We start from the raw sequence: 72,089 nt of genomic DNA, 5'->3' as shown, positions 1-72,089 counted from the left end.
CATAGATATCATCTACCACCAAGGTAGACATACGTCACCATGATAGGGACATCATCTTCCACCCAAGAAAGCATCTATCACCAAGACTGGAATATCGTTTTCCACCAAGGAAGACATCCATCTCCAAGATAGGAATATCATTCTCCACCAAGGCAAGCATCTGTCACCAAGACAGGAAAATCATCTATATAAATTTGTCAACAAGATAGGGATATCATTTTCCACCAAGGAAGGGATGTATCACCAAGCCAGGAATATCATCTTCCAACAAGGTAGGGATCTGTCACTAATACAGGAATATCATTGGTCACCAAGTTAGGCATGTGTGGTTGACATATAATTCACAATTTCCTTCTTCCTTCTAAAATTGTTATCAAGACTCTAAGGCATAATAAATATTGGCAATAGTAGATTGAGATATCCCCATACAATGACATCATAATGTCACTGCATATTTATTAGATATGTATCAATATAATAAATGAATTCACATGATATCATAATTCTTATAGGTTAGTATTGAGATTCCATGCATGAGGGGACCACCTCATGTTATCTCATCCCTTCGTCGATATTTCAACATATGGGAACCCAAATCAAACACAACCAATTATCACATTGAAAGAACATAATTTATAGACTATTATTATGATTCGAGGAATAAGGGAACCACCTCATGTTATCTTGTCCCTTCACTGGTCTTTTGACATATAAGAACCAAAATTTTACATAAACACTTATCTTACGAAGAGAACAACCCATAATTCTCAAAATCATTCTTGGTATGTTTACTGCATAACATCCATCATCAAATAATTTGGCTTCTATGAGTTCATTAAATAAATTGGCTTTCTTTTCATTCAATTTCATCATTTTCTTCCAAAAATAAATTCAGATAAGTAGTAGGAAATTTGTCAACAAGATAGGGATATCATTTTCCACCAAGGAAGGGATGTATCACCAAGCCAGGAATATCATCTTCCAACAAGGTAGGGATCTGTCACTAATACAGGAATATCATTGGTCACCAAGTTAGGCATGTGTGGTTGACATATAATTCATAATTTCCTTCTTCCTTCTAAAATTTTTATCAAGACTCTAAGGCATAATAAATATTGGCAATAGTAGATTGAGATATCCCCATACAATGACATCATAATGTCACTGCATCTTTATTAGATATGTATCAATATAATAAATGAATTCACATGATATCATAATTCTTATAAGTTAGTATTGAGATTCCATGCATGAGGGGACCACCTCATGTTATCTCATCCCTTCATCGATATTTCAACATATGGGAACCCAAATCAAACACAACCAATTATCACATTGAAAGAACATAATTTATAGACTATTATTATGATTCGAGGAATGAGGGAACCACCTCATGTTATCTTGTCCCTTCACTAGTCTTTTGACATATAAGAACCAAAATTTTACATAAACACTTATCTTACGAAGAGAACAACCCATAATTCTCAAAAGCATTCTTGGTATGATTCATCAATTTACTGCATAACATCCATCATCAAATAATTTGGCTTCTATGAGTTCATTAAATAAATTGGCTCTCTTTTCATTCAATTTCATCATTTTCTTCTAAAAATAAATTCAGATAAGTTGTAGGAAATTTCATAAATTTGTATTTCATCACAAAAGACATGTTGTTATTACTATCAATACCATCAGGATATGTTCGGTTACTTTTGTGCATGACTCATTAAATGCCTCATCATATACGTCCACACAATCACATGATGTCACATCACATCATATCATGTACTTTTACAACATAATAGTATAGTTTTAGCTAGACATAATTTGGCCATTAAAAGAATAACAATTCAAAACTCTCATCTTAAGTCTAAGTTAATCAATCATAATCCATAAAATGTATTCCTCTCACAAGAACTTGGTTCTAATAGATTCCTCAAGCATTTCCCATGTAACTTGCAAAAGAGTGATTTGTAATTTTTTCTTTTCATTTACCCATTATAATAGATCTTATCCTTGAAGAAGGCTCATTGCTATCTATTCCTTTTCCATTATGGAGTATATCTTAAAGGATAGAGCCTAATTAACCCCTAGAATCCAAGATTATGCTAGTCAACCCTCTTCTTAACCTATAAATGTAGTTTTTATTTTAGAACTTCCTTCATAATATCTATTGTTTCTTTACTTCTCTCAACATTGGTTAAAAGGTCTTATCTTTTCCTTTGTTTATGTTTTGATTATGTTTCCTTATTTTCTCTTAGCCTTTGGCCTTGGTTAGCAATCTAATATTTAGAATGTGGTATTTCTTTCTTAACTAGGGTTCCAACCCCTATGTCAAGTTGAGGCGGGGTTTCAATTTTAGGAGCTATATGAGATTGTGTTATAGTGCCATGGTTTTACTGTCATATACCCAGACCTAGCTAAGCGGGGATACACATGGCTATAATAATTGGCTTAAGGGTATCCAACCCTCACAATGTGAAATGTTGATATTTTGACAATATCCCACAACCCAATGAATCAACATGGATCACATGATCATAGGAGTAAATACCCAAATGATATCCCCTAATACATATTAAGGTTTTGAAATCTGGTAACCCAAATGAGAATATTACGTTGGAATATATGCTCGGTATGCACAATCAAATGTAGTCTTATACACTTTCCATTGTTATAAAGTTCCCACTCCTAGATGATTCTGCTAATCATTATAAAGTCCCCATATTCATATCTATAAGGGAAGACTTGTGGTGGTGTGGCGGCAAGGGTGCGCACATTCTTGGGATCCATGATTACTTCTTAGGATTTCAGATAGCAATTTTCTTTCAAGGTTCAACACTCGAACATCAACTTCAATTAGGACCACTCTTCTCCTCTACCAAAATACTATTTCCTTTAAGCAAGGTGAGTCAATAAAATTACATACTTCAAACAGATAAAAGAAAACACCCGATTAGCTCTAAAGAAGCATAAGGTTACCGGGTGCAAGCCCCGGAAGTGATGATTGATGCTATGTGATTCATTTCACTAGTTTCAATCCTAATTCTTCACCCCTATGAGCATCACCCGATGCAATGAGTGCTAAGCGAACTATTCAAAAATCATGAGAAATTAGTCAGTTCCGATTGCCTCTCATGGAAATGGTCATACGTGAATGAATTACTTAACGCAGTTGAATCCAAAAATGATATCTAATATAATGCACTGCGTAAACCCCCTAATACTTAAAAAGCATATTGTTGTTGCTACAAACGTTGAGAACAACAAACTAAAATGAGATAATTTTTTTCAGGTTTACACAAGAAAACGTGCACAAAACTAAAACATCATACAATTTTCTCTTTCACTAATCAAAATAAGTCGACATGGTTCCTGGAAATCACCATTACCTTCATCAACAATAAAGAAAAAAATGATCCATTTATTTAAAATCAATAGCCAATGTTTTAAATTATTGAGGAATCACATGGAGAGCCGATTGGAACACCATCTAGGCTCAACATTTGTAAATGAATTATTGAAGACCATTTACCTTATGAGCACAATAAATTCATGACACAAATTTAACTTGGGGTGATAATTGGTCTCTTGCTCAAAAGAAAACTTGAAGTCATAGCAAGGCATTGACCTTTGACAAATATTTTTATATATCTATGTATTTGATTGTGGCCATTAGCCAATGCATTTGATGAGAAAGATAACGAATTTTTGTCCATGTTCTAGTGTATTCATTTCTTCTACAAGTGTACAATATTTAATTTTCTTCCACTGTTAGTTGCGTGTTTTCAATCCATGTCGATTTTTGATCAATTTTGGGTGCAACCTACATCATTTGATATCAAAGCATAAACTTGTAGCTTCGAATATGTGCTATTTTCTACTTCATTTGGTGAATTTACATTGAAAGAGATCTAATAAAGGAGTTCATGATGCCATAAATTTGTTTACCATCTTATTCGTGCCACAAATATAATTATCTTCTCAACGTTAAAAAACTTACAAAAAAAGTCAATTAACAGTAATCATAAAAGAGCCTCCAAAACCATCAAGATTTAAGTGAAAAGAGAAATTATTAAAAAACAAGGGGAATATTTACAATGTAGCATAGTCTTTACCTCTACTACTAAGTAATTGATTAAAGGTTGTGTTCTTATAATGAAATATATTGACACAATGATAACTTTCTCCATGATGAAAGCTCTCTGCATAAGTGTGTCATGATGTTTCACACTTGTGTATATGTATTATTACTAATACGCGATGTTTTGCACTTGATTATACATATCATTGCCAATATTTTAATATTAAATAATCCATATCTCCATATTTCTAATATCATTATGTCTACCGCTATTCACAATAACACCAAGGCAAGCGGTGGACCCATATGATATTATTGGTAATATTTTAATAACAAAACGCAAAACCCTCCACATAAGAAGTGTAAGATTTTTTTATGGTTATATTTGTGAAATTAGGTTAAAGTTATAAAGTTCCTTTTGCACCTCGGTTTTCTCGCACATATCGCATATAGGTAAATATGTAATAGTACTAATTCAATTTTTTTCATAGTTAAATTAATTACATGTTGACTTTGTGTGGATTTTTGGGTATCAAATTCGATTCTTTTATTGTTTGGTAGTTGTTGATTGATCCAACATTAATGGAGAAGGTGAAGGCTTAAAATTAAGGAAAGTTATATTGCGACACAGGTTGAAGTTTATGGAGCGCAAACAATATTTCTCACACATATTGCACAATGAAATCTCTTGAGAGAAAAACTCTCTGCAAAATCAGAAATGTCAATGAACACCTCTTAGATACCAAGTGATTTTTCCGTAGTAGAAAACTCTTCGCATACGCACAAATATCAATGAACACCTCTTAGAAATAGAGTGATTTTTTTGCAATCTATCAAAACCAAGTTCTTCTGTGCTCAAGAATTTTCTAATCAATTGATTAAAGGTTATAATGAAATTTGTCCACACAAAGTTCTTTAATAAGTATATGTGCAGGGTTGTGTAGGAAGTCCATTGTGCGGAGGAAGATTTCAAGATTTCATTGTGCGGACCCCCGCATTTAACACAATATCAAACCTTCCACACAATTCATACAAACTCATAGTCATAAACAAGTTTTTTAATCCTAAAATTTACAAAAAATACTTTTGTTTATGTCGACACCTATAAGAAATGCTAGTCCACACCTGCTAGCATTAAGAAGAACTATGGACCATATTATGAATATTGCCATGTCTACCACTATTTTCATTAACACTGAGGAAAGTGGTGGACCAATATGATATTATTGGCAATATCTTAATAATAAATAATCCATATCTTTGTATTCTGAATATTTTTAGATAATTAATGGCAAAGGAAAAGGCTTAAAATCAAGGAAATTTAGATTAATAGTATATTTAGATTGCTAAATTAACTTTGTAAGCATAGAGTTAGGTATTAGAGCCATAATTTGGAAAGTTTATTTGCAAGTGTTGCAAAAATTGAAGTTTATGGAACACAGACAAAACTTTGTATGATAAAATCTCTTTGCATAAGAAAAAATCTCAGTGAACATCTCTCGAGGATGTATTTTGCATGAAATCATGAATCTGAATGACAATCAATTCTCAAACGATTACAATTTTTTCTATATGTAGAGTGAAAGTTGTTCACACAAGAATTTTTTAATAGCTATATGGGGTTGCGGGTCCTTTAAAGGGTAGGGAAAACGTTTCTTTGGTTAATGCTTTGACACGTATCACTACTATATTTTTTTAAATTATTTAATTTTAATCTCTTTTTATCCAAAAGTTTTATGAATTTAGTTGTGCAAGATAATAATTGCATAAAACTGTGAATAAAATTTATTATTAAATAAATTTGATTTCTTTATAAAGCTAATTTAATTTAATTTAATTTATATTTATGATTTTTAGGTTTATATTTTTTTGACCGGGGTTTTCCTTGTGGGGAGCTTTCACTATGTGGAGGAATCTTCCTCTGCACAATGAAAGCTTTGCATAAGGAAGCTCCGCAAAATGATGCATGCCAAATAAAGTTCCCTATGCACGCCCATTCTCCTGCACATGCCCCTTCGTCCACATAGTAAAAGCTACACACAATAAAGCATAACAATATTAATTCAAGAATTGTTCATAGTTAAAATAATTAAAGTTCCCTCTGCATCCTCATTCTCCTGCACATACCCCATGCTTCACACATCTTTCATTTCACAAAGATTCATAGCTCCATGTATTTCTCGAGTGTGGAAGATAACATAGGGAGATATGTAGAATACTTTATGTTTCCAATGACCTATCTATAAAGAAATATAATCTATTTCTAGATTTAGGTTGAAGGATAGAACATGATATTATGCATTCGACCAACTAATGTAATAATAATAAGGTTGTAATGAAATCTTTATGCACAAAGCTATTCCCACAGTGGAAGATTTATATATGGTTATCTTTATGTAATCAAGAATATGTGAGGGGCTATACAGGAAGTCCATTGTGTGGAGGAAGCTTTCAAGCTTTCATTATGCAGACCTCCACATTCTGCAATATGACAAACCTTCCACACAACTTATACACGCTCACACTCATAAACAAGTTTTTAAATCACAAAATTTACAAAAAATACTTTTGTTCATGTCAATACCAATAAACAATGCTGGTCCTCACCACTATCTTATTAAGTGGCTTTAGGAAGATGTGCAAACCAAATTGCGAATATCACTATGTGCACCGATAGTTGTAATAACACCATGTCAAGTGATGAACCCATATGATATTATTGGTAATCTTTTAATAATAAATAATCCACATCTCTATATTCCGAATATCACGTGTCAGTTACGTAAAGGTTGGGGAGAGTGCGGAAAAACTCTTTATAATGAAATCTCATTGCATAAAATTCTCTGGATAAGCACTGTAGGCATTGTTTATAGTTATATTTGTGAAATTTTTCCTATGTATGGGAGTGAGGAGGAAGTCCATTGCACAGAGGATGCTTTCAATATTTCCTTGTGCATATTTTCTTACTCCAAACTAAAGACATTTCTAATTAAGTGATTGAAATGTATGCTCTCATAATGAAATTTGTCATAATTGTGCGGAGCACAAAAGAGGAATAAAACTTTTATTCTAGAAAACATAAAATATCATTAGATTAGAAAACGTGAAACTATTATGTAATAGGAAAATATGAAATATCATTAGATTATGAATTAAAGTTATCAAGTTCCTTTTTTCCCTGCATTTTCTCACACATATCACACACATCTAAATTCATAAAAGTTTTAAATGGAAAATAGTTTAAGATTAATTTTCCCTCTGCCCCTCGTTGTCCCACACAATTCTTGTTCCGAGCATGGTAAAATATTTACTTGTTTGTTTGGAAGTTGTGGATCGATATGGAATTAGTGGCAAAGATAGAGGCTTAAAATGAAGGAAATTTAGATTGATGGTCTACTTATATTACTAGAGTGATTTTGTACAAATCTATGCACAATGAAAGATCTTCGCATAAAGCTCTTTGCATGGTGAAATCTCTCCACAATAACACAAAATTAGCCAACAAAGATAATTAATTAATTAAAAGTTATGAGGAGTGCAGAGAAAAGTCAACACAATCAAATCTTATCTCAGGTGGCACTGCATTATTTCATGTCGTTTGAGAAATCAAATGCGTGAAGTAACTTCTTGGTCACAAACAATTTCAACAATCAATTGTGTGGGGGAATCTTTCAATATTTCATCGTGCAGATGTAAAGGGATCTGTAGAAGTCAATTTGTATGACCGAACTTTCATTCATTGTTTTTTACATTTTCGTATACCTTACACATCCACACATAATAACATTCTGGATCCTAAGTTATTGAATATTTAAAAGTTTACATTAAAGTGTTGCATAGAATTCTTAATCATGATATTCACTTATTGAAGGAAGCTTTCTTCCTTTGCATTTCACATAGAGCTAGCTTCACATCTATATCATATTATGACTTATATAAATGTGCTTATAATATGGTGTGGAACAAGTAACGTTGATAGATTGTGCAAAATTCTAAAAAGTTGTTTGGATTTTTAACACACTTAAACACAATAAAATATTTATCTATTCTTCTGTATTCTGTGGAACAAAATTTATTCAAATGTAAAGGCATGTGATCAACAATTATATTATTCAGAGATCTCTGTCTCAAATCCAATACTTTCGTCAAAATGTTGATTTTCATTTAAATCAATAATGCAGTATTAGATATAAAACAAAGTCTCAAAGCATGTGTTCGAAAACATATAAAAGGCGTTCTCATAAAATCGATACAGAGTCAGATAGTTTTAAATGGAAAATAGTTATTGTAGTTCAATATGTAAATGCCGAATACTTCAAAGCCTGTTCAGATAATTAAAAGTTTCTATCAAACTCAAATAATATAGATTTAATGCACTAGAACATATTCAAAACATATGCATTAAAAACAAAATTGCTCAATAGAATCAGAATTGTAATACCAAGATTTATTTCGTTGTACATAGATAGTGGGTGTGGGAAACCTAATTAATTAATTAATGTACATTTGCATAATAAAACTGAGCTTTTATTGTGTGGAATGTGGTAGTGTGGAGCAAGTACAATTAAAAGTTTTTCTAGATTTTCATATTCCATGGAATGAAATATGTGTAGCTCTAAAGACATTGTTCTAGCATTCTATTATTCAAATATGTATGTTTAAGATCCAAAACTATTTTCAAATTTTCAATTTTGTTTTAAGAAATAACACAGTACTGAATATAATAGAAAAGCTCAAAGAATATGTTCAGAAATTTATAGAAAAAATTATCATAACATTGATATAGGGTCAGATTCGGTAACAATTTTATCCATATTCAAATGTTAATGACCATAGCCATAATAAGATATATACGAGATTATTTTCAAAACATAGTCATAAAAGACAAAGTTGTTGAACATAATCGAAATTGTAGTAACGAGAACTATAAAGTAAAAGCATTTGTTCTAGCAGAAAATGGAATTGTGCTTCCATAAACCGTAACACTAAAAAAGGCATCAACAATGAAAAACAACAATTTGTATATAGTAGTTAGCAAAGGTCACCATAACATAATCAACAAAGCTAAATTATCTAATATTAGCTAATAAAAATCAAATGTTGAAAAATTTGAGAATACTTACACTATGCAAAAGCACTTGAAGTGACTATGCTTCTGTTAGATGTGTTACGAGTTCATGACATGTACTACAAATCTGCTCAATGTAGTTTTTATGTAATTCCTGTCAGGAGTAACTATAACTTCCATTTTGACATTTTTATTGAATCTCTTTTTCAGTTTTCCTAACTTATTCTTGAACCTAGGTAACCGAAAAAAAAGTTATGCTTATTGAATTTAACAAAAGTAATTAGCCATTTGGTAATTTGTTCTATAGTAAAATCAGTGATACTATCAAACTACATTGCCATTTCCTATTTTTTCTAGTTTAATTCATCTTTTAACGTGTTTCTTGAACTTCTTCTCTTTCTTATCTTATCACAGTAGAAAATGATTTCCTCAAGTGTACTGACTCTCTCTGACCATGTAGCTTTCAATTTATTTATTCAATTAACATCTAAAAGCTATTGGTTTTGCTTTGTAGTATCATATAGTAGTGCAAGTATTTGACCAAAAGAAACTAAATCATTGTTGGTGAATTTCCTATCTTATTCAAGATTATTATTAAACAAATTCATAAATGTCATAATTTACTGTTGTAAATGTGTTAAATAAAGAACTATTATCCATACATCATCAATAATTTATAATCTTCAACATATGTTATTAATGATATGTAACTTCACTACATTAAGCAGATTGACAAATTTGTTGGGTGTTTGCGGTGTTTTAGTAACAAAATTTGATAATGAAGGTGACTATATTGCTAGTGGAGTTATTAATAGAGGAACCATATCTAGAATGTCTTCTAGTTCTTTTAATCTCTTTTTTAGTCTCATATTTTTTGTAGTTAGTTTGTCATTATGCTGAGCAATTGCGTCACTGGTAGATTGATGTAATACCATGAGCTTATTCGTGTCATTGTTAGACAAATCAATATCCATCTGTTCTTCAACAATTATCTTTTTTTTTCAACTTTTACCTTTTAATTTGTCAATTTTTTGGTGCTTTTGTCATATTTTTCATTTTGTAATGCCACAAGACGTTCATAGAAAATAATGTCATCTTTTGCAATTTTCTCCATTATCTTCTAGTTCTTTGATAAATAAGAAGTAACACAGTTGGACAATACAATGTTGTCATTTTCCACATCTATAACTTCTTGAATGCATTCTCTATTTACGCAACTTTTGGATTTGGATATTTGAACCATGTGTACTTTGTCTAGAAAGTATTTTTTAAGATTCTCTCCATCATCTCGATGACTTGATAGCTCACCATGGACCATTTTTCTAGTACCAGGAGTTTTTCTCTTTCTTAGATTTGAGGATGAGGTTGCACCGGTACCGAGTGCGGAAGTTGTTGGCTGTTGTGTAAGATTTAGGCCTTTTTGCCTATGTTTTTCTTACCTATTAATGTTGGTGTCTTAAGCAATTATTTCATTTTCCATTGCCGATATTTTATATTTGATTCTCTGCAAGTCTTATAAATTATCTACTATGTAATCATACTTTGCATTAGACAAAGATTTATGCAAACTATTTTCTTGCACATTATGAGACGTGAAAATTACGTTGGTTATTTGTTCAGATGCAGTTTAGGTTATTAGGTTAAGTTGTCAGATACAATTTGTATTGTATCACCAACAAAGAAAATGCAAATAACACAGGGAAAAGAGAAATAGATAATAAATTGATAAAATGGAGTGTGTATTGCATGTGATAAAGTTGATAATATGGAGTGACTATTGCATGTGCTGAAACATTTGCTGGAGTTCTTGTGTTCATAAGGTGTGAAAAGAGCAAATAGGAATATCTAGACAATTGTGTAAGGAAATAAATACCTTTGAGATAAAGATGTGAAATAACTTGAGTAGTTGAGAAAATGAATTGCTAAATAATGCTAACTCTGTCCAGTCCTGAGCATAAGAAATTATTTTCTTCACACAATTTCGAGCACTTGTTTGCTACAACATTCGTCAATTTACTACTACAAATTTCCTTGTTTCTTTTCTCTTATGTTGGTTTCTTGTATAAGTTCAAATAACGTGTTTCATTTATATGGTACTTATTTTCACTCTCAATCTCGTCTAAGTTAGCAATTTTTTGCTCCAGTCCCAAATACCAATTGTTGTTATTTCTCATGTGGAAACTACTATATATGACACTCTAAATAAATAATAATTAAAAATTATCAAATCTAACATTTATTGGAAGTAATGGAAATAAGTCTCGATATGCCAAAACCATCTTGTCCACTTACTCCACATTTTTCTCTTATTTTAGTATCATTGAAATACGTGTCACTAGAATAGAAATTTGTGATATAAAATAAGGCCATAGTCTACCAACGCTAAGTTTTGGAAGATTTTCAGTACAATGTTTGGTCTAGTTTGCTCAAAATATTTAAACAACAAAAAATAAGATTTGCATCAAAACAATTTAGCCAGATTCTCGTCAAAAGTCCAAAATGTATCATGTTTAGAGAATGACCAAAATAAGAATGAATTATTTGTGATTATGACAATTAGGTTTGAAACTGCAAATAATAACTATAAACGATGGAAAATAAATATTATGCACAGACGTGCTCAACTAATTCTACCATGAATTGATTTGGTGATTGAGCTGCCCCCCACCACTAAATTATTGTTGATTTGTTTTATTTTGATACTGGAGTATGAAAAACGTTGAATGAGACTTGACATAATGCATTCCTGCTAGCTGTGTACACGTTTTCCCATGATTTCTGACAAAGGATTTCACTTTCTAATGCTATCAATCATGACTTGATAGTCCATGCCAATAGTTCTTACTACCATTTTCCTTATCTGTTACCTGATTTAGATCCAATATATAGATTTATCAACAAGTTTAAAAATTTGAATAAATATCAATTGAAAATACTAAAGTGAACCTTAGTGGTAGGTGGTAAAATAAATCTTGAAAATAGAACATTATTTCGTTATTTTATTTTGTTGATCGTTATTGCTGTAATATTATCGATATACGATTACTAAGTAACAAGAATTTCCAAAATAACTAAATAAATATTCATTGTGATCATGTGCATTGTTATAAAAATAGTCAATAAAAAGGTACATAAATATTGTGTGTAGACACGATGACTTACCTATAACACAAAATGATTTCATGGTTTCATTAATGTTCTATATGTAGCACCAATTATAATTTTTGCAATTTGATTTTTGACAGATATTTGACACAAGGTACACAGTGGACTGATTACGCATCAATCAACTAAAAACATGCCAAAACAATTTACATTTAATCTTGTAATGAAATCCCTTAATTAATTTTTTTATTGACACTAAAGCATATCGCTAAACATGACATTGATTTGTGCCATCAAGAAATGTGTGCGGAGTTGTGAAAAGCATGACATAAAGGTTCTTTCATATAGAATCATATTCTGCATGGTCATTATCCCATATATAGACTGCCCTGCACACAATAAAAGCTTCGCACAAGGAAAAATAATAATATTAATTTGATATTTTTCCAACCTTATTTCTTGCCCCAACTGCATATACCAAAATGTAAATTTCATTAAATATTATCAATTAGCATAAAATTTTTGTGTGGAACAAATATTCAAATAGCTCAACGTCTATGAAACATGCAAAATTTACCTGTTTTCGCAATAATTGCTTTGCACAAAATAGATGTATCAAACAAGCCTACAATGATGGAAATGTATATGAGGATGCAAAACCTTTTTGTCGCTAGTGCAGAGATTCATATGTTCGCACAACAAAAAAAACTTCACACTCCACACTCCCCACTTTTTACTCACCATTTCTGCTTCTGTTTCATTGTGCTCTTCTCTTATTTCCTTATTCTTCACATTGAAAGCTTGCTTCATACCTATACAATCTATGAAAAAAAATTATTGTTCAAAGCTAGATCACTATTGAGAGGGGGAGCTGAATCAGTAGTGAGGGAACTTAGAAAATATTTCTCCAATGATTTAATCTTTAACATGCATTAACTGAAACATATAATTAGAGATTATTTCAACATAAATAAACATGCAACCACAAAATCATTCAACACAATGACACAAGTGAATCTGGTGGAAAACCCACCCCGAGTAAAAAACCACCTTACTACTACTGCACTGCTCAATATTTTATTATCTTGTGAACAAATTATGCATGGATAAGCTCACTCCCATGATTCTTGAAGACTTGAATTATTTCATAGTATTTTTTTCCTTTCAAGCATGAACTTGTTTCTCTCTCAGATGTACATATTACCATCTTCTGAAGGCCACAATGATCAACAATCCTCGCCCAACTTCCTTTGGACTATCCAACTCATATTGGATGGAGAAAAATATTCCCTCTAATGAATTCACCAAGTCATTCTCTTTTCAAAGCCTCCATGCCTTCACTACCTCCATGCGAGCCTCCTTTCATCTATTTTCAAATTGAACTCCTAAAAATTTCTCAACATGAGCACTGCAGCAACATAGGATCAAAACTCTATCAAATGATATTTGTAGCACAAGCTACCATCAAAACTCCACACAAAAATGTCCAACACAAGGAGAAAAAAAATCTCCTCAAACTCTACTCCAATCCTCACATCAACACCTCACTCACTGCATAATCATAAGGGTGCAACAAGATTGAGTTATCTGCTACTACAACTCTAAACTGCATTAGAAATTCCCCACTAGACAACACATGCAGCTTGCAGGATATTCTCCACACACACACTCACATAACTCAACTAGAAAATCAACCATACTCATAATGTGCTTTCTCCAATATGTAAATTAACTCAAGTGCTCACTCAATAATTACTCAGAACTATTGAGCTCAACAATCATGTTCATATTCTTGATTTGATCTTGATTGAGCTCATTGACCCAATCAACTACTAACTCCATTTGCATTTTTGATCTTTTGAGCTTTGATCAAGTTCTGGAGGTCCCATGAGCTTTTCTGACCATAAACCAAAAGGTTTCTATTAAGGAATACATCACAAGCTAAAAATTAGCTCAACAACACGAGGAATACAGATCTAAACTTGAAAAGTCCCTGGATGCTCCCATGACACAACTCTACATGCTACTAGGACCTTAGACACTCCCTTGAGATTGCCCTGCATGCCGCTAGGGCTTCTTGCTACTCCCACAAGCGTTTGTGCATGCGTCTGGGGCATAGACTCAGTGAAAACATGACTCCTTTAGCCCTAAACCTCTGCCACCTATTCCATTAGCTTCCTCTGCCCTTGTACACTCCTCCAAGCCATTGAGATAGGTCTAAAACTGATGAATAGGAAAGTAATAAATCTATGATACGCTTGACCTGTTCTGCCAACTTTAAGGCCAAGTCCAACACCTCCAGCTCCTCAAGAAACAACCTCAACTCTAACACCTACAATAACTTCTCTAACATCTATAGCAACATCACCAACTCCTACAACATCATCACCATGCAACAAAACAAGAAACTATTGTAGCATCAACATCTCCAAGCTACACCACAGGTCGATGATCATCTCTACATACTCCTACAACAACAACATCTCCAATCACAACATGCCATCCTCAAAGTAATCACACATGAAGATTCATCTCCAAGTCAACAACCACTATCACTATGTTGACATCAATGCCAACTGATAAGACCATCACCACAAGCATAAATCACATGACAACAACCTCTCCAACATGTTGACATCAATTCCACACTACAATGCAACCTCCAACACCAATGCTACTAGGTTGACATCAATTCCAACCAACCAATTGAGCCATAATGCCAACAAAACCCCCCTTTGGCATTGATGGCAACCCCATCCAACAAGTGAGGTTGATCTCCAATCATCCAAAAACTCTCCCCCTTTGACATCAATGGAAAAGGGTCCATACAAACATTGAAGTGTTATGAAAATAATGTGTCGGATTAGAGAAGGACTCCCCCTGCCATAATCAACACCATGCTTATACAAGACTGACATAGACCAAAATAGGAACCTCAACTACCAACCATGTCTCTATCCAATTCCAAGCCAACTCGGAAGACTGATCATGCTCCCCCTAAGCATGTAATGGAGATGGAAACATACAATTCCTACTGCAATAAGACTCCTTTCCAAAAGCAAGAGACTCATCCTCATAACCATGACTCTAATTTGACTTTGGACATGATATACCATGAATTACATTAGATGCAATGCTTCATGGAGCAAGTACATAGCTATGACAAGTACGTAGAAATGAAAAATGATTCCACTATACTTATCATCAACCAAGACTCTTATGGATCCAAGTTTACGTCATGATTTCAAATGTGGAGCTACATCATCACAATACATGACTTGGACTCAATTGACCCATACATAGTAAATGACAAGATGTGCTAGATACCATGGGTAATTCCATGAGAAATGTGCCCAAAAGATGAAACAATGATAGTACATGTCTTTTACAATTGTACAAAATGTTTCTCTCATCAATATATGCCCAAAATATGAAATATCATGAGTACATGGCAACAAAGAGAAATGAATATGCTCCATATGGCAATAGAAATACAATACAATACATGGCATATCCATCAAATACAATACCTCCATGAGCTATGACATAAGCTCTCCATGAGCAACAATATAATCTCCAAGTGTAGAAACAAAAAATAGACGAACTAGAAATATCATGTGGTAGTACATGACCACTCAACTCATTGGCCATCACTATCATACTCCAAATGTGCATCAAATAGAAAGTCAACTAATAGAAGCAGTATAGGTATATGTCGTAGGAAGTAGTAAATATATCCATGTCATCATTAAGCCCATCAACATAATGCATCATCAGCTAAAAACATGGGCAACACATCAATAGGTAGCAACCTCAAAATATCATGTGCAATCTCTCATGAGTGCAAATACCAAGTAGCAACATCCATTATACCAAAGCATCATGAGCAAGAAAATATACTTATCCTCATCATAGATAAACAACATATCATCAATGAGGCATAAGCATCAAATCGGTGAGCAACAAATCATCAATATACATCAACAACAACATAAGATCCAATAATAGTATATTGTGGGCAACAAATACTTTCATCATCTGTCAACCACATTGTCAGGCGGAAAGAGTCGATAGTGCGGACACAACCAACCTCCCTAGGAGCCTAAGACTCTCTAGTGACAAACAAGACAAACAAGAGCAATCCTTCTCTAAACATGTATTTACTATATAAGAAATCAAGTGTTTAGATCCTACCTGTAGTCTAATGCTGTTGTAGCAGTCCAGCCTCGCTGATCCGGATGAGCTCCTCCTTCACTTTGAAACCTGCATCCACTAACAATCAAACGATTAAATAGCACTTGATAATCTCATAGAATAAAAGATATTTAACACATAGACCAAGGAGTACATGAAACAACTCATAAATAACAAGTTATTGAGAAGAATGGACTCATTTGCATTAATAGGAAACAAAAGGAACAATTACAACCTGAGCCTTGGTGTTGTGCAAGTCCCTCCCAGGGTCCATCAAGAGTTCTCCTTTACTTTTGACAAAGCTCACCCACTTCCAAATAGAACAAGCAAAGATGGCAATCTCTCTTCACAAGCTTCTAAATGGGAGTCCTAATTCCAGCAGCATCTACCCTTAGAAATGTTTAGCTTCCAACCTCCTCTCCTTCTGGCCCAATGCCTGTATTTATAGTGCTCAAGAGGAAGTTAATCAGGTCCACCATCAATGGGATAATCCCCTCTTTGGATGGGATAGCTCCCTTATTGATGGGATAAGTTCCTCTTTGGTAGGGGTACATGAACCATCTGGAGGCGCTCAATACATGTCGAACAACCTTATAGAATGCTCTAGAAATGACCACAAGTAACTTTTTAAAGATGAAACTTGCGCATTTTGACCTTTACAGGGGGACGCACCTCCCCCTTTACATACAGAGCGTACAAGTACGCAGCTTTTGTGAACATTGGATGCGTACCCGCAGGTAAGGTTGAGAGAACCTTCGTACCCAGAGATAAATACATTTATAAAGACTTTCTCTCTTTTTGGAGTTTGACATGGAGAGCAGAGGCATAAGACTTGCCTAAGAGGATAGCATGATTGTTGATAGAGCCATACTAACTGTATATAGCCATGGTGACATTTTTTAGTGTAATAGATTACCCCCTAAAGTGCGAAGCCTGTAGTAGATTAGGGTTTTGTATTATCTAGGAAGGGTGAAGCGCTTTATCATTTCAAGGATTATCTCATGGAGAGCCTGGTCAGAACCTGCAATTTTCAACACAAAATACATGTATAAGATTATATCATCACTGAGGTAGGCATTCCCATACTCAGATTAAAACTTTAACTAACAGAATAACTACTTTGATACAGGAATGATCTTGCAGTACATCATAATCATAGACTTTTGTAGACATAGTATGGACGCAGCCATCTGTTTATGATTAGTCTAATATATAATGAATACAAAAATCCTCGCAGCCTGGATGGTGGAAACTAGATCCAGGGTCTTCATTTCTACTTCCCGAATTGGTACGATTCTAGCCATGCGAATAAATGAGTTGATGTCGAACATGGTAGAAACCACTTGATTACCAGTCGATGATGTAAACTGTTAACAAGTGTGAGAGAGACCACCAGTAATGTCAATGGTTCTCAAAGTACCTAGTACAATCCATGAGATGTGAATGAATGAGTTGATGTCGAACATTTCACGGAATCCTTTGAGCGAAAGTCAATGATGTAAACTGACGTCAAAGGCGAGAAAACTGCCATTGATGCATGCAGACTTCAAGGTACTGACGATTTCTAAGTCATCTCTCTAGATAATGTGCTGATGTCGATAGAAAGCGACCCGTTGCAGGCAAGCCCACAACACGAAATCATTTGTTCAAGTTGAAGAAATGTTGCTGTAAGGACTGACTCAGGGATGGTCGAATTGATGACAAGTATTTTGCAGATGAAATTTTTGCTTGCAGACCTCTTGAACACATAACGACACAACAGATGGCTTGGTGATAAATGACTCAAAGTTAATCCCCGGAACCCGGCTGAAGACTTTCAAAGTGGTTTGATCAACTGTGAGGTAAAGGATTTCCCAACCCAGGTGAATGAAAAGTGTCGTGTCCAAGAGTGGTAATAAAGTTTCTTCTGAGACAAAAGATAACAAATAGGCTCATTCTTCTCTCTTTTCCCCCACCATTTCTGGCAAGTACCTCTTTATTTTTAACAAGCTTGAGGAGGATAACATATGCTTGATTATAAGCTCATCCTTCGGATGAGTCCAACCTAGTTTTGATTCGAACCCTAGGAAGGAGTGGTTCGTTCTTGTTTGTAATTGAACAGGTCCTTTACTGTGAAATTTTAACGAGTCCAGCATAGGGGAAACTCGGCGTTTTTCAATTTTAGAGAGTTTGAAAAACTTAAGAAGACTCCAAGTTGAACTTTTTCGTAAATTTGTGTCCCTCAAGCCCGAAAAAGTATAAAATAATACCTGGGGGAACCGCTTGATCTTGCGACCAAGGAGTACTTTCATGATTAGTGTCTCTGACTTGAAAAGTAAAAAGCGATCAAGGACACGTCGTTTTATTTCCATATCGAGTTTGAAACGACAAAAACCCGGCAATCTTTTCTTGTTTTTATGGTCAGAAAAGGGCTATAAAGGGACCGTCTTTTAATTCCGTTTTAACGAGTGTAAAAGAAACTCTCGGCAATCTTTTCATATTTTAGGAGTCAGAAAAGAGCTTAAAAGATGACTCTGATATTTTGGTTCGTGAAAAAATGACAATTTTCCCTCTAAATCCCTTTGTCCTGCACAAAAAACGACACATTACTCATACCTGTTTAAGATAGGCAAAAATACATTGAAAAATATCCTTCCATGGTGAAAAATAAACAAACCTAACATTCATTCATCCAAAAAACCTATAAAAAGACCTTTTACCATGTCATTTTTACCATTTTACTGTTGAGGTTGAGAAAAGGGCTTTTGGCAAGAAACTTCCCGTGGTCATTGCGGAGAATCCGACCGTCAGAATCGAACGCCGTCTCTTCCAGGTATTTCACAACATCCTCCTCTTCAATTTCATCCGATTAAAATTTTGTTTTAGGTTTTAGTTTTGGTTTTTTGGGGGTTTTAGGTTTTAAAATCCGCTCTGCGGGGGACGCAGGTGCCCTAAGGGTGACCTGTGTCCCCCGACCTTTTCCTACACAGGAAAAAGGTCGGGGTACGCAGCCCACCTTCAGGCCAGCTGCGTCCCGGCGCTCTGTGTCCTAAACGCGGGGTGCGTCCCCCGCGAAGGGCGGAATTTGAAACCCCAAACCCCAAAAATAACCATTTAAAATTTCCCAAATTAATTCTAATCTTTATTTCTTGGTGTGTAGGGCACTCACCATGTTGGATTGGAGAGAAAGAGAGCACGAGGACGTTGATTTAGCCGCAATTAATCACCAACCTTCCATTGATGCCCTAAAAGCATGCGGACTATATAAATACTGGGCCATACCTGGCATGAGGGCTCAGGTGAGATTCTTGGAGTGGCTGGTAGAGAGATGGAACATTCATGAGCAATGCTTTTACATCGAAGGGCACCAGCTTGAGATAGAGCCCTCTGACATATACTTTCTCACTGGCTTGCCAAATAGGGGCGAGCAACTCAATCTAGCCGGGACTAGGCCGGGTGGCCAATCCCTTGCTAGTCTCCGGGCAGATTGGTGCATACCCAATCAAAACCATGCGAAAGGCGTAGAAATCAAATACATCTCTCGGCGTGAACTCAAGGTTATAGCTTTCACGGTTACCAGAATTTGCGGTGCAGCCGCTTTACATATTGCCACCGGGTCCCAAATGCGGATGGCGATTGACTGTTTCCGAGGCACCATCTTCAACTGGTGTGATGCTGTGTCGGCCAATATGAAGGGCCAACTGACTAGGGCAAAGAACGGACAACTGAAGACCTTGGGAAATGGGCCTCTAGTTGTGAGCTTTGCCTTAGAGAGAGTTCCGATGCTGATCCCTCAGCAACTCACTGTTGATATCTTGGGTCCTCGGGAGCCAAAGTTGATACGATGGGTTACGGTGATGACCCGGCATCCTGATGAGGGCGCGGCAGTTATTCGATTCCCTGATGGTTATTTTCACTGGTTAGAGGACCAGGTCTTTGCGATTCAGGACTTTCCGTATGCCGGAGTAGATTTTCGAGGTGATCCGGACATGGTTCTTCCACAGGGAGAACAATGGGACGACAGAGGTACTTTATTTTTCACAAGTTTTCAAATTATATATATTTTTTGTTTTTTATATATATCGTCTCAAAACTGACAGTAAAAATTTTCAAAATGCAGATGTTGGTCCACAGCGCCTAGCCAACCTCCAGCCTTTTGAGAGGAGAGTACCACCTGTACCAGCACCACCCCCACAGGATGCGGCCGCAGAGACCTTAGCCGAGCTGGAACAGGATCTAGAGCGTCTGACGGCGGATATACCAGAGACCACCATAGATGACATTCCCATTCGACTTCAGCGCTATGTGGTCGCAGTCCCAGGACCTTTTAGGAGGTTCTTGTGTAGGGTAGCGCGGGCAGTGGTCTCGTATAGAGAGCACCACCAGTGATTGGCTAGTCACTTTTGTAGACACATATGACATTTTTGGTTTTTTGTACTTATCATTTTTGCCGATCATAAGGTGTTTTTCAACCTATGATCGAAGACGATGTATATTTTTTGACACACTCCTATATATATATATATCATTATTACCGGCTTATCTTGTTTAACATATGTGATGAAATGTTTTTTAAATTTACTTGCATGATTATCATAAATGTCTGTCCAACATTCGAGAAGCAATTGCATCTGCTAATGTATTTAAAGACCTTGGAATATGCTGATATTCAACGTAATCAAATTCACGTTCCAAGAGACGCACTCTCAAAAACAACCTTAATAACACAGGATTTCTAATGGCATATACTTTATTAAGCTGTAATACAACGAGTTCAGAATCTAACCTCACTATCAAACGTCGAATTCCAAATGTAATAGATTCAGATAATAATTCAACCACTGCACTGTATTCTGCAATGTTGTTCGTCGTTTGGCCGAGGCTTACCCCATGCATAGAAACTAACTCGTCAGAGGGCGAATAGATAACCCAAGCTGCGGAAGAGATATTCCGTGTACTACGACAAGCACCATCAGCAAATCCAATGTATGTTTGGAGAGGCGTCGACATCTGCAATATCAAGAGTAAAACCAAGATAAGCCAGAATAACGACGAAAAACACACTCTCTAAGCTAAGCACACTATCTAAACTAAAAAACATACTAGCTAGAAAGAAAACCTAACCTAACTAACATTCTCCATACCCATCATTTAAGCATAATACCTCTTAAGGTAAAGTCCATTTCTGGGTTTACCTAAAGAGTCCCCATCAAAATCTACCAGCTCATAGGCCCCTTTTGCTAACTTTCGCTTTACAATGTAGGGTCCATGCCACATAGGAACGAATTTTCCAGCACCTAGCTTATCGTTAGCTTGATCATATAATAGCACTAGGTCTCCCTCCGAAAAACTTCGAGGGGTCACATTTCTATCATACTGAGCTTTCATTCGCTTCGCGTGAGTCTCGATTGCCAATGCAGCGTCACGTCGAGTCTCATCTAATTTAGCTAAGTATAATAAATGCTTCTCCTCTTCGGAAGTAGCTGGAAGTAATTCGACAGCCATTTGAAGTGATGGGATTTCGCATTCAATGGGTAACACAGCTTCCAAGCCATAAACTAGCTGGAAAGGAGTGAACCCTGTTGAAGTTTTCACTGAGGTTCGGTACGCCCATAGTGCTGAAAATAACATGTTATGCCAATTCTACCGATGAATACCAATGGTTCGTCGGATCATGATAACCAGAACTTTGTTGATAGACTCAACCAAACCGTTGGCTTGCGGATAATAAGGAGTAGAGCTATCGTGGCGCAAACCAAGCTGGCTTGTAAGCTCAGTCATCATGATGTTTCGAAAATGGCTCCCATGGTCAGTGATGATTGCTTGTGGGACACCAAACCTAGTTATAATATGATTGAATACGAAAACTGCAGCTGTTTTGCCGCTTGCGTCGAATGTAGGCATCGCCTCGGCCCATTTAGTAAAATAATCAACCGCGAGGATGATATACGCATGCCCCCCGGCCGAGTGAGGGTTACAAGTAATAAAATCGATACCCCATTTGGCGAATGGACCAACAGCAATTATAGGGTGGAGAGGAGCAGGTGGTGCGCGCATCTTGCGATCAAACACTTGACAGTTGTGGCACTTCCGGACTGCAATGATACAATCTTTAAACATAGACGGCCAGAAATAGCCAGCGCGCAACACCTTCTGAGCTGTGGCATACCCAGACATATGACCGCCACATGCTCCAAAGTGACAATCATTCAAAACCCTCTCAGCCTCTTCGTGAGCTAAGCAACGTCGAAAAACTAAGTCTGCCCCCCGGCGATAAAGTGTATCTCCAATAATCTTGTATTGCTGGGATTGAAACCTAATTTTTCGACGTTCCGACTTTGAAGCTTCAGGCCGAAAGGTTTGGGTTTGGAGATAGATGATTACATCCCCGTACCACGGATCTAAAGTACTGATAAGAAACAAAGATTCGTCCGCAATGGACTCCTCTGCCACAGTTTCTGTGTCAGCATGCGGGAAATCACACATCAATTCCACAAAAACTAAGGATTTCTTAGACTTGGACTTCTCAAACTCCAAGTCGAACTCTTGCAGGATAACGATCCATTTAGAGTACTTGCCCCCTAGCAGTTGTTTTGTCAAAATATAAATCATAGGGTTGCAATCTGAAATAACCGTAGTTTTACGGAGAAGAATGTAGTGATGAAAACGCTGGACAGCTTGAACGGCTGCCAGGGCCAATTTCTCCACATGTGAATATTTTAGCTCAGTGGGGTTTAATGTCCTACTAAGATAATATATCACATGTTCCGCTCCGAATTCATCTTCTTGAACTAACACCATTCCAATAGTGGAATGCGATGCTGCGAGGTATAAGAAGTAGTCCTGGTTGTAGTTGGGAGGATGCAACAACGATGCATGGGTCAACGCGTGTTTAAGTGCATCAAAAGATTGTTGGGCAATCTCATCCCAAAAGAATTGAGCGTTCTGTTTCAACAACCGTGTAAAACCTTTAGTGACCTCGGTGTAGTTTGGAATGAATCGGCGTAAAAAGTTCGCTTTCCCTTGCAAACTTTGGAGTTGGCGCAAACTCGAAGGAGGAGGCAATTTGATGATAGCTTCGACCTTCGAGGGATCGACGTGAATGCCGGATTTTGAAACAACAAATCCCAGCAATCGACCCGTCTCTATACAGAACACACACTTGTGGGGATTCAACCGAATTCGATAATGCCTACACCTCATAAAGATTGCTCGTAAGTGGACAAGGTACGGTTGCAAATCATCGAGGTACGGTTGCACAATGTGCTTGATGTCATGAAATGCATAAGACATTTCCCGTTGAAAAGTGGCCCCGACATTCTTAAGCCCAAAAGGTAATTTGCAATAAGCAAATGTCCCCCATGGACAAATGAATGCCGTTTTTGGTTGGTTGGCAGGTAGAATATTGATTTGATTATAGCCCGAAAAACCATCCATGAAGGAAAACATTTCACTTCCGGCACAATCATCAATAATTTGATCGATATAAGGTGTAGGATAATTGTCTTTTGGACAAGCTCGATTTATATCCCTATAGTCGATACAGATTCTTATTGTTCCTTGTTTCTTGTTGACCGGAACAATATTCGATACCCAATCCGTTAACGGGATTGGATAAATGAAACCTGCTTTCAACAGCTTTTCGACTTCTGCTTTAATTGCAGCCGCTTTCCGAGGGTGAATCTGACGCAACCGTTGCCGGACGGGTTTAGCATCCGGGTAGGTCTTTATTTCATGAACAACAATGGCAGGATCGATTCCCGGCATTTCCTCGTAAGACCAGGCAAACACATCGCGGAATTCTTGGAATAGGGCCTTGTAAGTTTGGATTTCATCTTCTGTACATGAGGCACCTATATGAATGTTTTCCTCAATTCCGTGCTTCACTGAAATATCAATGGGAATAATACGAGAAATATTCCCTAAATTCAACTCTGAATCAGAATGTTTCGTTGGATTCTGAGCGTCTTTGACATATTCAGCGGTAAAGATAGATGAAAAATCATTTTCAAAAGCATCATCCTTAGGTAAAAACGAAGATCTGTGATGAAGATCTTCCCATGGTAGATCGTCCACACTTAGGATTTCGCGAAGTTGCTCGTCAGATGACACGACTTCGGGAAATGCTATCCGTTCTAAGGTTGATGTGAAAAGTTATTCTTCACTGACCACATTCATTTGGTCGATTTGGGTTGAACGCGAGTCGGTAAAAGACATGACAGCTTCATAAGCAATTTCATATGGACTCAAAGGCATAGCATCACCGAACGAGTCTATCTCAGATTCAGATGGGACGATCCAAGGATCATCATAAATAATGTTGTCTGATGTAATCATATGAATTGATGCAAATGAAGGGTCTGCGTTGATTGGAGGGAAAGGAAAAGTTCCCAGTAAACCGGAATCTTTAACTAAACCTACGCCAACGTCCCTATAAGGGATTGTCGTCTTACCGACATGCTGGATACTCTCTGAAGAGGCTGGGTCGGATGAAAAGTATGTCAGCTGATCAATCATCACGATCTTACCGTTATGGGGAAACTTAATTACTCTGAAGACCAATGAAACGACCGCTGTCATAGCATATGACCAACTTCGACCCAAAAGAAGGTTGTAGTCTAGAGGGGCATCAACCACCTCCACATCCAGACTAACGGTTTTACCTTCTACCCCTATAGGCAATTCCTGTAGAATACCAAACGGACGGAACCCACGGCCATCAAAGGCCTTAAGGATGGTCGGGGATTGGTTCAACGAAGGAGAACCAAGCGATCTCCAACATTGAATCGACATAATACACGTAGAAGCTCCCTCATCAATCACAGTCCGATGAATAGGCCTGTTTTTTACTATCACTGGAATTTGGAAAGCCATTTGATGGGGTAGATGCCGTGTACTATTTTCTAGATCGAAGATTATCAGATTCGGGTCCTGAACATCAACAGCTCCGATAGCCGACAAAAGTAATTTTCGTTGTGCTGGGCATGATTGCAGCACTTCTAAAGCTGACATTGCTGAGGGTGAAACAGCTAAGTCCTCAACGATGTTGTAATTCTGGGCTGCTCTCGCATGTGGATTGAAAGCAGACCTTCGAAGTACACCCTTGGCGGGCGGTTTGATTACTAGGTCTGGGTTAGGTTTTTCGATCTGTAGTGGATCGGAACCAGGAGCTGAGGTTGATGGATTAGAATGAGAAGATTCTACTTCTTTACCATCGACAGGATTCTTACTACCATAATCTTGCGATCGAGTCACAATCCTCACATGAGACATCATCAAAATGGGTTCTTCACTGGTAGTCGAGGAAGAACCTATCATCTTATTCTCCTGCTCTGGAAATGGATTTTTTAACACAGCAGGAGTGGGAGAACCTTTGACTATTTTCACAACCTCGGCCCGATGAGGGCAATCTCTTGTAAAATGATCCTCTTCACAAATAAGACAAGGATATCGAGGTTTGCGCTTTTCGTCATTGGTTTCCAACTTTTCCGTTTTCTCCTTCGGAGCCTTGTCTGCTTTAGCCTTCTTCTTTCCTTTCTTCTTTCCACCGTTTTTTGATTTGGCCGTAGATGACTCTACAGCATGAATATCGACGGAAAGTTCAGGAGAAGACTCTCCTGTCGGGGAATCGGGAAAAGTGATTATAGGAGTAGTTGAAGCCTTGGAAGATTTCTTCTTACTCTTTGTATTCACGATACCAATCATACCATCAGCGGCATGAGATCCCGAAGGAGCAGCAGTGATTTGATTCGATTTTGGAAGATCTGGAATCTTCTCGTGTAACGTACCCGACTGAGTATAAACTAAGTCAAGGTATTGCGCCTGAGCAATGACTTGCTCCTCAGTAACTACTCCAGCCTTAGCTACATCTTCAGTAATCTTCGGTAATAATGATTTAACAAACCATTCAGCTAAGATTTGGTCCGGGATGAAAACTTTCACCAACCTTCTTCGACGTCTCCACTCATGAATGTGATCAGAAATATACGTGGACGTCGATTGTTTTAGTGAAGTTAATAATTTCGTGCCGTTATCATATCTGACCGGCAACTGAAAATGAGTTAGGAACGAGGTAGCTAACTGGCTAAAATTGTAAAAAGAGGCCCGTGTTAACTCAATGTACCACTTGGCTACGAGACCAATGAGTGTACACTGTAAAAGACGTAAGCGGATCGAATCATCTGAGATAGAATTTGAAGCACACCAGAGGTGGTAAGTCATCACATGATTGGACAGATCCTCTCCAGACTTACCTTCGAACTTGGGTGTATCACTGGGCAACTTATTTGGCATTGGCGGCCAGAACTGAAGATATTGAATTGGATCATTCGTTAGGCGCGTCAAGTCTGGTAAATCCAAAGTTGCGATAAACTGTAACTGCCGGTTAGGATCTCTAAAACTCTGGGTGACAAGACCAGTCCTAGGAGGAGGATATCCAGGATAACTAGGAACAGGAGTCGCATTAGGGATATTATATCCTCCTGGAAAACCAGGATTAACCGGACCGTACTGGGGTTGTTGAGGTTGTTGATAAGTGTACCCAGGATACAGTTGATACTGGTAAACCGGCTGTTGGACAGCTTGCCCATGTTGGTACTGTCCCTGGTACGGTTGTTGAACAAATTGAGGTTGAGTAGTGACAACTGTACTTATACCAGGCTGACCTGTAGGCATCTGGACCGTGGTTTGAATCGTAGATCCAGACAACGGTAAAGATGTCTGAGGCATGGTTGCAGAGACAGTAGAAACCGGAGCTGTCGATACTCCAGAAGTAAGTATGGTAGATGTGGCGGTAGTTGCAGCAGCTGTTTGAGATGGAGTACTAGGTGCAATTGGCGGCTGAGTAACTACCGAAGTTACAGAAGTTTGAACATTTGACTGGACAGGTTGCGGTTGCTGGGGTGGACCAGAAACTACGGGTTGTCCAGCTTGAGGTACCAACTGTAAACTTGGCTGCAACACCTGTTGACCCTGTGATGGATCCCACACTAACATTCCGGGGTATTGACCCGTAACAGGTTGAGGATACTGAGATCCATAACCGGATTGAGGATAGGATTGATAATTGAAAGGTGCAGTTCCCATACCTGGAACATATGACTGACCTTGAGGTGGTTGATAACCTTGACTCGAGTATTGACCTTGAGGTTGATAACCTTGAGGTAAATACGGATACTGGGTGTTATCACAAAATCAAGCACTGAAGGGCTGCTGATCAGGTAGACTCTGTGTAACTATTTCAGACCAAGCTTTTGACTAAGGATTAGCCTCCCTAGCCTGAGAGGGCTCTCTCAAGAAAAGTTATTGATTTTGAATGTTGATAAGAGGGCTAACTCTTGTACAATAGATTTCATGAACTTGCTGGCTGGACAAATATACAAATACATCCATTGGGCTTATGGAGTCAAACATGCTACAACAAACAATGATATTTCCTCTACATAGAAGTCAGGGCATGTGACATTTAAATGTTCAAAATATAACTCTTATAAAACCACAGTTCATAGAAGAGTACAGGAAGTCAGAGCAACATATGTGAATTCTGAGTGATTACTCCTCTAAGCAACTGAAAAAAGACATGAAGGACAAAGTAAAACAATACATCTTGAACATGGAAATGCTGTATGAATCCTAAGAAGAAAGGCATATATCTTATATTACTGCAAACTATTCTTTACACAAGCCAAAATAGCACTCTGTTTTCATAAAATATCCAACCCTTTCTACCTCTAACCTTGGCCCATATATAGGCAAGCAAACTCAAACACCTCGAGCTTCCTCCTCCAGCATGAGGGGAGCCTCGAAGGTGGCTATTAACTATTCCTATATGCTACTAACTAATGCATTAATTACAAACATGCTGAACTATAATTACACACAATCCTAATCAAACTAAAATACTAATTTCATTCTCCTCGCAGGCTTGATGCTTTCTTGGATGCTGGACAGCTGTATGATTTCCATTATGGCTAAGATATGTTAAGGGAGCATTCACCGAGCAAGCTGGTCTCGGATGCTAGCTGTAAGACAGCCTATTAATTGATAAAATTAATCATCCTATATCCACGGTCCCCTGTCTTCCATTCCTCTTCATCATTTAAAAACAAGTCTGCTGTTCTTTAATTCTTCCCAAACACCGCATATCACCACACCTTTCAAATGAGCTGGAAACTTTATGAGCTAAAAAGGTGTCTGCAGTTGTTTGTTGGCCCTTAACATAATATGTTTTCCATCGCCCTGAAATATAGGGAGTTGTTCCTGTTTGTCAGCCTTTTGTCTCCCAACATTCTCCTAAAATATAGCAGCCTGCTCCCAAATCCTTTAATGACCCCAAGTATGGAGTGATGCCAGGTTTCTGATGTGCTGTAGGTGGTCTTTGATAGACATCTGTTCCTTTTCCTCAAACCCCCGCTCACCGTGTCACACTAGCTGCTCTGCGCTTTTAAAATCATCACCTACAGCAGTTTCGTAGCGCGCTACGAAACTGCTGTGTGATTAAAAGAAAACACAATCTCCATCAATAAATTTAGCTGTCTTTGATTAACTAGGAAGAAAAGATGTATACCAATTATTGGTAATGAAGACAAAATCTTTCCCAAAAGATTCACTAAAGTGTTTACTGTTTGAAAGATTCAGAATCCTTGAAGCTTCAATGGCTGTCTCCATTCAATGCCATCATTCTTCTGTTCACATTTCTGGTCTTCACTCTGCCCCAACTAGATGTGCTTGTCACTGCAGCATTATAACTAGAGCTATCTGTTTTCCTGAAAGTACTTGTGACCCAAGAAAAACAAAAACTTGCTAATTAAATGGCTCAAACAACCTTGATGAATGCCTCCAAACTTAATTTCTGAAATCTTTTCACTATATCAATAATACGCATTCCTCAAATATAAAACCTTGGAAAAGTCTGTATAGCAGCTCCACATGATCATTCCTAATTCTCACCATGCTTCTCTCACAATGAGGTTTCTTGTAATTATTTTGCTCTTCTCTCACAGCTTGGTTTTTCTTATAGAAATCCAAATCTTTTCCAGCACCTTCACAAAACCTATCCTTCTGAGCGGATGGTTTTTTCAATTGAACTTCCATATTATCAAATTTAGAAGTGTCCTCCTGAGAAAGACTCTTTCTCTTCAACGGACTAACCCGTTGACTATTGATGCTTGTTTGCATTCCATCCCCAGGATCATAAGGCTTTATTGCCTCTTTATGCAATAGTCGAGCTTTCCTATTTCCTCATGAGATACCCTCAGAACCTGCTCCAATGTAAAATTTAGATCCTGGACAATCTTGACACAGTCCTTAAATCGCCTATACTTCTTGGAGATCATCATTTGCAACACATTTGAGTAACTCTGAATATTTGCCTCACCAGTAAATGTTAGTTGAGACATACAAGGAAATCCTTTGAGTTTTTTGAAAAGCTATAAACCAAAACTGAACAGAGCATTTGAATTATGCCAGTATTCTAAATGAGGCCGCGCGCATTTCTTTCAGAAGTAATAGGAATAAAGATCGATCCCTAAGAACCGAGCAAAAGAACATAATTCTCCCACAGGATTTTGAAGAGAAGTGCCACTGAGAGTACACCATGCTCTTTCTTAACTTGATGTGTTCCTTGAGACCATGTGGACTGCCTTGCAGACATCTTTCTGCTTCGAACCCTTCTATCCTTCAAAACGCTGTCTTATTCAGCAAAATTTTCATCTTCCATACAAAACAAGTCTTCTAGCTCTGCCATGGTATAACGATACAGAGAATATTGCTAATCTGGATTGCATTCACAAAGTCATTTTTGCATGTTGTAGACAGACAAAAGCACCTGGTGTTAACTGTACACAACAACAGAAGGATGTAAAAATATCAACATATAATACATTCTGGATCCTCCTCAGTACCGCCAACATGTTCAGGATACTTTTAAATTCACATCTTCTGCGCAATTCAATCTACAATTGAAACCCTTGCTGTTGTAATTTGAACTCTGAGATATACTCTGAACCTTCTCCTTCCGGGCACTATTATGCAAATCTGACATTGATGCTCTCTGCGCGCCTCAGGCAACCCAAAAACACAATAACAGAAACTGAAACATGATAATGGAAACAGAAATCTTCATATCCCCCGTTGTTTTCGAATCACGCATAAATACTAGCCCTCGAATGTCTCCTTTCACTCCATCAGCTATTAAAATCTACTTTATAATCTCCCTTTCCAGTTGTCGTTGTGATTCTGGTGATTTTGCTAATGTATATAGCCATCTGAAGCGCCACATCGCAATCCGGGTGTCAATAATAGTGGCGACCTTGTGGCAATCAAACCCTCATAAAAGCCACTTGACATTTGGCGGTTAATCACTACATTTCGATAAAGAAAACTCTAAGACTGAAATTGTCAAACAGTTAATGCGCATTCCCCGTGGCAATATAGAGCATCCAACAACACCTCATGATCAAATGCGCCGCCTTCTAAGAGACCACGAATTCTGTATTTCTGAATATCGACAATAATGCCAAACTGGATTTGATTCGGGCTCCAACTTCAATAACCGTCTTATGGTGCTCTCGACCTCCCTCATTCACCGGTACCATGATATGCTCCATTCCATTACCAGTGAAAAATAATCCACCAGGTCCAATCTGAAGTGCTCGCACTTCATTTCTTGAGAATACTCTACCTCGTTCATGAAACGATGGCAAGTCATAAAGGCGCACACTCTTATCATTGCATGAACAAAGCAAAATAGGTTTGGCTTGTTCATCATTCATTATGCACAGCGCAAGAACACCATGTTCTTCAATACGAGTGTAAATCTCTTCAAGAGCTATAGTTGATGTAGCAGCCCAAACCTTCACTGTGCCATCCAAAGAACACGACAAGAGAAATTGGTCCCAACAAAGAAGAGACATTACAACTGATGTGTGATTTCTCAAGGTTTGGATACATTGAAAAGTTTCCAGGTCCCAAACTTTTATTGTGTGGTCCATAGAGGCAGAGTAAAGTTTGTCTTTCTGTGAGACTTATGAGACAACAGGCAACATATGCCTTGTGAGGGAAGTTGCAGGGTCAAATGTATTGGTTGTAGGATTAAACTTCCATGCTAAAATGGTGCCATCATGTGTTCCAGCCAAAATCATTTGATCAGCGATCGCCAGAGCATGCACTTGTCCATTAGGGCTGTCTAATAATAGCTCTGTCAAGTTGACGGTATTCAAAGCCTTGACAGCATTACGAAGGCCGACAAAAAGCCACGGACCTTCACTTAGAAGGCATCCAACTCCACTGTCGTCGCCTAAGGGGATATTTGTTCCCTGTCCTGTATGGCAGTCCCAGGCTATAAGCTTATTATGTCGGCCAACAGAATAGAGTTTGGCAGAGCCTAAATGTGAAAGAAAAGCAATTCCTCGAATAGGCTTGTTATCATGGCCAACCAGCTTAGTCATGAAAGTGACATCGGAACCTCCAATAAAATGGGAGTGCAGCTATCTGCAGTTGTCTTTTGCATACTTGCAATTGCCTGTGTGTGAATTGTGTCCTCCTTGGACATACTGTCATTGCTCTCATCAACATTCCTGGAGGGAAGCAAAACTCTATACAATAAGCATGCTAGGATTTGGACCTTCGCTGAAAACTCGAACCAATTCCCAATTTCGTAGCACGCTACGAAACCACGCAAACAGGTAGCGCTGCGAAACTGCTAAAAATAATTCTGGCGCTGCGAAAACACCCACTCTTTAAGCCAGGCTAAAAATTTTTGACTACACTATTTTCAGTGATAACACTGGGGTTGACCTTGACCTTGAGGTTGATACCCTTGAGGTTGATACCCTTGGGGTTGATACCCTTGAGGTTGCCATCCTTGAGGTTGCCATCCTTGAGGTTGATATTGATACTGAGGTTGACCCTGGGGTACATATTGAGGCTGGGGTTGACCTTGAGGCATGTATTGCACCATAGGTACATACTGACCTTGAGGTTGCCCCCCAGACACGATTTGTGTACCTTGAGGTTGCCCCCCAGGCGTTAACTGAGGCTGCCCCCCAGGCGGTAATTGGCCACCTTGAGGTTGGGAAACATGAACTGAACCTGACATCATGTAAATGTCTCCTACACCCAATGGTATATTACCATTGTTTCCAGCTAATAACCCATGATCAACGGGTTGAGGAGATGCCCCCGCAAAGGTACCAGAAAGTGATTGATACCCGGTGGGAACAGAAGGACCGCCGTGTAAGAAAGATTCAGGAGTTTGAGTAAACACGGACGACTGACCAGACATATTTACAGGAGTATAAATACCTCCAGGTGGAAATGGAGTACGAGGTGTAGAAAAACCTACCCCTGAGTTGTCTAAATAATTGGTTAACGAAAGGTACCAAGTAGTACTTCTAGGAGGACTGTAAAAGATGGATTCACGCTCCCTGAGATCAATAGTAAGTTGATCTTCAAGGTTAGAGACGCCTATTTCTTCCTCTGGAGCAAGTTCTTCGATAATAATCAAACCGGTAGGAAGATTTTCGGTGATAACTCGTTCTATTCTTGGTGAATCTGGAACACTAGAAGTCGGAGTAACAGGTTCAGATATTTCAGGTTCTTCGCCTGTATCACTAGTAGACGAAAAACTACCAACAAGCTCAGAAACTGTAACAGCTTCGGGATTATAACCTGTCTCTAAACCTTGGTAATCTGAATGGACTACCAAGGAAGATTCTCCTTCTTCAGGTGAACCTACTCTACTGCCACTAGGAGGAGTTACAAGGACCTTCAAACCTTCTAGATTACTGGGGTCGTCTCGAGGAGGTTCACCCCTAAGTCTACGGGATCTTCTCAACAATTCGGCCACAGAAACAACTTCAGGAGACTGGCCCCGAAGTCTACGGGACTGTCTCGGTAATTCTGCCACAGTTAAAAACTTTTAACTGCTACACACGAAAACAAAGTAAAATTTCAAATCAAACCACCTAAAGTCTCTAAAGAACCAAACAAATTTGAATCACACGCCTAAAGAATCTAGGGCGTCAAAACAAGCACAAACAGTAGCCTTCCAGACCGAAAACGCTAGTTGGAGATGAAACCCAACATCGCCGGATTCAGCACAGAAGTGGCGGGTGGAACAATTACCCCGACAACCTGCTTAATGAATAGACCGGCACAAGTTCCTCCACTTTAACCGTCTCGAGTGAAGTGAACCCCCCAGAAAATCCAAGTGAGTCTAGATGACGTCTGCTCCAGGTACAGTGGGATCTTCCCTCCACCGTCACCTCGGTAGAATCCTAAAGATAATGGTCACTAAGGTTACCAACCACAACAAATGCACCTGGGGGAACAGTCTACACTCCGACAGCATGAAAGGGCAGAGTATCAAGCTCAATCCCCTTGACGGTTCCTTGACAATAATCCAAGGTTTACCGACAAGTGACCCCTGGCTCCTCGACAATGGTTAATCCGAGGTTTACCGTTTGTAATACGTGCGTGTCTGGCATCGTTCCCAACGAGGGAGGATTGATCCCCTCACTTGTTCGGACACGAGCTCGTGCTTCTCCTTTAAGAGGAGCTTTCCCAGAGTACAAATGAGACAATTGGATTTATTCTATCACAAGATAAGCTACTTGTTTGGTTTTGTTGTCTTGGAGAGTTAATTACTCTCCTACTCCAAGACACTAGCCTAATCTAAATTGGTGTTTCAGAGCCCTAGTAAATAACAGTTACTACGTTGATTTTACTTTAAGCGTTAATTTTATGGTTTTTCTTAAAGACAAAAGGTAGCGGAAGTGAAACCAATGGTGTGTAGACTCGACTCAAACCACTACAAAGATGCACCTAAGATGATTTACGCTACTTTTCTCTTTCAATGAAATTCCTAACTAAGAGAGCTGAGAAATGCAAATTTTATAGAAAACAACTTTCTTAGTAAAGACAATCAAAGAAACAATTCTCTTTATCTTTCCAAGCATACAAACATGACCACTCCTTATGTGCACGAAAAACTCTTTTTCTTTCAAAACTCTTCAAAGCTACTTGAAACAAAACTTTTCAAAGGAGATGTTTTTGTATTTTCTCTTATTTAATAAAGCATATAAATCTATTTTAACGAAAATCAATCTCAAAAGCTATAAAATCTATGAAAACTTGACTCACAAGCAAATCAAAAAGAAATTTACTCTAAGCAAACCTAACAAGGCAAAAGCCTACAAAGATGATTCTAGGTTGTTTTACTTGACCACAATCAAGTCAAGGACCAGCTAATGCAGAATCAAAAGACCAGTCAAAACAAAACTCAAATCTTTTTGTTCTTTTTGTAAAATGGAATTCAATACTTAATCAACAAGCACTTCGAAATTTGCCAAAGAGACCACTCAAAGGTAAGTTGCTCTCACAGGTAGACTTTATGACAGGTCTGACTTCTAAGAATGCTGACAAAACCAGAGAGATCTAAGGCTTGACAACTTCTACCGCCAAAGTCACTACAAGACCTACGCAAAAATCAAACCCTAGGGCTTAAACTTCTATGAAATCCACTAAAACACTCAATGCTATCGAAACAAGTTCAGGTGAAGATCTTTGACAAGAGACTAATGGATATGGGCAGTAAAAACTAAGAAAAAGCAAAATCTAAGAGAAAAAATGCAAAAAATGGAATTTTCTTAAATTTTAGCAGGGGACGCAGGCAACCCGTTAAGACAGGTGCGGGCCCGCTCTGTGCACACAGCAACAGTGCGTACAGGGACGCACTGTGCAATACTCAGAGGGTGCGTCCTACTGGAAAATTCAAGAAAAACTAAATTGAATCTAACCCTAAGCTAACCCACCCAAAAACAAAGTCACAGAGCCAAAAACCAGAAAATAAATGACTTTTCTCAGAGCAAAGTTGCATACAAAGGAAAAGACTTTCACATCAATGGATTCCCCAGCGGAGTCGCCAATTTGTCAGGTGGAAAGAGTCGATAGTGCGGACACAACCAACCTCCCTAGGAGCCTAAGACTCTCTAGTGACAAACAAGACAAACAAGAGCAATCCTTCTCTAAACATGTATTTACTATATAAGAAATCAAGTGTTTAGATCCTACCTGTAGTCCAACGCTGTTGTAGCAGTCCAGCCTCGCTGATCCGGATGAGCTCCTCCTTCACTTTGAAACCTGCATCCACTAACAATCAAACGATTAAATAGCACTTGATAATCTCATAGAATAAAACATATTTAACACATAGACCAAGGAGTACATGAAACAACTCATAAATAACAAGTTATTGAGAAGAATGGACTCATTTGCATTAATAGGAAATAAAAGGAACAATTACAACCTGAGCCTTGGTGTTGTGCAAGTCCCTCCCAGGGTCCATCAAGAGTTCTCCTTTACTTTTGACAAAGCTCACCCACTTCCAAATAGAACAAGCAAAGATGGCAATCTCTCTTCACAAGCTTCTAAATGGGAGTCCTAATTCCAGCAGCATCTACCCTTAGAAATGTTTAGCTTCCAACCTCCTCTCCTTCTGGCCCAATGCCTGTATTTATAGTGCTCAAGAGGAAGTTAATCAGGTCCACCATCAATGGGATAATCCCCTCTTTGGATGGGATAGCTCCCTTATTGATGGGATAAGTTCCTCTTTGGTAGGGGTACATGAACCATCTGGAGGCGCTCAATACACGTCGAACAACCTTCTAGAATGCTCTAGAAATGACCACAAGTAACTTTTTAAAGATGAAACTTGCGCATTTTGACCTTTACAAGGGGACACACCTGCCCCTTTACATACAGAGCGTACAAGTACGCAGCTTTTGTGAACATTGGATGCGTACCCGCAGGTAAGGTTGAGAGAACCTGCGTACCCAGAGATAAATACATTTATAAAGAATTTCTCTCTTTTTGGAGTTTGACATGGAGAGCAGAGGCATAAGACTTGCCTAAGAGGATAGCATGACTGTTGATAGAGCCATACTAACTGTATATAGCCATGGTGACATTTTTTAGTGTAACAGATTGGCCCCTAAAGTGCGAAGCCTGTAGTAGATTAGGGTTTTGTATTATCTAGGAAGGGTGAAGCGCTTTATCATTTCAAGGATTATCTCGTGGAGAGCCTGGTCAGAACCTGCAATTTTCAACACAAAATACATGTATAAGATTATATCATCACTGAGGTAGGCATTCCCATACTCAGATCAAAACTTTAACTAACAGACTAACTACTCTGATACAGGAATGATCTTGCAATACATCATAATCATAGACTTTTGTAGACATAGTATGGACGCAGCCATCTGTTTATGATTAGTCTACTATATAATGAATACAAAACTCCTCGCAGCCTGGATGGTGGAAACTAGATCCAGGGTCTTCATTTCTACTTCCCGAATTGGTACGATTCTAGCCATGCGAATAAATGAGTTGATGTCGAACATGGTAGAAACCACTTGATTACCAGTCGATGATGTAAACTGTTAACAAGTGTGAGAGAGACCACCAGTAATGTCAATGGTTCTCAAAGTACCCAGTACAATCCATGAGATGTGAATGAATGAGTTGATGTCGAACATTTCACAGAATCCTTTGATCGAAAGTCAATGATGTAAACTGACGTCAAAGGCGAGAAAACTGCCATTGATGCATGCAGACTTCAAGGTACTGACGATTTCTAAGTCATCTCTCTAGATAATGTGCTGATGTCGATAGAAAGCGACCTGTTGCAGGCAAGCCCACAACACGAAATCATTTGTTCAAGTTGAAGAAATGTTGCTGTAAGGACTGACTAAGGGATGGTCGAATTGATGACAAGTATTTTGCAGATGAAAGTTTTGCTTGCAGACCTCTTGAACACACAATGACACAACAGATGGCTTGGTGATAAACGACTCAAAGTTAATCCCCAGAACCTGGCTGAAGACTTTCAAAGTGGTTTGATCAACTGTGAGGTAAAGGATTTCCCAACCCAGGTGAATGAAAAGTGTCGTGTCCAAGAGTGGTAATAAAATTTCTTCTGAGACAAAAGATAACAAATAGGCTCATTCTTCTCGCTTTTCCCCCACCATTTCTGGCAAGTACCTCTTTATTTTTAACAAGCTTGAGGAGGATAACATATGCTTGATTATAAGCTCATCCTTCGGATGAGTCCAACCTAGTTTTGATTCGAACCCTAGGAAGGAGTGGTTCGTTCTTGTTTGTAATTGAACAGGTCCTTTACTGTGAAATTTTAACGAGTCCAGCATAGGAGAAACTCGGCGTTTTTCAATTTTACAGAGTCTGAAAAACTTAAGAAGACTCCAAGTTGAACTTTTTCGTAAATTTGTGTCCCTCAAGCCCGAAAAAGTATAAAATAATACCTGGGGGAACCGCTTGATCTTGCGACCAAGGAGTACTTTCATGATTAGTGTCTCTGACCTGAAAAGTAAAAAGCGATCAAGGACACGTCGTTTTATTTCCATATCGAGTTTGAAACGACAAAAACCCGACAATCTTTTCTTGTTTTTACGGTCAGAAAAGGGCTATAAAGGGACCGTATTTTAATTCCGTTTTAACGAGTGTAAAAGAAACACTCGGCAATCTTTTCATATTTTAGGAGTCAGAAAAGAGCTTAAAAGATGACTCTGATATTTTGGTTCATGAAAAAATGACAATTTTCCCTCTAAATCCCTTTGTCCTGCACAAAAAACGACACATTACTCATACCTGTTTAAGATAGGCAAAAATACATTGAAAAATATCCTTCCATGGTGAAAAATAAACAAACCTAACATTCATTCATCCAAAAAACCTATAAAAAGACTTTTTACCATGTCATTTTTACCATTTTACTGTTGAGGTTGAGAAAAGGGCTTTTGGCAAGAAACTTCCTGTGGTCATTGCGGAGAATCCGACCGTCAGAATCGAACGCTGTCTCTTCCAGGTATTTCACAACATCCTCCTCTTCAATTTCATCCGATTAAAATTTTGTTTTAGGTTTTAGTTTTGGTTTTTTGGGGGGTTTTAGGTTTTAAAATCCGCTCTGCGGGGGACGCAGGTGCCCTAAGGGTGACCTGCGTCCCCCGACCTTTTCCTACACAGGAAAAAGGTCGGGGTATGCAGCCCACCTTCAGGCCAGCTGTGTCCCGGCGCTCTGTGTCCTAAACGCGGGGTGCGTCCCCCGCGAAGGGCGGAATTTGAAACCCCAAACCCCAAAAATAACCATTTAAAATTTCCCAAATTAATTCTAATCTTTATTTCTTGGTGTGTAGGGCACTCACCATGTTGGATTGGAGAGAAAGAGAGCACGAGGACGTTGATTTAGTCGCAATTAATCACCAACCTTCCATTGATGCCCTAAAAGCATGCGGACTATATAAATACTGGGCCATACCTGGCATGAGGGCTCAGGTGAGATTCTTGGAGTGGCTGGTAGAGAGATGGAACATTCATGAGCAATGCTTTTACATCGGAGTGCACCAGCTTGAGATAGAGCCCTCTGACATATACTTTCTCACTGGCTTGCCAAATAGGGGCGAGCAACTCAATCTAGCCGGGACTAGGCCGGGTGGCCAATCCCTTGCTAGTCTCCGGGCAGATTGGTGCATACCTAATCAAAACCATGCGAAAGGCGTAGAAATCAAATACATCTCTCGGCGTGAACTCAAGGTTATAGCTTTCACGGTTACCATAATTTGCGGTGCAGCCGCTTTACATATTGCCACCGGGTCCCAAATGCGGATGGCGATTGACTGTTTCCGAGGCACCATCTTCAACTGGTGCGATGCTGTGTCGGCCAATATGAAGGGCCAACTGACTAGGGCAAAGAAGGGACAACTGAAGACCTTTGGATATGGGCCTCTAGTTGTGAGTTTTGCCTTAGAGAGAGTTCCGATGCTGATCCCTCAGCAACTCACTATTGATATCTTGGGTCCTCGGGAGCCAAAGTTGATACGATGGGTTACGGTGATGGCCCGGCATCCTGACGAGGGCGCGGCAGTTGTTCGATTCCCTGATGGTTATTTTCACTGGTTAGAGGACCAGGTCTTTGCGATTCAGGACTTTCCGTATGCCGGAGTAGATTTTCGAGGTGATCCGGACATGGTTCTTCCACAGGGAGAACAATGGGATGACAGAGGTACTTTATTTTTCACAAGTTTTCAAATTATATATTTTTTTTGTTTTTTATATATATCGTCTCAAAACTGACAGTAAAAATTTTCAAAATGCAGATGTTGGTCCACAGCGCCCAGCCAACCTCCGGCCTTTTGAGAGGAGAGTACCACCTGTACCAGCACCACCCCCACAGGATGCGGCCGCAGAGACCTTAGCCGAGCTGGAACAGGATCTAGAGCGTCTGACGGTGGATATACCAGAGACCACCATAGATGACATTCCCATTCGACTTCAGCGCTATGTGGTCGCAGTCCCAGGACCTTTTAGGAGGTTCTTGTGTAGGGTAGCGCGGGCAGTGGTCTCGTATAGAGAGCACCACCAGTGATTGGCTAGTCACTTTTGTAGACACATATGACATTTTTGGTTTTTTGTACTTATCATTTTTGCCGATCATAAGGTGTTTTTCAACCTATGATCGAAGACGATGTATATTTTTTGACACACTCCTATCTATATATATATCATTATTACTGGCTTATCTTGTTTAACATATGTGATGAAATGTTTTTTAAATTTACTTGCATGATTATCGTAAATGTCTGTCCAACATTCGAGAAGCAATTGCATCTGCTAATGTATTTAAAGACCTTGGAATATGCTGATATTCAATGTAATCAAATTCACGTTCCAAGAGACGCACTCTCAAAAACAACCTTAATAACACAGGATTTCTAATGGCATATACTTTATTAAGCTGTAATACAACGAGTTCAGAATCTAGCCTCACTATCAAACGTCGAATTCCAAATGTAATAGATTCAGATAATAATTCAACCACTGCACTGTATTCTGCAATGTTGTTCGTCGTTTGACCGAGGCTTACCCCATGCATAGAAACTAACTCGTCAGAGGGCGAATAGATAACCCAAGCTGCGGAAGAGATATTCTGTGTACTACGACAAGCACCATCAGCAAATCCAATGTATGTTTGGAGAGGCGTCGACATCTGCAATATCAAGAGTAAAACCAAGATAAGCCAGAATAACGACGAAAAACACACTCTCTAAGCTAAGCACACTATCTAAACTAACAAACATACTAGCTAGAAAGAAAACCTAACCTAACTAACATTCTCCATACCCATCATTTAAGCATAATACCTCTTAAGGTAAAGTCCATTTCTGGGTTTACCTAAAGAGTCCCCATCAAAATCTACCAACTCATAGGCCCCTTTTGCTAACTTTCGCTTTACAATGTAGGGTCCATGCCACATAGTTGCAGCAATAAAAGTACAATCCTTTCCTCCAAGATACAAGTTTTGCAACTTATCAAACATTTCTTTGGTGGTATCATAATTCTTCACAAATTTGCTATCATAATTTGAAATACTATTCAAAATGATCTTCTTAGCTAAATCATTAGATTTATCTTTAACACCATATTCAATTGATAGCAAAATATCTTCATGAATGGATAAAAAATATTAATCTAAATTTACTCTCCAAGTTGCAAATTTACCTTCGTGAAGTACTGGAATACCTTATTGATCCATTTCAATAAATTTGCAAAAGTTTTTCCAAAAATCTCCAAGATCCACTCTCCAGCAATCAAGTTACACACAAGATCCCTGCTCTGATACCAATTGTTGGAAACTAGATCACTATAGATTTTAAGCTTCTGTGATCCATAACAATGTTCTAAGAAATTATTTCAAAAATAGTCACATCAAGGATAATTTTTCCGACATGTTGAAAACTAGATCACTACTCAGAGTGGGGGGGCAAAGGGGCGTGAATCAGTAGCGACAGAACTTATAAATTTTTTCTCTCATTATTTAATATTTAGCATGCATAAACTGAAACATATAATTAGAGATTAGTGCAACAAAAATAAACACACAACCACAAAATCAATCAATAAAATGACACAAGTGTTTCTAGTGGAAAACCCATCGAAGGAAAACAACCACCTTGTTGCTGTTATGCTGCTCAATATTTTATTATCTTCTAAAAAAATTATACATGGATAAGCTCACTCCCATGAGCCTTGAAGACTCGAATTCTTTCACAATATTTTGGTACTTTCATACAAGAACCCGTTTCTCTCTCGGATTTGCGAACTACCACATGCTGAACGCCACCATGATCAACGATCCTCATCCAACTCCCATTGGAATATCCAACACCTATTGGATGGAGAAAAATATTCCCTCTACTGAATCCATCAAGTCACTATCTACTCAAATCCTTCATGCCTTTGCTACCTCCATGCGAGCTTCCTTTCATCTATTTTCAAACTGGGCTCCTAAAATTTGCTCAACATGAGCATTGCATCAACATAGCATCAAATCTCTATTAAACTATATTTTCAGCACAATATGCCATCAAAACTCCACACAAATACTCCAATACAAGGAGAAAAATAATCTCCTCAGACTCTACTCCAATCCACACATCAACACCTCACTCAGTGTGTAATCATAAGGCTGAAACAAGCTTAAGCTATTTGAAGTACATCCTAATTTCTCCACTAGGCAACATATGCAACTTACAAGCTCTTCTCCATACACGCACTCATACAACTCAACTATATAATCAACCATAATCACAATGAGCTTTCTCCAATATGTAGATGAACTCAAGTGCTCAAATCAATAATTACTCAGAACTAATGAGCTCAACAGTCATGTCCAAATGCTTGATTTGACATGGATTCATCTCATTGACCGAATCAACCACTAATTCCATTATAATTTTTGATCTTTTAAACTTTGATCAAGTTTTATAGGTCCCATGAAATTTGACGACCATAAACTGAAAAGTTTTGATTAAGGAATTCATCGCAAGCTAAAAATCATCTTAACAATGCGAAAAATTCAAAGATAAAATTGAAAAATCGCTAAACGCTCCCATGACATAGCTTTGCATGTGACTGGGATCTTAAATGCTCCCTTGAGCTTGCCCTGGATGTGAAAGGGGCTTCCATCTGCTCTCACAAGCCTCTATGCATGCGTCCGGGACCTAGTCTTAGTAAAAACATTACTCCTTCAGCCCTGAACCTCTTCCACCTGATCCATCAGCTTCCTCTATCCCTGTACACACATCCAAGCCACTGAGATAGGTCTACAACTGATGAATATGAAAGTAATAAGTCTATGACAGGCTAGACCTATTATTCCAACCTTAAGACCAATACCAACACCTCCAACTCCTCAAGCAACAACCTCATCAACTCTAACACCTGCAAAAACATGTCCAACATCTGTAACAACTTCACCAACTCCTACAACATTAGCAACATGCCATACAATTGCCTCCAATGTGGGTGGAATCACCTCCAATACAAATAGCATGCAACTAAACTCATAAAGCATCAAACCAACAACCTCATGCAACAACAACATCTCCAAGCTACACCACAACACCATGAGAAACTCTCCATCCTCCTGCAACAACAACATCTCCAATCACAACATGCCATCCTCAAACCAATCACACATGAGGATTCATCTCCAAGTCAGCAGCCACTAGGTCTAGTCATCACTATGTTGACATCAATGCCAACTGACAAGACCCTCACCACAAGCATACATCACATGACAACAACCTCTCCAACATGTTGACATCAATTCCAACACTACAATGCAACCTCCAACACCAATTCTACTAGGTTGACATCAATGCCAACCAACCAACTAAGCCATAATTCCAACAACTATCTTTCCAAAATCTATGAAAGATACACAAGTGATGTGCGGAATATGTTCACATTGCTAAGAAATCCAGTAATGGTACAATTCTTGTTTCTTGCATTGTTAAGAAATCTTAACATTACCTTTAACTTTCTGGTTTAGGAATTTGGCTATTGTCAAATAGCTCTTTCATCTTATTGAAAGATTTGAATCTAATTTAATGTTACAATTGGGAATATACAAATGTGCAGAAGCAAAAACTAGTGATTTCTCTGCATTCCCACACAATCATCCTCTTCTACACTAATACTCCTCACTCCATATTTTTCTTAGAACATGTGTAGAAGTGCGGAGCTTTATTTGGATGCAGAGAGTGAACGAAGAAAGTTCAAAGACATATACAATACCAAATCTCATTTATCAATTTTAATGTTGCATATTGTAGTGGTTTTAAACACAATTTAATATTCATGTTTATATCATATTATATTACACAATCATTCTAATTATAATAGGCACCATACAAACTGCTGAAAGAATTAATCTAGTGCAAAAATGCAGAAACTTGGAATTAATAGTTAGCATCCAAGAATTAATTAATGTAAGTAATTATATTATTATATATTCAGAAAATTGATACATAATCATGTTATCTCAAAGAATTCTTAATAACATTTACTCTGACATTGTGTAGTGATTGTTGGTTGCAAAGATATCGATAAAATCATATCTATTGATATTCAAAAATACCCTTTTCAATATTTATTTGGTTAATTCAAGTATATATACTGCTTTTAAAAGAGTGGCATTTAGCATGCTATAGAGTCGTCCTAGATTGCAGAAAAAGGTATGGCTTTCAATTGGAGGTGTTGCTGGTGCTAGTGCTGGTGTAGCTCGTGCTAGTGGAGCTGGTGCTAGTGTTGCTAGTGCAACTTATGAGTAGCTTATATCTACATGGGGCTAACAATATAATTTAGTCATATATGGAGGATATGTGGGGAAAGTACAGTTTACGAGTTGAATATTGGGTTGAAAGCCAAATGCTGCTTATGCAAATGGACTTGCTTCTATTCCTTTAATCATAGATTGAATTTATTTCCTAGGTTATTTCTCAAGTAAATAGCTTGAGACTCATTTCTATTACGATGTGCTTATATGAAAGTGAAACATTGACATGGATGGTAAGTTTTCTTGTGTTGTGGCTTGTAGAGTACTATTTAGTGTTAGGTTTCTAATAATGTTCGGACAAAATCATTTTGTTGCAATGTCATGATGCTTAAAGTATTTTGGATCTTGAAACCTTTGGTAAGTTGTTATCAATATTTTAATCTTTCCTTCATTTTTGTGGCATAAATTGATATTTTGTTTCATTTAGAAATGCTTCCAACATTGTCAATCATTCCTAAAAACAATACTAAAATGAAAAAACAAATACATAAACATAAAGATCTCTGCACAAGCCACATTTGTAAACCTTGATAAACACACATCAATTGCAATGTTAATTATAGTTGCAATGTTTAGTTTCAGAATTGCTAATGACTAAACCATTTAGAATAGTAACCTTTTGCAATTTGATTTTCAAACTTATGCCTTTTGATACCAGAGCTTCCTTGTGCAAAGATTTCATTGTAAAAAGCTTACAATAAAATCTTTCATTATGAAAAAGAAGGTTATAATAGTTTTGGTATGCTAGTTTTTAGCTTAATGTAAAACGTAACAAAGTATACCAAGACATAAACTTTTACTAATTTGAATTAATTGAGTAAACATAGTTTGTTTAATATTGGATAGTATGAGTACAATTAATGAATATGAAATCACTAATGTAGAATTTGTTGAAAGAAAAAGAATATTACATAGTAAATATCCCGAATATGCATTGGTTCACTGAATAAATGCTAAAAATGCTTGTATTTATTGTCAGGAGAGCTTTAGTTAATCAAAATAGAATGTGATATAGGATATTAATAAAATAGTATCTTGATATTGATCTCTAAAACGTGTGAAACATATCACTCATGAAACATAAAAATATCAATTGGACTATCATGAATTGGAATTTAAGTAAAACGAATATGATTTAAAGTAGTCAATTTCACACTAGTCATTTCTAATTAAAGATAGGGAAAATTAGTACTAGCCAAATTGGTCATTAGTTAATGATTAAAATTGATAGTAGTTAAATGTCCTTTTAGATCCCGGATGTCAATTCGTGACTTAATCCACAATGATGCTAGGTCCTTTGCATACGCCGGGGGGCAGTTGCTGAACAAATCTTGAATTAATATCATTACGTTTCCTTGTGCGGAGCTTTTAATGTAAAGACAACAAAGGATGTGTGAGGGAATGAATGTCCTTTGCATAGGAAGAGATGATCTACACTGACACTATTATGTTATCGTTATGTCCAATTATACCAGAATTGATGCAGTTGCAGGTCCTTTGCATAGGCGTGGGGGGTGAGAGATGAAAGAAGACATTTTACTGTGCGGAAGATGGAATGATTTTAGACATTAGATGTCAATTCCTATTGGTTGTAAAATAAATTTGTTAATGTTCATTTTTTATAGTTAACATACAAGATAAAAAATAAATTTGCAATGATTGACCAAAGCTACATGGCAATATTCAAACTAAAATCAGACTTTGTTATCAGCATTTACCAAATAATAATTGCATTAGTAATTTCATATTTGTCAATTCAACTTGTGCTATGCAATATTAAATAAATTGTGTTTTCAATTCGTGTGAAGAATAAGCATTTTTTGGTAAAATGAATATGAAAACCATATTACGAATGAGTCAATTAAGTACCAATTGGTATCATGAAAATTTTAGTATATGTGTGCATCAGATACCAAATAAGTATGAATGATTAACTATATAAGCTAAATTCTATGCAAAACTAAACAATGTATACATGTAATAATAGAGAGCATATCCTCAATTTTTTTTGAAAAAAAACATTATTTTTAATTACTCTAAAAAAAGTATTTAATAATAACAAAGAACAAAAAGCATACTCTTAGAATTTTTTGCCAAAACATCAGTTAACAACATTGCAGATAATGGTAAACAAATTTAGGCTTACAATAGAGTAATCATTATTTGTGTCTAAAAAGTATTTAACAGTAACGAAAACAATTATAGTAACAAGAAATGCATCCATATACAAATGTTAATTACCATAGTTATGATTAAAATAAACCTCAAAGACGAAACTGGTTTCTTGCAACCAAAAAGAGTTATTGAATATTCCTTTTGATTCTGATCAACAAAAGAGAAACCATCTCCGAATTGTTCACAAAATTGGTAAAAAACCTCAGAATTTGCATAAAGCAATCAATTTTAAACAGTACAAAATATAATTGGAGTAACAATAATATACATAATTATTCATGGTAGATATTATATCCATAATAAGACTTTTCAAATATCTGAGTTCACTAGCATGTTCACAATGACCATTGTTCTTTTTTGTCTCTTTAATTTTCTGCAACCGCATTTTGGGAAAATATCAATAATTGTTTCACAATCAATTAAATACATGTAATAAATGATAGTTTAACTCTGAAACAAAGCTATCTAGGAAAGCAAAGCCATGTGTGAATGAAAGCCCTTATGTAAACTACTTCCAATATTTTAGGTATAGAGAATAACACTTGATCCGAAAGTGTCTATCAAAATATTTATACCTAGTCACAAAAATAAATGAATTGGAGTCCTGTCAACCGCAATATGAAAAATCCATATGCAAAGAAAAAAATTAACTGCATCTAGAGATTGGCTTAGTTCATGATATCATATACAACAAACTTGAACGCTTAATCACTAGTAAGTAGGAAAATGAATATTCTAATATTTAAGAAGACTCACCGTATGTAAAAGCACATATCCTGATTGTTTAACTGTGAAGTGTTTTTTATATTTTAGCCTCCTTGAAGCAATTCATTTAGCTTTTCCTTGATGCAATATTTCATACGAGTAGCTATAATTTCTAGTTTTAGACGTTGACTGAATATATCGTTCTCAATTTCCCTGGCTTCTCCTTACAATTGCGCAGTTAAAGCAAATTTCTATTTATTAACATTAACAAAGGTAATTATCCACTCCCTAATTTCTTATGTACTAAAATCAACTATATTATCGAATTATGTTGTCTTTGAATTTTTTAGCTTATCCAATTCAACTATTAGTGTTTCTCTTGAAATTAATCCATAGTCCAAATTCTGCACAATATGTACAACCTTGAAATAGGCATTTTCTCTTATATTCTCTATGCTTTGACATTCAGAAGCAATGTTCTCAATTATTTTGATTCACTGAGACCATGCAACTTTGATTTTCTTCATTCGATTAACATCGACAATTGCTGTCCTTTGTTCCCTAGATTAGAAAGTAAATCAAGTCTCTCACTAAAAGAAAACAAGTCATTGTTCACAAAATACATGTCTCCTTTGAGATCACGTTGAATGCACTCGACGAATGAATTGATATTTTGTACTAAATGCTGCAAATCGAAAGTTATTTTCCATGCATGTTTAATTATTGGATATCTTTCGTATATATTGTTCATAATATATGTTTTCACTACATTAATATGATTGATAGATTTAGAACATCTATGTGATGTGTCACGACTAGAAACTACCAATAGTGTTGTTCATATTACCAATGGAGTCATCGAGAAAGGAATCAAATTTAGAGCATCTTCTAGGTCCTTTATTCTTTTTTTTATTCTCAAGTTTTTTGATTCCTATCAACTAATAGACTGCGCAAACACATTACTGGTGGCTTGATACAATTTCATGACTAACATGGTTGTAACTCTAGATAGATCAACATGAATTTCTGTTTGGTTTAAAACCTTTCTGTTGCAAATCTTTTCTTTCTCAATCTTCAATTTTTTACTACCACTATCATAGTTTGCATTTTTCAATGTGACAAAATCATCATAACAAATAATAAAGTCCTCGAAAATTTGCACCATTGTTTTATGATTTTATGAAAAATAAGCACTAACCCAATCAGGTAGAAAAACACTATCAACTTCTACATTTATAGATTTTTAAACACCTCTTGTTTTCATATGAGGTCTGGAATTGGTTGATTTACCAAAATAAATTCTTTCTAAAATAAATATTTGATCAGACTCACTTTCCTTTCCTCTAACTAATAGCTTATCATGAATCAATTTCATATTTACAGTATCTTTTGTAATTTTTTCACTCAATGATGAACTTACATCAACATTTTTTTTGCAACATATACCTTGATCTACAGAAATACCGATACTTGATTATTTGGTGATTTCTTCAACATCTATGACTAGATCTTGAGTTTTTGTTGATGCATTTTTTCATTCTTCACTCTGCTCTCTAATTTATGGAAACAAGTTTCTGTATCCAATTGTTTCCAAGTGCGCACCAAATAGAACCTCCTTATCAAAGGTTTCAATGGCTTAAAATTTGATTAAGTTAAGTGGTTTCAAAGTCTCTGTGTGCTCTATAACATGAGGCACATTCTTCACTATGATTTATCTAATAGTAAACAACAACAAAATGAATTATTTTGTCTTTTTTCTTTGAAATAATTAGCTAGTCATGGTATTGCCTACATACCTCAACAACAAAATACCTCTCTATAACAAATTTCGGAAATAGAAAAGACTTACCTTGAGAAACATAAATTTGAATTAGCATATTACTTTTTCTTTCTTCATGCATACCTTTTCCCCATAGGAAAACTTGTGCTTGTGCAAAGATTTGATGAGGCTCTTGTCCAGTTATCTCGGGCGAGACACCTTATTCTCTTTGAGTAAGGTGAAAATGTCGGCGTTATGCTAGACTACATCAGACCCTTTGTCAGACCCTGTGTCTAAACCCAGGGTCTCCACCTTTTCATAATTTTTTCCCAACAGATGGCTCGATTTTCGGGACCTGAAATTCCTCAAACCGATATCGAACATGGTGTAAAGAATTTTTAAGAAGGATATACAAGATGGGTGGAATGAAAAAGTAAAGAGGTTTACCTCTCAATAAATGTAGCTTCATAATCAAAGTGTGAAGTGAGTAAAGGAAGAAATTTTGAATGCGGAGCCTGCGAATGACCAATATGAGATATTCTAGTGCATGTTCCTAAAGGACCTATACAATTGGTTTTGAAGGTTGTAGATAAAAAAAACTGGAAACCATGGTAGATCTCCTCCCACCTGGACTTAATATGGCCTACTTGAATTACACCAACTTGATACAAACCTAACTTAGGTTGTCGACTTCTGGGTGCAAACCACTCTAGAAACATACATTATCGAGTTTGCTACTGAGGGTCATATATCCTTTTCCAAGGCTAAGGTTTTTGTTCAAGTAAAGGTTGCAGGGAAGAATGTTGAAGGAGATACCATTGTGGATAATAGTTTTAATAGTATAATATATCTTTCTCATGATCTAGAGCCCACCCATGGCAGATTAAAGCCTCGATACTAGGGGAAGGGTATGAGGGGCAGAATGTTGCCTGGCTGATAGCTATGAAAATGTTGGAGAGATGAATGTGCATGAATTTTGGAAGGATAGAGATCCTAGGGCACAAAGGAGGGCATCGATAGCTGAATAATGGTGGGAGAAATCTTTACAGGAGATCCATAGATGTTAAAGAGAACTACACAAAGCAAGAATGATGTTAAGCAGTTAGAAAGCATGAGAAGGAGAAGGAATCTGGATGAAGTTACAGAGTGATGGGGATGGAGATAGAGAAAATCCTAGTTCTGCAGGAGAGGCTGAGGCCACCACCATGTTAGATGTTGAGAGAAGTGGTAGAGATTTCCCTCCACCAGTAGATATGGAGACGTGAGATGGATCAAATCCTACTGGCCAAAAGGAGGGCTTGTATGACAACATGCACTTCACTATGAGAATATTATTTTCTAAGGGTGATGCATCTTTTGAGAATAGTGACTGTTATGCAACCACCTCATAGAATAGAAGAAGAAATAGATCAACTAATTCAAAATTAGCCTCTTCGAGGGGAAACCTCCTTTACATTACACAAATGAACAATTCTTAGATGATACAAATGACAAGACCTCCTTTTTATATATAAGAGTCTAAGGGGTCACAATATAATCATAGCCTACATAAAAATGATATTGTAAGGGCACAAAAATAACAATAGTGGGCTTCTATGGGGCACAATAATAAAAAAATGGGGACTACATGGGCACAAAAATACAATAAGGGGGTTGCACTAATAACAATAAGTGGATACACTAGTAGTATAGGGACCTAACATGCCCCTCTTAAAACAAAAAGTGTTGTCCTCAATGCTTGAGTAGTTCTGGAAGCTTTTGTATAAAATTCTCATCCTCACATGTGGAATCTTCAATGGGTAAGTTCTTCCACTTAATGAGATACTCTGAAATTGATTGATTTTGTAGTTATTGGGTTCTTGTTTCCGTGATTACTTCAGGTTCAAATATGATTATCCATCCTCGTCAAGTTCCGAAAATATTGTTTGAACTGGGAGATTGTCACCTATAACCTTATTTAAGCATGAAAAATGGAGAACTGGGTGCACTCGGGAAGATGCATGAAGCTCCAATTGGTATGCCATAATACCAATATTTTGCAACAACTTGTAAGGACCATAGTACTTTGGTGATAATTTATTATCCTTCTTAGCTTGCTTGAGGGACATTTGTTTTTATGGTTGTAGCCGTAAAAATACCCAGTCACCTACATCAAAAATTCTTTCACTGTAATGCTGATCTTCCTGTTGTTTCATTCGATTTTGTGCCAAAGTGAGGTTATCCTTTAAGAGTTGGAGAAATTGCTGTTGATGCTTGATGTGATCTTACATTACTTGAACCTTAGAATGATTTTCCAAGAATTTTTGGAGATCATGAGAAATAGATGATTTCACTGTTTGAACCTCTAGTGAACATAATTATTCAATTATGTCTCATTGTTATTTCTTTAGGAGCTTTGTCATGCCATTAGAGATGATTATCTTTCTCGGTTTCCCTGCAATATCCCTGAGTTAAACTTCCTTTCCTTCTCAAAAAAAATTCAAGAAAGATCTTGAAAATTGAAAGCTATCGTCCCCAAAGATTGTAACCATTGGACTCCCAGTAAAACATCAGCACCACCCATTGGAATGGAAAGCATCGGACTATATAAGACATCTTATCCCATGGATAGTTTGATATTATGGCAATTTCCAATGAAATTTATGGTTCCTCCGTTTGCAACCATTACTTGACACTATAGTGTTGGATATAGGAGGCAATTCAATTCCTTGGCCATATTACAATGAATAAAATTATGGGTACTACCTTAATCAATCAACACTATTACCTTTTTATTCTTGATATGTACTTATATCTTGAGACTTTGAGTGGTAATTCATATTAATGCATTACAAGATATGGTCAGGTTCATTTATTCTTTATATGGGGTTGGTTCCTGGTGTATATCTTGTTCTTTTGACATTTCTTGTTCCTTTTCTTCCTCCTTCTCCCCATCTATGTAAATTAATTTCTTCTTAGCACACTTATGACCTTTAGTTATTTTCTATCACAATTGTAACAAATCCTTTTGTTCTTTTTTCTTCCAATTGTTTTGGTGTCAACCTTGTAGGTTGTGGAAGGCTAGGAGCAACAACACTTCCATTTTTATAGTTATGAGTGGTAGGATTCCTTGTTTCCATAATTTTTCTTTCAATTTTTCTTTCCAACCTGAATGCCTTCTCCAATGGATCAGGTTCCCAAGCGTGAACCTCATGTTGGATGTTATCGTTTAAATTCCCCATGAAGACTTTAATCCTATGCTTCTATAGAATATCATTTACCCTTATATTCAATTTTGGAAGTCTTCAATGTGCTTTGTCATTGAACCCTTTTGTTTGAGATTTATCAATTGGATATAGGAGGTGTTGCTCTTTGTATCCTCATAATGTGCTATCATTTCCTCCATGAATATTGATCAGGTGACAAGTGGTTTACGAGAACAAATCCCTCTATACCATACAAACTGGCACAATTATAAATAGAAAGATGGAATATGTAGCTTTTGTGACGGTTGCACATCACATAGCTCAAAATATTGCTCCATCTGTAGTATCCAAGTTACCGAATCCTTGCCATCAAACTTCCTCATATCTATCTTAGGAATATGGTGGGTCCTCAATCCAATGTTAGATTCTATGAAATCATGATTAACATTTATTTTGTTCTCATAATGAGTTTCCTATACTACCTTTTCATCATTTGGAAGGCTTTGTTATAGCAACTTTGTCCAACCTTCCTTCAAACCTTCCACGTCTTTCTTCAAATATTCCATGTTGCCTTTCAATTTTAATTTTGTATCATCAATATTAGCTTCCAAGGCATAGATAAAACCATTTATCTTAGATTTATTCATATTCTTCAAATCCTCCATCCAATTTTTCTTACTAGGTGTTTCTATTTTCTTGGTCCGAGTAATTATTTTTCTTTCTTTTAGGAGCTCGATATTGAAACGACCGTAACTATGCAATTTAGGATCTCCAAATTCTAAAATTTTGTCCTTCGGTAGCCCTCTGAGTCCTCTTTCCAATCCCACAAGTCTTATTGATATTTTATTCTCCAAGAAAGAGTTATTCCCAATCCCCATGATAAATTGATTATAGACTGGTTAAGTAGAGTGAACTTGTACGAACTTCCAAGTGTCCATTATGGACTTTTGAGGTCTAAAATGGGCCTCCTAAGAAAAATGTACAACCAAAATAAACTTTATAAAAACCAATAAGATTCAAGATGATGATTTCAACCATGGGGGATGATTCACCATTTTTGGAGTAAAAAAGTAAAAAAAATAAAAAATAATAAAATAATAAAACTACTTTTTCAATTCGTATTTTTAACTTATCTCCTTAAGTTTTTACTCAAATTTCAAGTAGGAGTACTCATTGGATGCGAAATATAATTCCTCATCCAAGGAGTAGCCATGTTGCATACTTTCGATGGACCCTACTACACAAAAAAGAGAAATACATGAAAAAACGTGCTTGTAATCATGTTTTCCATGTATTTCTCATTTTTTGTGTAGTAGGGTCCATCGAAAGTATGAAACATGGGTACTCCTTGGATGAGGAATCAAATTTTGCATCCAACGAGTGTTTTCGCTTGAAATTTGAGTAAACCCATAGGGAGATAAGTTGAAAAAATAGTTTTTTCTTTTTTCCCTCTAAAATTTGATGATGTAATCTAATATTATTTTATTATTTCCACTATTATTTTATAATTTCCTTAGGAGGCCCATTTTAGACCTCAAAATTCCCCTAATGATATTTTCGACCTTTGGCCCTAAAAATGATACCCAGAAAACAACAGTCCATTCGATTTCTATCACTTCTTACAAAATTTGAATCTGATGCTCAGAGAGAAAGTTATGAGCATTTCCCAAGGTCACTTGTTTTAGATCGAATTCTAGAGCTTGCAAAAGCCCTAACTTCCTCGGATCATATCTCCGAAAATATAGTGAGACAAGATTTGAAATACAAACACAAGGTTCACCAATATTTTGGATCAAATGGGTTTTAATTTTAGCTTCTGAAGCTTCTTAGAAAAAAAGTTATTGTCCATTCCACGATGACCTATTTGAAGCAATGAAACCCTAGAATCCAAAGCTTTGATACCAAATGTTATGCAACTAGCTCACATAATAGAAGAAGAAATAGATCAACGACTTCAAAATTAGCCTCTTCTAGGGGGAACCTCCTTTACATTAAAATGAACAATTCTTGGATGATACAAATGACAAGGCCTCCTTTCTAGATATAGGAGTCTAAGGGGTCACAAAATAATTAGAGCCTACATAACAATACTATTGTAAGGGCACAACAATAATAATAGTGGGATTCTATGGGGCACAATAATAACAATATGGGGACTAGATGGGAACAACAATACAATAAGGGGGTTGGATTAATAATAATAAGGGGCCACGCAGAGGGTTATATATCCTTTTCCAAAGCTAAGGTTGTGTTCAAGTCAAGGTTTTGGGGAAGACTGTTGAAGGAGATCCCAATGTGGATAATAATTTTAATAGTAGAAGAGAACTTATTGGTTCTTTAGAGCCCACCCATGGTAGATTAAAGCTTCGGTACTCGGGGAAGGGTATGAGGGGAGGAATGCTACTTGGATGAGAGCTTTGAAGATGTTGGAGAGATGGACGTGCATGAATTTTGGAAGGCTAGAGATCTGAGGGCACAAAGGAGGGTGTGGATAGCTAGATAATGGTGGGAGAAAGCTTTGTAAGAGATCCATAGATGACAAAGGAAGCTACACCAAGCAAGAATGGTGTTAAGAAATCAGAAAGCATGAGAAGGAGAAGGAAGCTGATGAAGTTGCAGAGTGATGGGGATGGAGATAGAGTAAATGCTAGTCCTGCAGGAGAGACCGAGATGACCACAGTGATAGAAGTTGAGAGAAGTGGTAGAGATTTCCCTCCACTAGTAGAGATGGAGATGTCAGATGGATAAGACCCTACAGGCCAAAAAGAGGGCTCGTATGAAGACATGCACTTCACTATGAGAATATTATTTTCTAAGGATGATGCATCTCCTAAGAATAGTGACTCATTTTGCAATAGTTTAGGTCGCACTTCCCTTGAGCTTTCCCTCTTAGTTTATCACAACCTTAGTCAGTTTTATCCAAGCTAGTTAATGTTATAAAGGTCCAAAAACTACATAATACCTACAAGGTTGGTACCTCTGGTGGTAGAAATAGTAGTTGTAGTTCAAGACTCTAAGGATCATCACAACTAGATCCCCAAGGATTCATACTTATCTCGTTGTTTCAGTCGTGTATGGCTAGTAACATGGTAGGATCCTTTATCTGATATCTTGAGTTCTTCGGGAGAGGGAATAAGGATGTCAAATAACATTGGTACCTCTGTGAGGCTATCTGGAGGTCTCGCCAAACCCCAGATTCCACAAAGTTGATTGAATTCTAGACCACTCTCTGATAAATAGCACTGAGATGGTTCATCAAGTGGTTTGTGTTACAACAAAATCTGGCAATAGATGAAGTCTGATGGGAGTTTGTTCAAGAGTTTAAATATCCACAAATTAACCAACAATGGTTATCTAAACTATGGGAAATAAAATAGTGGGAAGGAGAAACCACTTGGGAGATGATGCAAAGGTTTAAGGATGCTATTGACAAGTTGATTTACCCTATCGATTCCAATCATTAGCAATATTGGTTCATCAAAGAGATGTTTCCACTCACCCGCACACCACTAACTCAAAAAAAGATTCATACTCTACAAGATGCATTGGAGAAACAAACTTGAATTGAGGCCATGGTAGGATACCCACATGAACACTGAGGAAGAACGGTTTCCCACAACCCCACTCTCATAGGAATACAACATCAAATCGTTGATCTGACAGAGAAGTTAATGGACATGCAATTGATGAGACCTACATGATCGCACATGTAGTGTACCAATTTCCATATTGAGGGGAATCACACCAGGGATTGCCCAATATTGTGGGGCTCGAGCACTCCCTCTGTACCAGTTGGACCTTCCACATCCTTGCAAGTCACCATATTAGTAGGGTACAACCCCAAATGAATACTATGAAATCTACAGAAACTACATACATCTCCCTTGTCTTTGTCCAATCTTACAAAAGTATTCAAATGTTGTATACAACATCTTCTGTGATTTTGGTGGCTCGTCAAATCACGACAACGATAAGTGTAGAGCATTGGATGCCCTGGATGACTGATTGGATCATTATTCTTACAGGATCAATGAAGCTCCTCGAGGATGAGAATGTGGAGGAACAAGGGGGGGGCATAACAGGAGGTGTTGGGATGTGGTCCCTGGGGTTAAGTTTTGGTAAAATTTTGGGTTAAATTTTGTATCAAATGTAAAGTCTACGCGAAATGTGGAAGAGAAGTGCAAAGATGGTATGAGTCAAAGGGGCTTTAGTCCCTTAGGTGGGTAAGTGATAGGGAGGTTTTGAGACCTGCCCATGGTCCGCAGACCATGGTATTGTAAAAGCAAAGATATAAATAGAAGATTCATAGCGAGTCTAAGAATGATCAAACTAAGATAGGAAATTATTGTTTGGGCAAGTAAGCTAAGGAAGGAAATGTCTATTTCCTGTACTTAGGTGAAGGGAAGGCTCCTACAACTGAGTGCACGGAGGCCTTGGTAAGTCCACAGGTTGAGTATGCGGGCCCCTGCAACTGAGTATGCAGGGAAAAGAAGTCTATACTTAATAAAGATAATTTTGAGCCAATTATGATGCATCTATGTAGTATTTCTTACTTCTGCAAGTTTCTATATTTTCGCTCTATGTTGAAATTCATATGAATTAATGTTTATCTGGTGTGCGAAAGTAGTACATTTGTATTATTTCTGCATGTCATGAATAATTAAAGGCCTTTGTGAAGATTTGGAAGTCATTTAAGTGAATTTACTATAATCATCTGTTTCAGAAGGGTTAGGTTTCATGAAGATAGATCTAAGCCCTAGGAACCACAAGAACCTATCACATTGACCTTTGGAGGCAGAAACTTGGTTTTCTCATCCCTATATACTACTTCGAGTGAGACTGTAGACTGCGCTACGTGGGTTGTTGCTGAAAGGGCCAACAGTTATGGTTTTTTTGTTTGGTGCAACTAATGTTGAACCTGGGTCAGGCCCCATCAAGCCAACAAATGGTTCCGTTGTCAAGATCGAGATCTTGCTAAAGGGATGTTTGATAAATGGTTCCCTATAAATAAAGAAATTGATAAGTGGATTGATCGAAAACTACACGCGTTTTTAGAGCAGGAAAATAAAAATCTGCACTTGTCCAAGGAAGAGTGTCTAAATAGATACCTTTACATAGGCGAGTTTGAAATCTTCTTCTACTCTTTTCCTTGTGAATTGCACGAGTGGTTGTCCAGGTTAGCGGATAGTTAGGGTACGTGGAAGCTTGATGACCCTATTGTGTGGACCTCGGAACTGGTGAAGCCCTTAGAGGCTTCAGAAAATAACATTGTGTGGGCCATTGATTACTGGATCGATTGTATCTTAGGAGGATTCATCACTGAGTTTGTGATCGATACGAACATCAGCTATAGTGAAGAAGAGTGCAGGTTCTTCAAGGGACCAAGAGGTGAGTACTTAAAATCTTTGAAAACGTGGATTAAGATGCTATTGTACGAAAAGAGGGTTATGCCATTACATTGATGTTTGGGACTATGTGAAGCAAAAAACCCTCAAAAGAAACAAAGAATTAGGGTCTGAATATAGTCCAATGTTAGGATCTCCTGATAGTGACAATGAAGGAACTATTTTGAAAACAATGTGAAGTGTGTTGTAGATAGTAATCCAAGCTATCTTTGGGATACCCCATCCATCCACTCCACCCCACCTCCACATCCACCACATACATCTACACCTGCACCTTTGCATCAACCATTAAACATGGCGAACGCGATGAAGATGTCAATATTTAAAGGGGTGGGAAGCGAGGACCCCAAAGAATTCTGGTTCGTTGCGAATGCTATGTGGAAGGCATAAAAACTTATTGACAATAATATGAAGAAAGCACAGCTGGTCACAATGCTACAAGACAGGACATTGACTTGGTACATCAAGTTCTATATAGATAAACCCAATATGACGATGGTAGAGACTCAGCAGGCACTAAATTGTGAGATTAAAAAGCGTAAGTCTCAGGCACAGTCTGTAACAGAGTGTAAGGAAATACAACAGAGGGTCAATGAGTTTGCATGGGAATTTGATCAAAGGCTAAAGTCCCTGATCTAATAGACTAATATGTCTATCACAGATTCTCAGCATAGGGACTAGTACATCGCTTCTCTCCTACCCCATCTAAGATTACCATTATCACAACAAAAAATAGGAACACAAGTAGAGGTTGTGTAGATTGCGATGAGGTTGGAAGCCTCACCAGTGTAGGATACGGACATTGGGGTAAAACAGATTCAGTCAAAGTTGGAAAGCCTACACATGGAGTTACAGAGCTTGAAGACAAGAAAGGAAGCTCAGCCTAAGGTGTGCGCAAAAGTTTGGTGCGTAAAATGTAAAGACAAGGGACATGATAAGGATCACTGTCTTATTTATCAGAATTACCTGATTGTAGGAGGTCATGTTCCTTTGAAGCCTGAGAAAATTGCAGGAACAAGGGCAGGAGTACCCTTATGGTGTGTTACCTGCCAGATAGTTGGGAAGCACACGACTGGACATTGTCACCTCTTGCAAAAGTTTGTACAGACTCCATAGCTGTTGTTTTGTACCTTCTATAAATTGGTTAGGCATGATGAGCAGAACTGCCAAAGTTACAAATTAATGATGGATCAGACGCCTACATATCGAATGTAAGAAGAAACTCGGCCTTGGGATCATGTCACGGGTGCCGTATGCGAAGGATTCCAGGGCCAAGGAAGACGAGCAGGAGGAGGAGCTAGTAGGGGTCGCAGCCAAATCATTTGTTATAATTGTGGAGAGGCCGGTCATTTTTTACGCGACTGTCAGAACCTAACGCATCAATATTTCCAGTATTGCCGACAATTTGATCATGTAATATAATATTTCTCGGTGCTAATAGCCAAAATCCAAGAAAATAATACACATACACCTATGTAGAACATTCAAATTATGAGAGCGAAGCCTCGTGAAGAGGAGCCTAGTATTAATATTGTAACGAGAAGTGGTGTTTCCATAGGTGATGATAAAGGAAAGCAGCCAAAAACAGAAGGTTGGGTGCTCAAGACTGCCGAAAAAGAGGTCGGATTTGATCTCAACAGGGCTAAAGAAACTTTTATGGAAGCCAAGAAGAACTTCATTGAGACTTCTATGTCAGCAGGTTAGGAGAAATCGATGAAAACACTGAAGCGCAGGACATGGATCCCTCACTATTGGCTATTTTTTTGAAAACTTGTATGAAGTTGTTGCAGGATAGGAAGGTGGTGGAAGGGCTCCAGGAGATAATTGACAACTGTATGGGTAAAATCGAGACTCCTCCCAAAAAAATCGCCATGAGGAAATTGGGTAAACATAAGAAGTGGACAGGGTATGAAATGAGGCTGACCGTGCAGATTGGAGAGTATGAAATGGATCAAGTCATCTTAGATCTGGGATCTAATGTGAACGTGCTGCCAAAGTAGATGTCAGAAAGGATGGGGAGACCTGTGCTATAATGGTCTTGTATACAGCTATGCATGGCCAATCAACAAAATATATCTATGGGGCACTTGTACGGGGTAACAATAGACATTGAGGGAGCAAGCACTCCGGCTAACGTTGAAGTAATTGAAATAGTGGATGACAACAGTGCTTACCCCGCACTACTAAGAATTGATTGGGCCTTCGATATGGATGTGGTAATTAATCTGAAGAAACGAAGGATGAAATTTGAGAAGAAGGCACTCCGGGTTATTGTCATGTTGGATCCCACTGAAGGAGGGCACTACACTAAACTAGTCTGGGACTATGAAGAGGAAGACGATTTGGATCAAATATACAATATCATTACGTGCACTGAAGATTGGATCAATCCCACTGTAGATGGGTGAATTAAATGGGATAGAGATAACTCCTATACCTCGGATTCAGATGAAGAACTCGAGAACTGGGAGAATAGGTTGCATGAAGTTTCCATGGTACACTGCAATATGATGAGAAAATTGCTTCATTATGTATCTATAGAGGTACGAAATCTACCTCATTATGATGGTCTGAATGATGTTAAATTGTTTTTGGATTAGTTTGAAAAGGAGGTGCCAGAGGAATATTGGTTCCAGACACTAGATCTGGCTCTGCACGCTATGCCTTCACGATGGTGTGGGATGCATAAGGATAGCATTGCTGACTAGAAAGAGTACAAGCGAATGACGAAGCTAAGGTTCGGGTATACAAATACCCGCCTCATAGAGAAATACTCAGGAAAGGATGATCCATGTGAGAATTTGGCACGATGGACTAAAGCTTGGGGGGAGGAACCTCAACTTGAATGGGTAGATATCTTTTGTCACACCCTAGATACTATTCCGATGAACTGGTACTTGGAAACGAAGCTATGCCATGGGATGACCAAGTGGGATATCCTAAGGGAACGTTTCTTGTTAACTTTCAGTTTTGAGGATGCATTTGTGTATATTGATGAAGCACTCCAGGAAATTAAGGCCGCAATATTTAGGATGCCTGTGGAGCCAACAGAATGGGTTCAACCAGACTGGAATACATAATTGTGCCATGCGCTGGAATGCTATAACATGACTACAAAAGAAGAAGAAGAGGATCCATGAAGTATCAACATTCCAGAGTCTGAGGGACAACACAAGGTTGAAGGACCCAAAGAAGCAAACCATGATATAACAGAACCTTTAAAGAATATGCAAGTGAACATTGGATCCAACGCGTAGCCTAATTTTGCAAAGATAGGCAATTATTGGGATGAAGATACAGTGGATAAAGTTGCGAAACTCCTATGCGAATACTAGGACTTGTTTCCTACCAAGTTCTCAGATCTGAAGGGAATAGTAGGGGATCTGGGTGTAATGAATATCACCTTAAAGCTCGATGCGAAGCCTATGAAATAGAGACCCTACTATCTAAATCCAAAGTATAAGGAGAAGGTGCACAAAGAGTTGGAAAAAATGATGGAGGCTAGAATCTTTGAGCTGGTGGAAGTGTTTGATTGGGTGAGTCCTATGGTTGTTTAGGAAAAGAAGCAACAAGATGAAATAAGGATATTCGTAGATCTGGGGAAGCTCAATGATGCGTGTGTCCATGACCCATTTCCAACACCATTTATAGATGAACTCTTGGAGAATGTTGGAGGGAAGGAAGAATATTTATTCACTGATGGGTTCTCAGGGTACCGCCAGATTAAGATCGCTTTGGAAGACCACAACAAGACCACATTCGCAGCTAAGTGGGGATGCTTCTAGTACATGGTGATGCCATTCAAGCTGAAGAATGCACCCACGATCTTTCCAACGGTCATAATTGCAACTTTTAAGGAGTTCATCCATAAATTCTTAGAATTTTATTTTGATGACTGGGCTGTGTTTGGGTTGGTAAAGCGCGATGTTGCAAGTCTGCACCTTATGTTGGATACTTGTCACAGATATTGAATTTCCCTGAATTTGAAGAAATGTATCGTTTTTGTGCCCTATGGGATATTTCTAGGCCATGTGGTATGCAAGCGAGGATTAATGGTAGACCTTGCAAAGATTGTTGTTACTGTCAATTTAGAGGTGCCAAATAATGTAAAGAAATTGTGCGTAATGCTAGGCCACACCGGATACTATAGAAAGTTTATCAAAGCTTATGTGTAGATCACTATGCCAATGGTGAAATTATTGAAGAAGGACGTGACTTTCTGCTGGGACAAGGAGTGTCAAAACAGTTTGGATGTTTTAAAGGAAAAGATGGTGACTACGCCCATTTTGGTGTTCCTAAGATGGAAGAACTAATTTCATGGTCATGTGGATGCCTCCTGTATTGTGTTAGGTGTGGTATTAACCCATCCAAGTGAAGGAGAAATTGATCATCCTATAGCTTTCATGAGCAGGAAATTATCAAAGGCCGAGAAGAACTACTCAACTACAGAGCATGAAGGGTTGGTGATGGTGTACGTGCTACAAATTTTTTTACATTACCTATTAGGCACAGACTTCAAAATGTATATAGATCACTCTGCTCTCAAGTAGTTGGTCAACAAGCATGTGTTGGGGGGGAATATCTGTACGTGTCTATTTCTTTTTCAAGAATACAACTTTGAGGTGATTTTGAAGCTCGGAAGATTGAATGCATGACTAGATCACTTTTCTAGAATTGAGATAGGCGAAGATCCCACTAGTTTGGAAGAAGGGTTGCCAAATGGCAACACTTTAATCTACATGTCACAGATGATCACTTTGCTGACATAATCTAGTTTTTAACCACTGGCACAACCCCAGAGGAATATTCTACACAGCAGAAAAGGGAATTGGTGGTTTGTGTGGCTGATTTTTCTGTGATCACTAGACACTTGTATACGATGGGATCTAATGAAATATTGTGCCAATATGTTCCATAGTTTAGATGATCCAGCATCCTCATTGAAGCACATGGATGAGTGGCTAGAAGACACTATGCTAGGAAAGCAACCACACAAAAGATCCTGCATGCATGATTGTGGTGGCCAACGATACATAAGGATTCTAAGTCATACTGCAAGGCATGTGATGCTTGTCAGAAGGTGGGGAAGCCATCACGGAGTGATGAATTGCCCTTAAACCCACTGATTTATTTGCAGGTTTTTGACAAATGGGCAATTGACTTTGTGGGTTCGGTACAACCACCAAGGAAAAAGACGGGTTCCTAATACATTATTACTGCAACCAAGTATTTGACGCAATGGGAAGAAGCATAACTAGTTAAAGACTGTAGCGTTGCTACAACTGCGAAGCTGCTTTTCGATCTTGTCTTCACTTGGTTTAGTTGCCTGAAGATATTGATGAGTGAGAGGGGTATGCATTTCTTAAACGAAACTATTACTGCAATGCTGGATGAATTCTAAGTTTATCACCAGAAGAGCACGCCTTATCATCCTCAAGCTAATGGTACAGTTGAGGTATTCATTAAGATCCTGGAGAGCACCTTGACAAAGGTTTGAAACGCGAAAGGGAAATATTGGGATGTACGCATACCAACAGTCCTATGGGCATATAGGATAATGTGTAAAACGTTGATAAGCCAAACCCATTTAAGGTTGGTCTACGGATAGAGGTTGTGATGCCCACGTAGTATATTGTGTCGAGTCTGTGAATTGCATCACAAATTGATATGGCTAATCACGACACTATGGAGGAAAGCCTCACACAGCTCCTGGAATTGGAGGAAGATAGGTTTTTGGCAGGATTTCAGCAACAGGTGAAAAAGGAGTGTGAAAAGGCCTACCATGATTAACATATCAAGCAACACACCTTCTAGGTGAATGATTTAGTGTTACTTTATGATAGCAAATTCATGAAGTTTCTTGGAAAATTTCAAATGCATTGCTTGGGGCCATATGTCATCAAAGAAATTACAGATGGTGGCATAGTTCAGCTCGTGAAGCTAAATGGAGAGATGCTCCTAGTAAAAGTTAATAGTAGTCGGTTAACGTTGTACAAGGGTGATCCTGCCCCTATGTAATGACTATATGATGGTGGGATAGTCTTATTACCCCAGGCAACTGCAAGGAGGTATGGGACTTTAAACTACTCTGCCCAAATCAAGAACAAATGAAGAATAAGGGCTACATTATGGTAGAAAGCAGACATTCAAGGGGAGATGCACCAAGGTAATTGCACTACGAGGATGGGTGCCACGCAGACCACTCAAAAAGGAGCCGTTGAAGATACTGTAGATGATTGGACAATAAATTTTTCGTTAGGAGGAGCTGGGGAGCTACATTTATTGGGAAAATCTTACCACCAAAGAAGCATTAATGATGGTTTTTGGAGGGAACGGTCGTATTGAAATTTTAAATCACCTATAAATCTTGCATGCAACCCTGCATTGGAACACTTTTATCTTTGAAAATTGATTGTGAGCTTTCTCACCTTGTGTTGTGCCAAGAATTTAATTTTATATACGAGCCTAATTGGGAAGAGATTTTGTCATGACCTAGGTTCGCTAACGTGTCTAAAACTTTCTGTAAGGCCTTCCTAGACAAAATGACTGCAAGTTTCCTCACAGAATCCACAAGTTCTGAAGCTGCAATGTCTGAAGCCACAGCCACTAAAGTCCTTTCCCCTATTCTAATGGCACATAAGTCTCCTAGACCTAAGCCGTTTTCCACTTAGAAGAAACAAAAGAAGCCGCAACAAGTTCTGGTGAGGCAATCACCGCGGAAAAACCCCATAGAGATTTGCTAAAAGGGGAAAATGGATAAATCACAGCAACCGCATGAGCCCCTTGATCTCGATGAAGAAGAGCTTTGTGGAGGCATCGAGGAGATGGATGCTGAAGAGGGTGAGCCTATCACTTGACTCCCGAAGTATATCCCACCACGAAAAGGAAAATCTAAGGTACCTAAAGACCTAGATACCGCCAAATTCATGGTTTCTACACCACTGTTGCCAGAGAAGGTGGTGTTTGAGGGCATGCTATTGGGGCACATTCCATCGCTCAAGCTGGAGGATTGGGACTTGGCAGACCATGAGAAGTTCCCATAGCTTGCCCCAAATAAATATTTGGCGAAAATTTACTATGAAGAAAATGGAGTAACGTGATTGGAGCCGATGAAGTGAGTCACGAGAGTTGAGAAAGTAGGTCTTCTGAACATGCTTTGGGTGTTGCATTTTAGCTGGATGAATATAAACACCGTGTGAATTAGACAATTTATCACCCTAGTGCATGATGGGTGTCTATGGCTAGGAGAACCCATCCCTATTATTGACATGTTGATCCATAGGATTAACATGCTACCCTATCAAGGGGTGGATTTAGCAGAGGCCTTTTGAGGAAAATTAAAAGAAAAGAAACTCATGGAAGAGAAGAAGAGTGAATTCGACTTAGTGAAGAAGTCGCGCAGATATTCCATCCACTCTATTACAGACAAAGTGGTGCAGTTTTCCATGTAGATCTTGACCTGCAAGATTATGTGGAAGTGTTGCATAGGCAAGGTTCTGACACCCGTGATTTCATTAGCTCCACATGTGCCAAAGAAGTCCAGTACAAATGGGCTCAATACCCATGTAAATAATTTTAGTTAAACTATCACGAAGCCTAAGATGAGGGAAAGGCATTTCATTATGCCTGGTTATTGTTATCAATCATACTAGTAGCGTGGAAGATGTTGGAGGACAACCATATTCCTCTATAAGACCCAGACCTTCTAGAGGAAGCGAAGTTCACTTCGCTTTAGGCGACCAAGGATGCAGTGCGGGTCATGGAGACAAAAATGTTTTGGGTGCTTGTAGAGATGGATCTCCTCACAGTGATCAACCAAAGGCCGAGGTTGTCACCAAATATATATGAAAAATTGGAGCCTTATGGAGAGTTCAAGGTGGATTTTCACAATTTTTCTATCTGCCCAAGACAGGATCCAAAGAAGACATGGTATAAGTTACCCTACCTAGTGGGTGAGGCCAATGTATAGGAGATTGTTGGGAAGTGAGTAGGAAAGTGGCTACACCCATCATATCTAGGCACATGTTCAAGCAAGGTAGGGGAAAGTACCTCCATGCAGACCTTAGTAGTGGAAAAGAAGAAGGAGGTAGAGTAGGTTATAGCTCGGGAGAAAGCCGCGCAGAAGAAGGTAGCTACCACTAAGAAGGTTGATGACAAGGAAGTTGCTGTTAAGGAAACTGCTAACAGAGAGTAGACAGACAAGGAAACGATGATAGGGGTTGAGGAGTCTGCCTCTCCATGCATCGAGGACTTGCGTGCATACACTCTTTTCTCAAGGTGATCCTGTGTACAGATCTGCAAATCAAACTTAAGATGTACACGCTATTTTGATATGCATAACCAGCATGTATACGCGCCTTTTATAAAGTGAACCTATGTACAGATCTGTAATTGATGACTTAAACATTACAATAATTCCAGATTTTAGTTATACCTAGATCATCATATTTTACAGACTATAACATGTGCCAGTTATTCAGATAAATGATCAAACTAACAAAGAAACTTCACTTCAAGCCTTAAGATCTTGACTCATCATTAGATCTTATCCTTCATTAAGCACTAAGGTTCATCCTTGGTTCAGATCCAGCTATGCACCATAACCCAATAACCTGTACACTAGATCTTGCTCTTCATCATATATTCAATACTTGAGTATCTTGCCTTAATGATCTTCTCCTCCTTTTATAGTTTTAGGCATTTCTCAATGCCATGGTCCAAAACCACTTAGGATCAATACGTTGGACTAAATAACTGGGGTCAATACTTCGGACCAGATACGTTGGACCAATACCATGGATCAAAATACCATGGACCAAATACCACGGACCAAAACTTAATTTTCCAACATGTACATGCCTTTGCTTCTGTGAAACTACGTGTGTACATTATACGCACCTTTTGGTCTGTTAACCCTTGTGTATACGCTCCTTTGTCAAGGTGAACCTACGTATACCTTTCTCTGATCATTAAATGCTACACTATGATCTGTCATCTGAGTGAGCTTCCATCAAGGACAACACCTATATCACCTGTATCATAATGGCAACAATATCCCCCTTTGGACTTGATGGCAACAACAACACCAATCACTCTCCCCCTTTGTCATCAAGGGCAAAGGGTCATGCTCCCCCTGAGCATAAGCAAGGTCTGCAAAAAGATAACATGTCTCTATACATACATCACCAATGACCTTCCTATCACCAAAGACTCATACATACATCCATCTCCCAACCAAGTGGGGATATACCAAGTTTGACTCATCCACCCAAACAAGTGGGGATATATCAATTGTTTATATAAGTCAGAACAAGAAAACATTACATCATCCATGCCATGCATAGTGGGGTAACAACTTAGGTCGTTTCATGACCTTTACATTAAAATATATACATAACAGAGACAAAATATCTTAAGTAATACCATGACAGTCATCAGTGGCATCTGTCAATCAGCAACCATGTTGTCCCCCTGAACCTGTTCCACTTAAATAAAAAACAACTATGTGAATCTATACCAAGATCTTCTAAGATAATGCCAACAATTCATTATTAGAAGCATATGCTCCCCTTTAACTGAACCATATCAGACCCATTTCTTCTTGAGTCTGGCCCACTGCTTTTCTTCAAACAACATATACATAAATGCATCCATAGAAGCCATCATATGTACGTGACTACGCTTCATGAAACTTGCGTATAACCTCCCTTCTCTAAAACAGATAGGATTTAATAGCAAGATGATGCATCAACTACTCCCAGCTTCTGTATGAGATATTCAAATGTCTCTCTGTGCAGTGGTTTGGTGAATATATCAGCAACTTGTTCTTTGGAGGGAACATACTCCAATTTGACCTTTTGTTCAAGCACTTGTTCACGTAGAAAATGATATTTGATGGGTATGCGCTTGGTCTTGGAATGAATGTCTGGATTCTTTGAAATACTGATGGCACTTGTATTATCACATAGAATGGAGATGGGTGGAGTACATGTGATTTGAATGTCTTGCAACGTTTGCATCATCCAAAGGAGTTGTGTGCAGCAAGATGCAATAGCCACATATTCTGCTTCAGCTGTAGATAATGCAATTGAGCTTTGTTTCTTGCTGAACCAAGACACTAATTTGGAACCCATTTAGAATGCACCACCATTAGTTCTTTTTCTGTCATCAATGCTTCCTGCCCAATCTGCATCTGTATATGCATGAAGTGTAAGATTTGTATCTCTAGGATACCATAAACCAAAATTCTGTGTTCCTTGAAGATATTTGAGTATCCTTTTGACTGCCTAAAGATGTGATTCCTTTGGATTTGCTTGGAATCTTCCAACTATTCCCACTACATGCATGATGTTTGGTCAGGTACTTGTTAGATAAAGCAAGCTACCAATCATGGATATGTAAGTTGGTTGATGCACTGTTTCTAATTCATCATTTGAGCTGAGACTGCATCCAATTACCATTGGATTACATACTGGTTTAGAATCTTCCATGCCATACTTTTTCAAGATCTGTTTGAGATATTTGGTTTGTGACAGAAAAATACCATCTTTGTTTTGTTGAACTTGTAGACCAAGAAAATATGTAAGCTCACCAAGTAGGGACATTTCAAATTCTTGCTGCATTATTGAAGAAAAATTTCAACTCATGGCTTCTTCATTGCTACCAAAAATGATATCATCAACATACACAACAAGTATTAGAAATTTATTATTGTCAATCTTTGTGTATAAATTGCTATCAGCTGATCCCTTTGAAAAACCTTGTTGATGGAGATATTTGCCAAGACGATAATACCAGGCCCTTGGAGCTTGTTTTAGACCATACATAGCCTTTCTGAGTCTGCATACAAGTTTTGCATCATTTTAAAGAATGAATCCATTTGGTTGCTCAACATAGACTTCTTCTTCTAAGTCTCTATTAAGAAAGGCATATTTTACATCCATTGGGTATACTTTGAATTTCTGAAAACTGGAAAGAGCAAGGAACATTCCGATGGCTTCAAGTCTAGCAACAGGTGCAAAAGTTTCTTCAAAGCCTATACCTTCTTGTTGAGCATATCATTTACAAACAAGTCTGGCCTTGTTTCTAGTAACTTCTCCATTTTTGTTCAGCTTGTTTTTGAATATCCATTTAGTTCCTATGATATTCTTATCATGGGGTATAGGAACTAATTCCCAAGTATTATTATTTTCAATTTTCTCAAGATCTTCATTCATCACCTTGAGCCAACATTCATCTCTGCATGCTTCATTTACATTTTGAGGTTTAGTGGAAGATAGTAATGCTAGATAGCTTGAAGCTTCAACAATGTTTCTTCTAATCTACACACCTACCCCTTTTTCTCCTAAGATTTGAGCTTCTGGATGATTTTTTTGAACATACCTGGATGGAGTCTTTTCTTCTACTTTATTTCTTCTTCTGGTGCTTCATTGGTTTCTTCTTCAGAATTAGTCTGATTTGATGTGGGAGGATAATCCTCATATTCTTTATAATCTTCAGTTTTTATTTGTTTTTTATTTTTGCATGCTTCATCAACCACAACATCAATACTTTCAATGATTTTCCCGTCTTTTATTATAACATTTATATCCTTTACTTTGGGAAGAGTAACCAAGGAGAATACCTTCATCTCCTCTGGGCTCAAACTTACCAAGTTTTTCATCAGTCCTTTTGATGTAACATTTGCTTCCAAAAACTTTGAAGTATTTTACAGTAGGAGTCTTACCATACCAAAGTTCATGTGGAGTTTGAGTGCTGTTTACCCGAACATTTTCTTTGTTGAGAATAGTGATGGTAGTGAATGCAGCTTCACCTCAAAAGGTTGCAGGAGTTCCAGACTCATCTAGCATAGCACAAGCCATTTGTTGAACAATTGTGTTCATCCTTTCTACCACTCAATTTTGCTGAGGAGTCTTTGCAGTGGAGAATTTCCTTTTTATTCCATGTTCTTCACAAAAGTCAAAAAATTCATCTGAGGTAAATTCCCCTCCTTGATCAGATCTGAGGCAATTGATTTTGCGATCTGATTCATTTTCCACCAAAGCTTTGAACTTTTCAAATGCTTCATATTTATGCTTTAGAAGTCCTATCCAACACATTCTAGAAAAATCGTCAATGAACAATATAAAGTATCGTTGTCCATAAGGTGAATTTTTCCTTGATGGTCCACATAAATTAGTATGAACAAGTTCAAGAGGCTTACTAGTTGATCCTTCCTTTTCAGGGAAGTGTGTTCTAGTTTGCTTACCAAATTGACATGATTTGCATACTGTATTTTCTGGAATGCTGATATCAGGAAGATCACGAACAACCTAGAATCTGCATGCTTTTCTTATTTGAGAGAAGCTTGGATGCCCCAATATTCTGTGCCATAGCCAATGTTCATCATTTTTGCTTAGATAACATTGTTGTTTTCCTCCCTTGAGCATGTATAAGTTGTTTGGAGTTCTTATACCTTTGGTCACTATTTCTCCTGTATCAAGCTCACGAACAACACATCCATTTGATCGAAATACTACTTCATTTCCTTGATCACACATTTGACTGACACTCAACAGGTTATGCTTTAGACCATCAACGTACATAACATTCCCAGCTTTAACTTTTTCTTTTAAGAGAACAGAGCCTTTACCTTTTATGACAACAGGAGTGTCATTTCCAAATGAGACCTTCTTTTCCTTTTCCAAGGCATTATATGAATGAAGTTTTTCTTTGTCACCTGTCATGTGTTTTGAGCATCCACTGTCGATGTACCACTGATTTCTTGTCCTTCTGCATATAATGCTATACCACATCTTTCTGTTTTCGGTTCTTTCTTTCTCCATATTTTGGAACTTAATAAAGTTTTCTCCTTTTGAGATGTTTGCCAAAATTTACTCCATCATTCAGATTCTTCATAATCGAAGTTGTTACAGGTAGAGCATTCTATATCATTTTCAGGAAGAGAAAATTTATTTTAGGTCCTTTCATGATCCCTGTCACATTCCTTTGATTAGTGCTTCTCTAGTCATGATGGTCTTGTAAGCAACACATTGAGTAGTTTTGTGTCAAAATTTATGACATGAAAAACATTGGCCATTAAAGAAGTTCCTGCGATTATTGAATCTACTGACCTGGAGATTGTAGTTTCTATTGATATTCATTCTTGAAGCAGATTGAGTATGATTTACCTAAGGTTGGTTGTAGCTTCTATTAATCCTTGAAGTAGATTGAACTCGATTTACCTGGTCATCTGCTTTATGCCTTTGCTGATGATTGTCAAACTGTTCACTTCTCTTTGTTGCATCAAGATAGCTTTTAGTGGAGGTTGACGGATTTTGTGCTTGAGATGCTTCTTCAGTATATCCAAGACCTGTCTTTATCAGACGAGAATGCTGAAATTTTATGATTTCATTTAAGGTTTTTGATCCTTTAGCAAATATAAGATTGAGAGCTTTTGTTTTCTCAATATCCTTTCTTAGACCCACAATTTCACATTCTTGTTTTTCATTGTGTTTTTCTCTTTCATCAAGTTGGAATGTGAAAGTATATATAATCATATTATTTTCTTCTAAACAGATTTTGGGTTTAGAGATTTATTCATAAAGGTCATCTTCATCTAAAGCATCCAAGAAATCATCATCTTCAAAAGCCATCAGAAGTCTATAGTCATTACTATTTTCATCTTCATCACTATTTGATAAACCATCGCCATCTTCCCATTTATAGTAGCTCTTCTTACTTACACTTTGTTTTCTATTCCATTTTGCTGATTCCTTAACTTTATCAACCTTATATTTATGAGGACATTTGGCAGCATAATGACCAACTCTTCCACAAGCAAAACATTTGAAAGGTAGTTTACCTCTAAATCTTCTGGAACCTCGTTGAAGGTTCTTGACAAGGTTTGCTTCTTCTTCTCCTTCTGATTCATTGAGTTCTTCTTTCTTGAAGCTTTGAATGCGACTTCTCTCATATCTGATGGACCTCCTTTTCTCATCTCAAAAGCGGTTAAGATTCCATGCAGTTGTGTCATAATAATAGTCTGAAGATCCTGCTTTTCTTCTATGGCTAATACTTTTGATTCAAACTTAGCAGATAAGGATCTTAAAAACTTTTCAACTAAAGTAACTTCTTTTATCTCTTCACCCAAATTCTTCATGCAATTAACAATATCATCTATATGTAAGAAGTAACTAGCTATACTTTCATCATCGTGCATTTTGAGAGTTTGCAGTTTTGCACGTTTTACTTGAGAGTCTCCTTCATAGCTTAGAATGATTTTGTCCCATATTTCTTTGGCGGATTTGAGTTGCATAACTTTGACAAATTCTGATTGTGACAGACTTCCCAATAATGTAGTAACAACCTTGGCATTGGTTTCATATTTCTTTTTACGTGCCACATCTGTAGGAATTGCTAATGGAAATGTATATCCTTCTTCCACGATTTCCTAGACATCTGTGCCAAGAGACTGAAGATAGGCTGTGGTTCTTACCTTCCAATAAACGAAGTTGCTTCGATCAAATATTGGAGGTCTAATGGATCCCTCTCTTTTTTGATTACTCATGATGATGGATCTTCCTTCAAGTGATCAAGCCTCTTCTGAAGGAACTGCTCTAATACCAAATGTTGGAAATAATACTGAGAGGGGGGGTGAATCAGTATTATCAAGTCAATTATTTTTCATTTCCAAAAATAGATTCATATAAGCTACTTTAGTTAAGGGAACTCACGTGTATACACAACTGTGTTTAA

Source organism: Pinus tabuliformis, chromosome 9, assembly GCF_031772625.1.
Source record: "Pinus tabuliformis cultivar Carrire ecotype Pingquan chromosome 9, CPIR1, whole genome shotgun sequence".
NCBI classification, from domain to species: domain Eukaryota; kingdom Viridiplantae; phylum Streptophyta; class Pinopsida; order Pinales; family Pinaceae; genus Pinus; species Pinus tabuliformis.
This window is presented reverse-complemented; position numbering follows the sequence as displayed.